General features: G+C 45.7%; 2 protein-coding genes across 3 annotated transcripts; both read right to left on the reverse strand.

Annotated features, from left to right (window-relative positions):
• Positions 1 to 5,411: 5,411 nt before the first annotated feature.
• LOC142371848 (uncharacterized) lies at positions 5,412 to 14,163 on the reverse strand. Its single transcript, XM_075454592.1, has 5 exons — positions 14,092 to 14,163; positions 13,244 to 13,826; positions 8,937 to 8,982; positions 8,522 to 8,619; positions 5,412 to 7,146 (listed from the first exon to the last, which is right to left on the reverse strand). The coding sequence occupies exons 1-5, from the start codon at positions 14,161 to 14,163 to the stop codon at positions 5,615 to 5,617; spliced, it is 2,331 nt and encodes a 776-aa protein (XP_075310707.1). The 3' UTR covers positions 5,412 to 5,614.
• LOC142371743 (uncharacterized) lies at positions 13,933 to 57,806 on the reverse strand. Of its 2 annotated transcripts, XM_075454477.1 has the most exons (5): positions 57,437 to 57,806; positions 28,877 to 29,312; positions 25,952 to 26,033; positions 22,293 to 22,356; positions 13,933 to 14,405 (listed from the first exon to the last, which is right to left on the reverse strand). In XM_075454477.1, the coding sequence occupies exons 1-4, from the start codon at positions 57,686 to 57,688 to the stop codon at positions 22,323 to 22,325; spliced, it is 804 nt and encodes a 267-aa protein (XP_075310592.1). In that variant the 5' UTR covers positions 57,689 to 57,806; the 3' UTR covers positions 13,933 to 14,405; positions 22,293 to 22,322. The 2 variants fall into 2 exon arrangements, with proteins under 2 accessions (XP_075310592.1, XP_075310593.1); XM_075454478.1 differs by lacking the exon at positions 22,293 to 22,356 and having other exon boundaries at positions 57,437 to 57,805.
• Between the last annotated feature and the right edge of the window lie 2,554 nt (positions 57,807 to 60,360).

Below are 60,360 nucleotides of genomic sequence, written 5' to 3' on the forward strand. Positions count from 1 at the left end.
AATTTTAATTATTAAGCACATTTTAAATAAACGCAAAGGTTACCAAATTGCTGTACATTAAAATAAACACAATAAAACATCATAAAACAAAACTGTGCACATAAAATAAACAACCTAGACGGTGGTCAAAGCCAAAGAAAAGAGGTGTGTTTTAAGACGACTTTTAAAACAGGACAAGGAAGGGGCCTAATGTGCAGCGGCAGCTCATTCCAGAGCCTCGGGGCAGCAACAGAAAATGCTCGGTCCCCCCCTGAGCTTCCGCCTTGTTTTAGGAACCCTCAGGAGCAGCTGATCGGCTGACCTGAGGGTTCGACTGGGTGCGTAGGGCTGCAGAAGCTCAGAGAGGTACACTGGTGCAAGGCCATTCATGGCTTTAAAAGCAAATAAAAGAATTTTAAAATGAATTCTAAAATGGACAGGAAGCCAATGGAGAGATGCTAAAATCGGCATAATGTGCTCAAATTTCCTAGTGCCAGTTAAAAGTCGTGCAGCTGCGTTTTGTACCAGTTGAAGGCGTGCGATGGAGGACCCACTAACCCCCATAAAAAGTGCATTGCAGTAATCAAGCCTAGTGGTTACAAAGGCGTGGATTACTGTTTTTTAAGTACTGTCTTGGAAGAAAGGGTTTTATTTTTGCCAACTGTCTCAACTGGAAGAAGCTCGTTTTAACCACAGCTTTAATCTGGCTGTCAAACTTGAGGTACGCGTCCACTTTTACCCCCAGATCACTTATAATAGGTTTGGCGTACTGCGCCAAGGAACCGAGATCGATTGAGGGGGACTCAGAGGTGCCACCAAAGACCATCACTTCGGTCTTCTTTTCATTAAAATTTAAAAAGTTTAGAGCCATCCAAGCCTTGACTTCATCTAAACAATTTACCAGTGGCTTAAGGGAGAAGGAGTCAGCTTTTTTAAGGGGGACATAAATCTGAGTCTCATCAGCGTAACAGTGGAATGAAATACCATGTTTCCTGAGAATGGAACCCAGCGGGAGAAGATATAATGAAAACAAAAGAGGGCCGAGCACTGAACCCTGAGGGACCCCGTAAGAGAGAGGAGCAGTAGAGGACACAGAGTCACCAAGGCTGACACAGAACGTCCGATGAGACAGGTAAGTCGTGATCTACTGTGTCAAATGCTGCAGTTAAATCCAACAGTACAAGAATAACACAGTGACCAGAGTCAGTGGCTAAAAAGATATCGTTAAAAACTCTTAAAAGTGCTGATTCAGTGCTGTGCAATGTTTTAAAACCAGATTGGAAAATTTCAAGCACATTGTGTTCATTTAGAAAGTCCATTAGTATGTAGTATGCAGTATGCAGTATGATGTAGTATGCAGTATGCAGTATGATGTAGTATGCAGTATGCAGTATGATGTAGTATGCAGTATGTAGTATGCAGTATGTGGTATGTGGTATGTAGTATGTAGTATGTAGTATGTAGTATGGAAGTATGTAGTATGTAGTATGCAGTATGTAGTATGTAGTATGTATTATGTAGTATGTAGTATGCAGTATTGCAGTATGCAGTATGTAGTATGTAGTATGTAGTATGCAGTATGTAGTATGTAGTATGTAGCATGGAAGTATGTAGTATGTAGTATGTAGTATGTAGTCTGCAGTATGTAGTATGTAGTATGTAGTAGGCGGTATGTAGTATGTAGCATGGAAGTATGTAGTATGTAGTATGCAGTATGCAGTATGTAGTATGTAGTATGTAGTATGCAGTATGTAGTATGTAGTATGCAGTATGTAGTATGTAGTATGCAGTATGCAGTATGTAGTATGTAGTATGCAGTATGTAGTATGTAGTATGTAGTATGTAGTATGCAGTATGTAGTATGTAGTATGCAGTATGTAGTATGCAGTATGCAGTATGTAGTATGTAGTATGCAGTATGTAGTATGTAGTATGTAGTATGCAGTATGCAGTATGTGGTATGTAGTATGTAGTATGTAGTATGCAGTATGTAGTATGTAGTATGTAGCATGTAGTATGCAGTATGTAGTATGTAGTATGTAGCATGGAAGTATGTAGTATGTAGTATGCAGTATGCAGTATGCAGTATGTAGTATGTAGTATGCAGTATGCAGTATGCAGTATGTAGTATGCAGTATGTAGTATGTAGTATGTAGCATGGAAGTATGTAGTATGTAGTATGCAGTATGCAGTATGTAGTATGTGGTATGTAGTATGTAGTATGCAGTATGCAGTATGAAGTATGTAGTATGCAGTATGTAGTATGTAGTATGTAGCATGGACGTATGTAGTATGTAGTATGCAGTATGCAGTATGTAGTATGTAGTATGCAGTATGTAGTATGTAGTATGCAGTATGCAGTATGTGGTATGTAGTATGTAGTATGTAGTATGCAGTATGTAGTATGTAGTATGTAGCATGTAGTATGCAGTATGTAGTATGTAGTATGTAGCATGGAAGTATGTAGTATGTAGTATGCAGTATGCAGTATGTAGTATGTAGTATGCAGTATGCAGTATGCAGTATGCAGTATGTAGTATGCAGTATGTAGTATGTAGTATGTAGCATGGAAGTATGTAGTATGTAGTATGCAGTATGCAGTATGTAGTATGTGGTATGTAGTATGTAGTATGCAGTATGCAGTATGAAGTATGGAGTATGCAGTATGTAGTATGTAGTATGTAGTATGTAGTATGCAGTATGCAGTATGAAGTATGTAGTATGCAGTATGTAGTATGCAGTATGCAGTATGTAGTATGTAGTATGAAGTATGTAGTATGTAGTATGTAGTAGGCGGTTTCGAACACAGCCTATGTTTATGGAAACAGGTCCTATTTGTCCAATCAGAAACATGCTGCAGGTGAAACTCATGCTGCACATGCTCAGTTCGAGCTTCCAGGCCGACATGAGTTTGTCTGAGAACTGAAGCTGTGGAAGCTGAGCGCTCACGTTGAATCAAACAGGTTCAGAGCAGCCACCATGAACTGCAGACTGACAGAAACCAGCTGTAGTTTGGTTCATAAACTTGGCGCGACACAGGAAGCCAACAGTCACAAACTTGGGTTTTAAGGTGGACGGTGATTTTAAAGTGGAACGGCAAATTTGTGCAGTAGTGAAGTCCAGCTTTTTTTATCTTAGGCAGCTGGCAGAGGTGAAGCAGTCTGAAACAGTAATCCAGCCTTCATCACATCTCGGCTGGATTACTGCGATGCTCTTTATCTTGGAGTCAGCCGGTCCTCCCTCGCACGTCTCCAGTTGGTCCAAAATGCTGCCGCTCGCCTCTTACCTGGAACACGTAAGAGGGAGCTCATTACTCCCATTTCAGCCTCCCTCCACTGGCTGCCTGTGCATTTTAGAGTCCATTTTAAGATTCTTTTATCTGTTTTTAAATCTTTAAACGGACTCTCTGAGCTGCTCCATCCTTATGCTCAGGTCAGCTGATCAGCTGCTCCTGGAGGCACCGAGGGCCAAACGGAGGCTCAGAGGAGATGCTGGTCCTAAACTGTGGAACGACCTCCCATTTCACATCAGACAAGCCCCTTCACTGTCCATTTTTAAAACCCGTCTTAACCCTTGTGCGGTCTTAACATTGGGCCTCATGCAAGAACATTTCCATATTTTTATTCTAAATTTCTCTCACTTTTTTCGTACTAAAGTCTCGTACGAACACGCCACGTCAGATTCAACAAACGCTCTTAACTTCGGAAAAAGTGTGTAAATGATGAATCCCACTCGTGCGTATCTAAGTGCACGTGCACGAGGATAGTAAACTTGCATACTCCACGCCCTAAATGATACCATATTAGGCAGTGCTCCCTCTCTCCTGTGCCAGGAAGTGTTGTGTCATGAGAACGGCATCAAGGCGCAAAAAGAACAACTTTAGGGGCTCTGAGACTGACGTTCTGCTTTCAGAGATCCAGAAAGGAAAATCTGTCATTTTTAGCAGAGTCAGCAGTGGAATTATAGAACCTGCTAAAGCCAAGAAATGGGAAGTTATTACGAGTGCTGTTAATACCATGTCACCAAAATAAAAAATAAATGATTTGATATGAAAATGGCTTAAAAAAAACATCTCGCCCTGGCCAGGCGCTCGATGACTGCAACTAAAGCCGTGCAATCAGCTGTTACCTCATCATGATGGCTCTTTGATGGGGCGGTCCATGAGGGGGGTCTCCTGGCACCTTCTGGTCTGCCTGGGCTGGTTCAGGTGGAGACCCTCGTTCATGGCAATATTGCGCCATGAACGAGGTATCGAGACACCCCCACCTGGCCTTCAGCTCAGTGCGCTCCACAACAGCACGGGGGCTTTGATGCGTATATGTGTGCAGTCTAGTGCTCCGGTTATGTTTGGCAGTCCAGCCACGGCATGAAAGTCCCTCTTAATTTGTACTTGTTGGACAGCGGTGTATGGGAATCTGATGTACCATGGGTGATAAACTGATGAGAGCTTTGATGACCAAGGGGAGCGCACGACTCACAGAGGACTGGGACACCCCCGATCTGTCTCCAATCTCCCTCTGAAAGGTTCTAGTGACCAAAAATCCAAGGGTGGTGAGGACCTGGACGTGTGGTGGAATTGGGTTTGATCGGCGTGTTTCTCTCTGGAGTTGTGGCTCCAGCAAGCTGCATATTTGCAGCAGCACAGTCCTTGGTGATCTAAATCAGGATTTCAGCCATTCGTCTGTCTACACGGTCTCGGAACACACGCTCTCTTCCAAGAGCCTGACGCGCTAAGGCATCCAAAAGTCAGCCGCTGGTTACGCTTCCCATTGACCTTGTTATATACAGATTCAAATGAACCTTCAATTAGTGCATAATTTAAGTCAAACAGAATAATGTCAGCATCATTATGGGGTATAATGTATATATTTATTTATGTTTGCTTCAAAGTAATTAAATATACAATCCATTAGTAAAGCAAACTTGATTGGAATAACAGCGGACTATTTTAGGAAACTCCTACGGCAGGTCTGGATCACTCGTAAATTCTGTTCGTACCTGACAGAAAACATAAAATACGAACAGATTGGTGAATGTTCTCTTAAATCACTCGAACGCACGACTTAAGAACAAATCTGTGCGTACGAACGGTTGTTGCATGAGGCCCAATCTTATTAACTAAGAATATTAAACTTCCCCTCATTTGCACATCAGTCTTTTTTGATATTTTACTGAATATTATATCCCTGTAATTTCACTGATTAGTGCGTGTTGTGTTATAGATGGTGGGAAATGTTGGCATGAACTCTGTGTCATGTGTCGTGCACGGTACCGTGTTCGTGTCTGAAAAATAAAGATGATCTCATCTGACATCCTTTTTAGCCACATGTTAAGTTGAGTTAGTAAGTTTTTAGAGTGTTATCCTCCTCCAGTTTTACACTGCTCACAGAGCTGAAGTCAAACAAACACACAGAGATCGCTGAAGTCCATCAAACGGGTTTTATTGATTTCAGCGTCTTACAGATTCAGAGTTGGGAGCAGGAGAAGCTGCCTTCATCAAATCAAATCAAATCAAATTTATTTGTAGCACATTTCATGTACAAACAATTCAAAGTGCTTTAAATAAAATAAAAGCATTGCAGCAGGGAGTAACACAGCAGGAGGAACCTGTCGGCACCAGCACCTTTTAGCATAAGTTATGGGCCTCTGCTCTTTGAATGAGACCGAGAGTCTGTAACTTTTATAGCTCTTTTCATTAATTCTCTTTTGTACTGATCTAAACTGCCCTCACACTTCTCTCCATAGTATTGGTCCTGGCACTCACAGACCCCTACGGAGGTTTGTGGTATGACCTCACACTTGCCGTGTGAACCACAGTCCACTCCTCCGCAGATATCCTTCATCATCTCTTTGTCGCTTTTAACCATGACAGTGTAGCTTCCATGATCTTGCACGTTTCTCACACACTTTCCTGTGTGATAGTAGGGGGCAGATTCAGGTACCTGAATAATGTCGTCCTCGTCTTCTTTCACGCCTGAGAGACTCTGTTGTCCGTCCTTCTTAAAGGCATGGACCGCAGTGTACGTCTGAGCCACCTGAATGTTTCCTGCTGCCATTTCTTTACAGTTACTGAGTTTCTTTGGAACGTCATCACACTTAGTTTTTGCATTTAAGCACCTGGCGATAGCTTTTCCCGCGTCCCCTGCCTTGGTGTGAGCCCCCTTCACCTGTCGGGCCACAGCTACGCTAACAGCCCCCTTGGTCACCTCTGTGAATCCGAAAAACGCGTGTTTATTCTTGTGTTTAAGTTTGTTGTGTCCAGAATCTTTGGTTTTAATGGCAACAACCATCCAGTCGTATGTTTCGTAATTTTTCTCCAGAAACTTACGGATATCTTTTGCAAGTTCGCTGAGATCTTTGCTTCCATCAATAAGTTTTTCCACATCCTTTACTACGTAAGTCATACTCTGGGAGATGCATTTCTTATGGACTTCAAACATGGCTTTTCCTGCATCATATGCAGTCTGAGCTGCCGCATTAACCCTGGCGTCAGACTTTATTTCATCCATCTGGTAGTACAATATATTTAACAAGTTGCCCTTAAAGATGAGAGCGTGGATAAACACTGTGTATGCTCTAATTTCTATCTCATGACAGTGAACACGTTCAGCCAGCACGTCTCCAATCTTGGTGATGAAAGTGGTTCCTTTAGCTGTCAGCAGCTGATGTAAGACTTCAGTGGCGGACTCATACTTCTTGTAAAATTCTATGAAATGATCCTTTTGTCTCTTAATCACGGCTCTGTCAGTGGTTGCCTTCAGAGTTTCTGTCAGAGTTTGATATTCCTTCCAGGCTGTGTTAATCTTGATCTCTGGCTTGTGGTAAGCACCACTGGCCCAGGTGTCCCATTTCTGCTCTACATGGTATTCATTCAGCTTAGAATCAAGGCTGCGAAACATCTCAGTTATAGTCTCTAAGTCTGATTTTTTTTTGACAGCTACACCGACTCCCATTAGGACAAGATTAACAATAGGACTTAGAAATACCCCAGCAACTGGTATCAGGCTAAGAAAAGGTACGACTGTTAATCTAATCTTGTCTAAATTAGCTTTTAAAAAGTCCTTTGTTTTTTCTTTGATGATCTGCTGTTTGGAGGGTGCAGTACCACTGCAGACCAGGAGGGACGAGGACACCATCAGCAAGAGCAGCACGCCGGCCGACGCCATGACTGTCAACACACACCAGAGCAGATCAGATCAGATCAGTCACACGGGACGGCTTCACACCCAACCAGAGAAGATTGATAGTTATTAACGAAGCCGATTCCATTATAAACGCACAGAGAATAAATCCTGCGTCCCACTGAAGATGTGGACGAGATGCAAGACATAGATACCAGGAAAGAAAGTTCTTCGTGTTTTTACTGAACTACGTGTTTCTGGTGTTTTTTTTTAAATTACTTTGGAATCCAAATAAATGAAGAATAATTCAATAAATCCAAACCTGAGATTAAAGGGACAGTTCGCCTCTTCTGACATGAAGCTGTATGACATCCCATATCAGCAACATCATTTCTGAACATCTTCTTACCCCCTGCTGCGTCCTGTGAGCAGAGTTCCAGCCTCGTTTTGGTGTTGATGAAGGTAGTCCGGCTAGTTGGCTGGGGTTTAAAAAATAAAGCCTTTTGCTTCTCAGAACAATATGCGTTCAACAGAGTAATACATTTGCATCACAAAATGGTTCTCCAGGGAAAAGTCAGACCTCACAATCTCTTGGTCCTATTTTCTCTCCCTTCGTATCACTGCCTGCTGCCGACAGCCGACAGCCGCGCCTGTTACGCTGTTTACTGCACTTCGGTCTGCACAGCAGGCAGTGATACGAAGGGAGAGAAAATAGGGCCAAGAGATTGTGAGGTCTGACTTTTTCCTGGAGAACCATTTTGTGATGCAAATGTATTACTCTGTTGAACGCATATTGTTCTGAGAAGCAAAACGCTTTATTTTTTAAACCCCAGCCAACTAGCCGGACTACCTTCATCAACACCAAAACGAGGCTGGAACTCTGCTCACAGGACGCAGCAGGGGTAAGAAGATGTTCAGAAATGATGCTGCTGATATGGGATGTTACACAGCTTCATGTCAGAAGAGGCGAACTGTCCCTTTAAACGTTTTCTTTCATTTCTTATGGGATCCTGTAAAAATGCATTCAAATTTTTTAATTTTAGAATCAAACATTTTGTGGACAGACTTGTTACGTTAGAACTATTTAATAGTTTGCGCTGAGCTCGGTGTGGATACATTCAGTTGTTATTCCCACGTAATATCAGGAGTATCCCACTCATCTGACACAGAAGAACTCACGGATATGAGCACTAAAGACTGAAGCTTTGTGAGGTTCTGGTTTCAGTTAGAAAACGGATTTAGATTTAATCTGAACAGAGATGTTCTCGGTTCTGTGTGACAGAAACGAGGTGAAAACTGCGTCATCTCTCCACCCACCAGCGATGGACCCCAAGCCGCTGGCCCTTATTTTAACGGCAGCATTAAAATGACTAAATCACATTACAGTAAAAAGGTCTTTAAAGGTCAAAATGAACCACAGACCTGCAGAGATGCTCAAGGAAACAAAGGGTGGTCCAGAGGGAACGATCAGCCGGATGATGGGCAGGGGATCCGTGAAGGTGGAGACTGAGCTGACAACACTGTGAGGAGGAACATTAGGGGAGAAGTGTGATCCAGAAACATCTAGTTTCAGATAGAGTGAGACATACATGCACAGTTCAAAATGTGCTAACGGCAAATTATTATTTCTGGATAATGTTAACAACCAAAGTAAAGTAAATAAGGACAGCTCCGTCCTCAGGTCTCTCACAGCTCCGTCCTCAGGTCTCTCACAGCTCCGTCCTCAGGCCTCTCACAGCTCCGTCCTCAGGCCTCTCACAGCTCCGTCCTCAGGCCTCTCAGGTCTCTCACAGCTCCGTCCTCAGGCCTCTCACAGCTCCGTCCTCAGGCCTCTCACAGCTCCGTCCTCAGGTCTCTCAGGCCTCTCAGATTCCGGCTGATCTCTAATTAGACAACAGAAGACAAAAGTTAAAGATCAAACTGAACTCTCTGGAAATAAACATTTAAAGCCGTCTCAGCTTCAGCCGGGTGCAGTCAGGGCTGATCTGTGACCAGCAGAGCGTTGGAGGCGTTGTCATGGTGACGGTGCGGTGCGTTACCTGCAGTCTGCAGCAGCTGATCTGGATGTCCGCACACTCATGCCTCTACTTATACAGCTGTGCACGCACACGCATGACACAGCAGCTTCGTCTGCGTGTGTCCTTCAGCGTCGCAGTGACTTTGCTTCCTCTGTGAATGAGAGAGCAGTTTCCAAACACTGAGGACAGTTTCTCTGGGGAACTCAGAGGCTGTTTGTCCATGTGAAACCGGACGAACAGCCACGAAACACGTTTATCTCAACTCAACTTTATTTATAAAGCCCTTTAAAACAGCCGAGGCCGAAACAAAGTGAATAACAACACAAAATATAAGGAATAAAACATAAGAACAATAAAAAATAATAACAATATTAACCTTGTAGCACCCACAGTTGCAGATATGCAACAAATTTTTATTTATTTACATTATATTTTTATTTACATTACATTATTTGATTTTTTTAAATTGACATACATTATTTACATTCATGTGTAATATTTTTTTACATTACATTTTATGTGCCGACAGTTGTCACAGCAATCATTTTCTTGGTTCAGTGAATTACACTCTGCTTTGCGGTGCTCTGTTCTAGTTGGTTCTGGTCTCGTTTGGTGTGGTCTGCTTTGTCCACCTTTCACAGCGGTAATGGGAGGTCAGGTCTCCAAATTGTATTTTTACAAAATTAATCAGGAAAGCCCACAGTTGCAAATATGCAACATTGCCTAAAATGATCAAAAATAGCCCAATTCCAAAAATGCCAAAAATATTGGTTTATTCCCACCCAAAAGGATGCAAGAAGAGCCAAAATGATTTTTTTTCAATGATTATTCATATGCTTGGGTGCTACAAGGTTAAAACAATAAAAACTAGAATATTTCTGAAGAAATTTTGATGGGTGCCAATCTACTGCCCGCCCTATAAAAAAAAATGTTTAGTTTAGTTGAAGTTGAGAGTCTCCTGTCACATATAAACTTTGAATGAGGTCTCTGTGATGTCGTATGGCTGAGTTATGAGGCCTCCAAAACAGGGCATTTTTTGGCATTTTTGGTTCGTTAAGTGCTTTTCAATCGATTTTCCCATTAAATTTTGCACCTCTGCTAGGCCCAAAATTCCTAAGACAGGTCTGATGAAGACAGTTATGTCATTTTTCATCAAGGTCCTGTTTAAAATACAGCTTTAATGGCATTTTCAAAATGGCCTCATATTGTGCTTTTCAATCGATTTTCCCATTCCATTTTGCACCTCTGCCAGTCCATAAATGGGGGAGACATTTATGTCATTTTTATCAATTCGGCGATTTAATTTAATTCGGCGATCGATTAATTTGTGCGCACGCCTGTGGAACACGGAAGCTGAGAAAGGTAAGTGCGCTGTTTTTGAAATCTCAAAATGTATAATGTCTGTGCTAGCTAACGGTATGGTTAGCCCCTGGGTTGAATTGTATTGCTACTGACACCACGGCCAATTCGGTAAAAAGTATTTTGATACACGTTAAGAGCCTCAGGAAAGGTTAAAAGATTTCCCGATAGAGCCCGCTTTCATGGAAATCAGCGCAATCGGACAACTTTGCACAGCGGGCATGAAAATTTCTTGCGTTTTTCCCTTTGGCAAACTTTCCTTGGTCTCCAACAGATGGGATATGTTTGTAAAACTGCCGGAATTCTCCTTTAAGTGCTTTTCAATGCATTTTCCCATTGCATTGTGGGTATTTGGATAAGGCATGTGCAAGGCCCAAAATGGCTACACTTTGGCATCCATCTTGGCTTTGCCCTCATAAGCAGTCTCAGCCCAGAGCAGGCTGTTAAAGCTTGTTGCTAGGAGACAGCTCGTCAGCACGCGAGCTGCTGCACCAACTGACACAGACTTAGGCTGGTCAAATTTGACTATTTTGGACTTTCGCCTACTTTCTCGAACAAACGGTCACAGCTCGAAAAGTAAATGTCGTATCCGAATAATTTTTGTACCGTGAGCGCCCCAAGGGACGGCAGAAGCCAGCGATGTAATTTTCATTCGGCTACCAAGTGGGGCTCGTTTTTTATGGCAGTTTTAAAATATTTTTTACACATTGATTTTATGATTTTAGCCATTTATAATGGAGGGAATGTCAGTTGGAGGGACGACTCTCTGCGCTCAGAGGCAATTTGTGATAAATCTGTGTGGCAGAGGTCAATGAGTGTGACATTGTGTGAAAGAGGACAAAAATGCCTACGTTTTGTGATAAAATTTGTCCAGATTGGCCAGATATTTCAGACATGAGAGAGATTTGTTTGACGAATCGGTGCAATTTCAAATTCAGAGTGGGAGAGACGCAGGACCTGACATGTTGTCACCCTAAAATGTAAACTGCCGCTGTGTCAAAATCGTATAAGATATATACAAACCCTTCGATTCAGTTAAAGCCCAGAGTCTCGTGTCACTTACAAACTTTGAATGAGGTCTGTGCTATGCTGTATGGCTGAGTTATAAGCCCTCTGAAAAGGCCATTTTCAAGCTCGTTTAGGCCCAAAATGGCCTTTTTTAAAATTTTCCATGCGTTTTCCCATCCGCATTTTTCCGACTTTTTCCCACTTTACCGGAATTTCTTTTGACTAATGAGAGCCAAACGAAATAGCACACCATTCCCGATCGATACGAACGCAACGGTGTGATTTTTATGTCGGTCGGAGTATCGCTGCCAGACTAGTAGCGCCGAACTTTATGGCGGAAACGGAAGAATAAGAGTCTGGCACAGGAGTAAGATGTGTGTCTAATGCCTTCGACATTGGCACACATAAATACATTTCAACCCTATAAAGAATGAGTATCTGAACATCTGCTGTTCTCTGTGCTGAGACCCATAATAACAGAAACAGAGTCTCATGCTGGGTTAAAAGCCAGGGAATAAAAATGGGTATAACCCTCCCGTTGTCTTGTGGGTCAAAAGTGACCCACGACCATGTTTAGCTGTAGAAAAAATACCTTAAACTATCTTTTTCCAACTTGAAATTTTATAACTTTTCCTAAAGGGACCCCATCATTAGAAAAAGTCACACTTTATTTTTGTTTAAGTTCCCATGTGGGCTGTACACCACTAGGGTACAAAGATTGTCTTATGGGTCATTTTTGACCCGTGAATTATAAAAACATTTAAACACCAGAAAAAAGTTCACTGTTTTTTTCCCTTTCAATATAATTAATTCAGAAGTAATTACTTACACATTTATATAATAGCAATAATAAACCTTTATTATGTAAAAGAAAACTGAGAAAACAAGAAAACTGTTGGTCCAACTGACCAATGTCAGTGTAATCCTGAAAACTGCTGATTGTCAGGTGGTTTCATCATACAAAATAGATTTTGGATTTAAAATTCAATTAAGTTGCTTTATTTTGGGGCTTTGGTAGGGCGGGTCATTTCTGACCCGTAGGACAAAGGGAGTAAACACAATGTTAAGACCGCACAAAGGGTTAAATGATTTTATTTATTTCTCTTTATATTCGTTTATGTATTTGTAATGCTTCTTCCACTCCCTGCTGAAATGCTTTTATTTTATGTGAAGCACTTTGAATTGCTTGTACATGAAATGTGCTATACAAATAAATTTGATTTGATTTGATTTGATGAAGGCAGCTTCTCCTGCTCCCAACTCTGAATCTGTAAGACGCTGAAATCAATAAAACCCGTTTGATGGACTTCAGCGATCTCTGTGTGTTTGTTGGACTTCAGCTCTGTGAGCAGTGTAAAACTGGAGGAGGATAACACCCTAAAAAGGGGAACTGTTCACAGTTCAGGCTCCAGCTCAGAGAAACGCTGCCCTCTGCTGCCCAACTCAGAGCCTCAGACTGCAGTCAGGTCCATGTCCAACAGGTCTGCAGGGACCACGGCGGAGACTCGGATTCAATGGAGGACAGACCACTCACAGAGTCAAAGTAGGCCCCCATCTTTCCTCAGCATTGGCTCCCCACAGAGAGTAAGCTGAGTCCACAACTATAGCCTCGTTTCCACTATGCAGTCCGTTACGGGTCGGTTCAGTCGTACCGCTCTGAACCGGCCCGTACCGGACTGCATAGTGGAAACACGCCATATGTATCTACAGTCACGATGTGTGGAGGATGTCCAGCTTCAGTTTCTGGGTCTACACCTGCCTGCGGCTTTTGATGGATTGGCGTTGGCCCCGGGAGCGTTGGCCCCGGCAGCGTTGGCCCCGGGAGCGTCGGCCCCGGCAGCGTCGGCCCCGGCAGCGTTGGCCCCGGGAGCGTTGGCCCCGGGAGCGTCGGCCCCGGCAGCGTCGGCCCCGGCAGCGTTGGCCCCGGGAGCGTCGACCCCGGCAGCGTCGGCCCCGGCAGCGTCGGCCCCAGCAGCGTCGGCCCCGGCAGCGTCGGCCCCGGCAGCGTCGGCCCCGGCAGCGTTGGCCCCGGGAGCGTCGGCCCCGGCAGCGTCGGCCCCGGCAGCGTTGGCCCCGGGAGCGTTGGCCCCGGGAGCGTTGGCCCCGGCGGCGTCGGCCCCGGGAGCGTTGGCCCCGGCAGCGTCGGCCCCGGCAGCGTCGGCCCCGGCAGCGTCGGCCCCGGCGGCGTCGGCCCCGGCGGCGTCGGCCCCGGCGGGCAGCGTCGGCCCCGGCGGGCAGCGTCGGGCCCCGGCGGCGGCGGCCCCGGCGTTGGCCCCAGCGTCGGGCCCCGGCGGCGTTGGCCCCAGCGTCGGCCCCGGTGGCCAACGCCGCCGGGGCCAACGCTGCCGTGGGAGGCCACTCGCAGACAGTTGCCGCTGAACTGTTTCCAGCTAACGTGTGATCGGGGGTGAAGCTGCTGTTTTTAACTGAATGAAGAGGAAAACGCTGCAGATGTGACCAGAGTCTCTTTTAATGATCCACACTTTACAAAAACTGCACTCTAGAACAGAAACGATGAAGAACATGTACACAGCTTCACACATTTATTTCATGATTTACATTTAAAACAAACTGAGGAGAACTAAAAGAGCCCGGACTGGACTGGACCTGCGGCTGCAGGATGTTACGACTTAAGAGTGAGAGACTAAACACGGGCTGAACTGCTGTCAGACTTAACATTTCAGAGGTAACTACAAACAGTTTGTGTCCACGCGGCTCTCCCAGTTTACCGCAGAAAAACTTCCAGACAAAACAGAAAAAAACTCCTGAAGGCACTTTGGTGAAAAACACGTTTGCTATTCACAAGCAGCTCAGGCCTCGGATCTGTTAACTCCACAAAAACACCAACAAAGCTGAAGCTGAACGATGAAAGACGTCTGATCTTTGTCTCCTCAGAGCTCCTCCTCCTCCTCACAGATCAGCTGGAAGGAAACAAAGAAGCATTTGTGGTCAGTGGACTCATTTATGTCATGAAAACAGAGGGTCTCACCCTTATTTTACTCCCACAACTGATCTTTATTGTTATTTTACATGCAGGAAAACATGAAACATCACATGAAACATCTTGTTTCTTTGTTGCTGAAGCTACTTGGTGTTATGAATATCATACAGATATAACTGCGTGCTGTGAATGAGTTCTTATGAGTAAATCCATTTAAAGCATTTTCTCCTCACTGATGTTCGCTGGCTGGAATCAGGTGATGAACAGCTGTTAAACTGTCCAAACTCAATTAGAACTTTGATCTGAGTGTGAAGCTGCCAGAAGCCTGAGGAGCAGGAGGGCCCAAATGTTTGGGGATCTTCCTCTAAGGTCTCAGAACGATTATAAAAACAGAAAGGAACCATAGGAACCAGAGGAGCCAAAGGAATCAAAGGAACCAAAGGAACCAAATGAGCCAAAGGAACCAAAGGAGCCAAAGGAGCCAAAGGGACCAAAGGAACCAAAGGGACCAAAGGAGCCAAAGGAGCCAAAGGAGCCAAAGGAGCCAAAGGAGCCAGAGGAGCCAAAGGAACCAGAGGAACCAAAGGAATCAAAGGAACCAAAGGAGCCAAAGGAACCAGAGGAACCAAAGGAATCAAAGGAACCAAAGGAGCCAAAGGAAACAAAGGAACCAAAGGAACCAAAGGAACCAAAGGAGCCAAAGGAACCAAAGGAACCAAAGGAACCAAAGGAGCCAAAGGAGCCAAAGGGACCAAAGGAACCAAAGGAGCCAAAGGGACCACAGGAGCCAAAGGAGCCAGAGGAGCCAAAGGAACCAAAGGAATCAAAGGAACCAAAGGAGCCAAAGGAACCAGAGGAACCAAAGGAATCAAAGGAACCAAAGGAGCCAAAGGAAACAAAGGAACCAAAGGAACCAAAGGAACCAAAGGAGCCAAAGGAACCAAAGGAACCAAAGGAACCAAAGGAGCCAAAGGAGCCAAAGGGACCAAAGGAGCCAAAGGAGCCAAAGGAGCCAAAGGAGCCAGAGGAGCCAAAGGAACCACAGGAGCCAAAGGAACCACAGGAGCCAAAGGAACCAGAGGAGCCAAAGGAACCAAAGGAACCAAAGGAACCAAAGGAACCAAAGGAACCAAAGGAGCCAAAGGAGCCAAAGGAACCAAAGAAACCAAAGGAACCAAAGGAATCAAAGGAACCAAAGGAACCAAAGGAACCAAAGGAACCAAAGGAGCCAAAGGAGCCAGAGGAACCAAAGGAACCAAAGGAACCAAAGGAACCAAAGGAACCAAAGGAGCCAAAGGAGCCAGAGGAACCAAAGGAACCAAAGGAATCAAAGGAACCAAAGGAGCCAAAGGAGCCACAGGAACCAGAGGAGCCAAAGGAGCCAAAGGAACCAAAGGAACCAAAGGAACCAAAGGAGCCAAAGGAGCCAAAGGAGCCAAAGGAGCCAAAGGAACCAAAGGAACCAAAGGAGCCAAAGGAGCCAAAGGAGCCAAAGGAACCAAAGGAGCCAAAGGAGCCAAAGGGACCAAAGGAGCCAAAGGGACCAAAGGAGCCAAAGGAACCAAAGGAACCAAAGGAACCAAAGGAGCCAAAGGGACCAAAGGGACCAAAGGAACCAAAGGAACCAAAGGAACCAAAGGAGCCAAAGGAGCCAAAGGAGCCAAAGGAACCAAAGGAGCCAAAGGAGCCAAAGGGACCAAAGGAGCCAGAGGAGCCAAAGGAACCAAAGGAACCAAAGGAACCAAAGGAACCAAAGGAGCCAAAGGAGCCAAAGGGACCAAAGGAGCCAGAGGAACCAAAGGAACCAAAGGAACCAAAGGAGCCAAAGGGACCAAAGGGACCAAAGGGACCAAAGGGACCAAAGGAGCCAAAGGAGCCAAAGGAGCCAAAGGAGCCAAAGGAGCCAAAGGAGCCAAAGGCATCAAAGGAGCCAGAGGAGCCAAAGGAACCAAAGGAGCCAAAGGAGCCAAAGGAGCCAAAGGAACCAAAGGAGCCAAAGGAGCCAAAGGAACCAAAGGAACCAAAGGAGCCAAAGGAGCCAAAGGAACCAAAGGAGCCAAAGGAGCCAAAGGAGCCAAAGGAGCCAAAGGAGCCAAGGGGACCTTTGAGGATTTGAGGACTGATGATTTTTAATGTCTCCAAAACTTTTGTAATACTTCACATAACTGCAGCTGTGCACAACATATGTTCAACGTTAGAGACATTCAGAGACTCTGAGATCATTTACCAACACAGCAACAAGAAAAACTGATCCAGCCCGAACATGTAGAAAAATAAAAGGATCATAAACAAGCTTTTTGCCAAATAAACTGTCCAATGTTCTTTAATGGAGGTGAATACATTTGGTTCTTTAATTGCACATGCATCTTCCTTAGTTAAAGCCATAGAACATTATTGTGTGATAGTTTTCTAACAGAAAAAATGAAGATGAATTTAATTTTTTTAATTTTAATTTCATTGAATAGCTTTATTGATCTGTTGGCCCTAAATGAACAGACATGTCACACAGACTGAGTTGTTCCTCTATGTTCCCCGATTGAAAAGACTCAAATGTGCTGCTTTGTTACAAATAAACAGACTTTTACTCATTTCATAATGAGGAGATTCAGCATGAAAACCGACACAAAAAAGGAAGGAGAAGCCTCCATTTGTCTGTTCTTAATCAGTTCCATGTGTAGTAACACGATCTGACCAGCAGGGGGCCATGCACCAGCGCTCCAGCCATAACCAGCTGACTTACTGTATTCCTGTCAGTGAGGCTGTAACTGGGGGGTGTGTGCAGTGCTGCAGGACGCTGCTGTAACCAGAGCCGCTCTGATATAACCTGCACAATGTGAACAGGCACTTTGACTCCTTTCAGCTCGGTTTTAACACACGATTCCTCACAACAAACAGCCTTTCAGAGCTCTTCAGAAGCCGCATCTGCGACTCCAACGGACGCATTTCTTTGTGCTGTTCAGGCTCCAATTTTACTTTCAAAGAGTCTTTCATGCCTACTTCTCTGAATGAGGTTCAATTTGTGCCAAAAATATGTCCACATGCACTGAACATGTGAGAAAACACCGTCCATGTTGATGTAACGAGTGCAACCTGACCAAATATTTGAGTAAATTCAACTTTAATCTCTGTCTCTGCCTTATGGTTGTCATCCTGTTGTGTTGTTTGACTGTGTCACCTTTTATTATAATAACTAATTAATTAAATACAACTTATATCAACTCAAACTTAAATGAGGAAGGTTGAAAGCTAGGGCTGGGCAACGATTAAAGTTCTTAATCTAATTAATCACATTATTTCCCTGATTAATCACGATTAATCTCATTTGTACGCAGAATCCAAAAATGAATCCAAAAGTAGTGTATAGCTTTTAGCATTTAGTTTTATTTTAAATGTGCTGCCATATGAATGAAAGTGCCATAACATTTGTTGTGCAAACATATTAACAAACATTCAGGTGGCAAAGAAAACCAGGAGAAACTCACAGAAAGATTGTAGATGTTTCTCGTGATATTCTGTAAACTGACTGAATTAAAAACTTCCACCTGACTGCACAGTGAAGCACAGAAATAAATAAAAACTCAAGTAACACAAAAATGTACGAATGTGAAACATGATGATTTCATCAAGAATGTGTTGAACAGCTTAAATATAAAAGCAAAGAAATAAACAAAAGATTAATAAATTCAAATGAGTGAAAACCCAATGACTGACTAACACAAAGATAAACAAACAGTTTAAAATGTCCTTATACATATGATCCATTTATCACAGTTTAAATTCTGTTTAAGTGCATTTATGGTCATTAATAAGCAGGTTATGTATCTCCAGATTAAAGTTGGTAGTTTCAGTCCTCCGGAGGCTCGTAAGCACGTGTCGACCTCCTGATTGTGGTGAACAGGCCGGCGCTAACCGTACGGTGAGGCAACAGCGCCGCCATGAGGGGAAGAAATCAAAGATTCCACGAGAAGAAATTTGAGTTTAATTTGTCTCTTTGGAAGAAAACATTCAGGAAAAAAAGGTTTTTGTACGTCTGGTCCCCTTCAGAGCGGTCTGTGCTGGTCTGTGCTGGTCTGTGCTGGTCTGTGCTGGTCTGTGCTGGTCTGTGCCGGTCTGTACTGGTCTGTGCTGGTCTGTGCCGGTCTGTACTGATCTGTACCGGTCTGTACTGGTCTGTACCGGTCTGTACTGGTCTGTACCGGTCTGTACTGGTCTGTGCTGGTCTGTGCTGGTCTGTGCCGGTCTGTACTGATCTGTACCGGTCTGTACTGGTCTGTACCGGTCTGTACTGGTCTGTACCGGTCTGTACTGGTCTGTGCTGGTCTGTGCCGGTCTGTACTGGTCTGTGCTGGTCTGTACCGGTCTGTCCTGGTCTGTACCGGTCTGTACTGGTCTGTCCTGGTCTGTACCGGTCTGTACCGGTCTGTACCGGTCTGTACTGGTCTGTACTGATCTGTACCGGTCTGTACTGATCTGTACCGGTCTGTACTGGTCTGTACTGATCTGTACCGGTCTGTACTAGTCTGTCCTGGTCTGTACCGGTCTGTACCGGTCTGTGCCGGTCTGTACCGGTCTGTACTGGTCTGTACCGGTCTGTACTGGTCTGTGCTGGTCTGTGCTGATCTGTACTGGTCTGTACCGGTCTGTACTGGTCTGTACTGGTCTGTACCGGTCTGTACCGGTCTGTACTGGTCTGTACTGGTCTGTACCGGTCTGAACTGGTCTGTCCTGGTCTGTACCGGTCTGTGCCGGTCTGTCCTGATCTGTACTGATCTGTACCGGTCTGTACCGATCTGTACTGGTATGTACTGGTCTGTACTGATCTGTACCGATCTGTACCGGTCTGTACTGGTCTGTCCTGGTCTGTACCGGTCTGTACCGGTCTGTACTGGTCTGTACCGATCTGTACCGGTCTGTACTGGTCTGTCCTGGTCTGTACCGGTCTGTACTGGTCTGTCCTGGTCTGTACCGGTTTGTACCGGTCTGTACCGGTCTGTACCGGTCTGTACCGGTTTGTACTGGTCTGTACCGGTCTGTACCGGTTTGTACCGGTCTGTACCGGTCTGTACTGGTCTGTACCGGTCTGTACTGGTCTGTGCTGGTCTGTGCTGATCTGTACTGGTCTGTACCGGTCTGTACTGGTCTGTACCGGTCTGTGCCGGTCTGTCCTGGTCTGTACTGATCTGTACCGGTCTGTACTGGTCTGTACTGATCTGTACCGGTCTGTACCGGTCTGTACTGGTCTGTACTGATCTGTACCGGTCTGTACCGGTCTGTACTGGTCTGTCCTGGTCTGTACTGGTCTGTACCAGTCTGTACCGGTCTGTACCGGTCTGAACCGGTCTGCCCTGGTCTGCCCTGGTCTGTACTTGTCTGTCCTGGTCTGTACTGGTCTGTACTGGTCTGTCCTGGTCTGTGCCGGTCTGTCCTGGTCTGTACTGATCTGTACCGGTCTGTACCGGTCTGTACTGGTCTGTACTGATCTGTACCGGTCTGTACCGGTCTGTACTGGTCTGTCCTGGTCTGTACTGGTCTGTACCGGTCTGTACCGGTCTGTACCGGTCTGAACCGGTCTGCCCTGGTCTGCCCTGGTCTGTACTGGTCTGTCCTGGTCTGTACCGGTCTGTACTGGTCTGTACCGGTCTGTACCGGTCTGTACCGCTCTGTACTGGTCTGTCCTGGTCTGTACCGGTCTGTACCGGTCTGTACCGGTCTGAACTGGTCTGTCCTGGTCTGTCCTGGTCTGTACGGGTCTGTACTGGTCTGTACCGGTCTGTACTGGTCTGTACCAGTCTGTGCTGGTCTGAGCTGGGGGGATACAGGAGGCGAGTGGTTAGAGGATAAAGCAGGTGGAGGGGTGCATGGGTGCTTGCACTGACACAGCTGGGTGTAAACCCACCCATGTGATCCAAGTATCAGCCCCGAAGGGGGGGACTGGGACCAGCACAAAGTGGGAGCAGAGGGGGAGGTCATGGGGTCAGTTGGGGGGGAGGGGGGGGGGGGGGCTGCTTCATCAGCAGGGACAGACTGAAGGGATGCATCGTGTGTTAGATTCTGTCAGAGTTTGGACTCACTGAGCAGTGTTGAACAAAACCGATGACATCAGCACTGTGAGGAAGTGACATCAGCACTGTGAGGAAGGCCTCTTCGTCCTCCAGGCGGCTGTGTGAGGGCGTCGCCCGGCGTGTTAAAGCGTGGATCGCCGACCTGCGTCCGGCCGGGACGTACGATCCGCGCCTGATGGCGTTCGGTTAGGTTGCGGTACGGGTTTACTGACACCAAAGCTGCTTATCGATCTGTTTCTTATCGATTATCAACCCAGTTTTCTGCGAGATAATGGAGCCTGATGTGGGGAACGGTTGCAGGTAAAACTTTAAACCAACCAGTGAGGATCCCGAGGTGTTCCCAGGTCAGATGGGGTGTATAACCCCTCCAGAGAGTTCTGGTTCTGACCCGTGGCCTCCTCCCAGGAGGCGTCCTAACCAGAGGAACCACCTCAGCTGACTCCTTTCTGTGTGGAGGAGCAGCGGGTCTACTCCCAGCTCCTCCCCCTGGATGGTGGAGCTCCTCCCATTGGATGGTGGAGCTCCTCCCCCCGGATGGTGGAGCTCCTCCCCCTGGTTGTTGGAGCTCCTCCCATTGGATGGTGGAGCTCCTCCCCCCGGATGTTGGAGCTCCTCCCATTGGATGGTGGAGCTCCTCCCCCCGGATGTTGGAACTCCTCCCCCTGGATGGTGGAGCTCCTCCCATTGGATGGTGGAGCTCCTCCCCCCGGATGTTGGAACTCCTCCCATTGGATGGTGGAGCTCCTCCCCCCGGATGTTGGAACTCCTGTGGAACCTCACAGTGCAGATGTCTTCGGTTTGGTTCCACGCTGCAGGAGCAGCTAAAAACCCCTCAGCCAGAGTCCAAACTTTGTGGAATCAAAGCCACGTTTGTCCGGATGGTTGGAAACGTTTGAACCCGTTAAGCCCAAAAAGCTGCTGTAGGAAGACTTTAAAGGATAAGACCGGTTTTTTGACATTGGGCCCTTGATTTCACATTATAACATGATGTTCTACTCACCCCTGCTTGTTGTTGGTAATTTGGAGCTGTTCCGAAGATATTCGCGAGGCGTCCGGCTGCTCTCTTGAGATATTCGGCCATGAAACGGTTTCCTATGGGCAAGCTTATACAGGTACAAACTATGCTGTTTATAATTTATTAATTACTCTACACCAGCACTGATAACGTGGAGGTGCGTCGCTTACTTAAAAAAATCCGGGTTACTAATTTTGAATTTTAGCCGAATGAATAAATAGGCAGCAGGTCTGTGGGCTGTCTGTGGCAGTAGCACGACGATGACGTCAGTAACACCCACTTTACGACAAAAAAATCAAAATTACAATAACCCGGATTTTTTTAAGTAAGCGACGCACCTCCACGTTATCAGTGCTAGTGTACAGTAATTAATAAATTATAAACAGCATAGTTTGTGCCTGTATAACGTTGCCCATAGGAAACCGTTTCATGGCCGAATATCTCAAGAGAGCAGCCAGACGCCTCGCGAATATCTTCGGAACAGCTCCAAATGACAAACAACAAGCAGGGGTGAGTAGAACATCATGCTATAATGTGAAATCAAGGGCCCAATGTCAAAAAACCGGTCTTATCCTTTAACTCTAACTGTGAGCGTCTGAGACCAACAGAAACATGGAGTCCGACCATGAGAACATGAAATGTTTCAGCCTCCTCCATGTTTCTGCAGGCTCCCACGAACAGAACAGATGGACCTTTGCTTTCCACTCACGGGGGCGGAGTCTGTCCGTACTGAGGCGGGTTTTCAGGGGTTACCGAGGGCGACGGGGTTATTACTCAGCATTCACCTTACCCTGTCCCTCCTAACGGGCGCTCAGGCTGATTACAGGGAGGTAAAGTCGGACGTGAGCTCTATCCTGAAAACATAAAGGTGCAGTTTGTCAGACAGAACATCGGCGGCTCAGTTTGTGCTGAAAACACAAGAAAATAAAGATCAGGAAGCCCAGGAAGGAGAGCTGTTGTGGGCCGAGTGGCTGTAGGAGATGATATCAGGAATGTTTCTCCGACAGTTTCAGCTTTGACCCTTTTATCCATCGTTCGGTTTCTCTTTGCAGCGTTTTTAGTCTCTTTGGGGTCCTTTTACCTATGACTAACTTGCAGAGATGGGACCAAGTCACACATGTGCAAGTCCCAAGTCATGTTTTCTTGGTCACGTCAAGTCAAAGTCACCTTATTATTCCAATTTTACCTGCAGAATCTGATCTTAATAAAGTGAAAACACAAAGATATAAGTAACTGTCAGTGAACATCATTGGCCAATGTGTCCAACCTGTCCACCCCGTAGCATATCAAGCTAACGTTAGCTAACTACCGACTAGGCTAACAGGACAATATTAGCTAATTATTCATTTTATTTTCAAACTGAAAACATGAACTGAATAACACTCAAGTCATTCAAGTCATCGGGTCTCAAGTCAAGTCAAGTGCCGAGTCTTTAAGGCAAAGCAATTTTATTTATAGAGCACAATTCGTACACAAGGTAATTCAAAGTGCTTCACAGCTACACAAAATCACAAGAAGGCAATAAAATCATTAAAAAGAAATAAAATATAAAAAATAAAAAACCATTAAAAATAATCATTAATTAATTAATTTAAAAGTGAAGAGTGCAGATAAAATACGTTCAGGTGTCATTTGCACTGCTAAATAGAACTGTTTTCAGCCTGGATTTAAACATTGTCAGAGTTGACAATCCTATCAACTTTATATTAAATTCCAAGTCCGAGTCGAGTCTCAAGTCTTTTCTTTTTTTGTCAAGTCACAAGTCATCAAAACAGCGACTCGAGTCGACTCGAGTCCCCGTCTCTGCTAACTTGCTTTGAGGAGCATCCTGCAGCTTAAAACCCGCTTTCAGCAGAAAACTCTATTCTTCTGTAAGAAGCTCAGACTGGAGACATGAAGGGAACCTGGCCAGATTCCCCCTCCTCCTCGGCTCCGTCTTAAAACCTCCGCAGGATAGAAAATAAAAACCAAACTCTGCTGCCAAGCCACGGGAACATTTCAGAGCTCAAAATAAAACCAGGCTGCAGACGTCCACGCCCTGAAAACTCAGAGCTGGAGACGCTGCTCGGGCCGCCGCCGCCTCGCTGTGACCCACATTCAGGCGGACAAAGAGCCCATGTAACGGGATCACAGCCCCTCAGTGTGGTGGAGGGAAGGGAAGGAGGCAGACACACTGAAGTGATTCCACGTGGACCGAGCAGCTCCTGTCTGAGCTACAGTTCCACTCTGGGAGGGTTAAAGCAGGGCTTCCCAAACTTTTCCATGCCAAGGCCCCCCAAACAGCATCAGCTTCTGGCCCCCTTTGCAAACCACAGACAATGCTACAAAATATGTAAAGAAACATTAACTTTTAGAACGTATTTTCTTTCTTTTATTCACTATTCAATAATTATTACATTTGTTTAGCATAGGGATGTTATTAACCAACATATTTTCATCCATTAGCCATCCGTTAGCATTGTCCAAAACTTTAAAAAATTCTGTTCCAGTGGTTCTTCTTTCCTCCACAAATCTTTCCTGGGAAATAAATCTAATATACACAGAGCAGTTGGGCCTCATTGGATACATCTGTGCTCTCATCCAGCTGAAGTGCGAAGTGTTCGCTGGCTGAACAGATCCGTCCTGGGCTGCGTCACCAGTCCGTCGGCTCACGGTGTCATCAGAGAGTGGGACAGCGGCCATTTTGAATTTTTTTTGGCAGCATCCTCACCGAGCAATTCTCGGACAAAGGCTGTGTTCGAAACCGCCTACTACATACTACATACTGCATACTGCATACTTCCATACTCATCGATCAGACAGTATGCAGAGCGTTTACCCACAATGCATCTCGCTCCTGCCCGAAGCTGATTTCTCTTAAGCTCTAAACTCTGTAAACTTTAGCAACATTTGAAACATTTTCAGGAGAGAAAGTAGTCGTTTAGATCCCCAACGTGTTGAAAACCTGACAAAATACCGGCTGTTTACAATTTTGTTCCCACGAATTCGGCGCTACTAAAGCTAGCCGCAGTGAGCAACGCACTTCCTGTTATTTTCCCAAAATAAAATACCCGTTGCCTTTTATCATAGGGAAAGCCATTACCATACAATTGGTGCTTTTGTTTTGAAAACAGGAAGTGAACCTACCCTCGTTGTAGCTAGCTTGAAACTGTCGTTTTGACAGGAAATGACAATCGGCCACGTCATGTTACGTTGCATCTTGGGTAGTTTGAGTATGAGTAGTAACCTCATGATGCATACCCAACATTTAGGAGAATCTAGGATGCATCCCCCTTGCAGTCGGACTTATGAACACTTCATAATCACCTCATAACCTGCCCAGTCACTTTACCATCATTAAAATTGCACTAATGAAGCTGCACTGTTGTTGCTCTGTATATTGGATACTGTGTATTGTTGTACACACCTTGTACATTTTATATTCATATATTTTTACTTTTTATTTTCTATCATTATATCCTATGTTACATGTTTGCACCTTACGCCGCAGCAAATTCCTAGTTAGTGAACACTGTTCACTAACAATGGAAATAAAACAAATTCTGATTCTGATTCTGATCCGGGAACTTAAAAAAAGTTAAAGTTAGTAGGAGTAGGAGGAGAAGTACGCGGTTTCGAACACAGCCAATGTCTTTGGTAGCTGGTGGAATCGAATCCTCTCCAATTGTGTGAGGTTTTTTAGCACCAGCGATGTGGTACGAGGCTAAAAACGATGCCTTCAGGGCCCACTCGGGGACGGTAGCTTGCTGTGTGAATGCAGCCTGACTAAATGTTCTTCTTTACGTCTGAAGAAGTCGACCGTTTTTACGGACTCTGCCGGATGTTTTTGTATCGAGTGACGCTGAAGTTTCGAAGGTTTTAAACACTCATTTGAGAGGGTCTCCAGACAGAGGACGCTGTAAAGCCAAACTAAATGTCTGCTACCTCGTACTTTCTGACTTTAGTTCTTAGGTTTTTTTGCAGCAGTGTCCTCCACAGCCTGTTGGTCTGTTCCTTCGGTCTCTTCCTAGTATAAAATATGTCCATTTTGGCTAAGCTACCTCCACGCTAGCTTGAGAACAGGCGCAAACCGTAGCATCCGTATTTTTTATAATGATGTTTAAAAAAAATTGTATTCTATTTTTTTATTTTTGCATTTGTTTCTTATCTTCCCTCCAATTTTCTGAGCCCCCCCCCAGCGCCTCCTGGCGGCCCCCCACTTTGAAAACCACTGGCTTAAAGGCTGTCTCACTGCATCTGACAGTGAGACTTGATTAGATTTGAAAGAACTGGCTCAAGTTAAAGAGCTCTTTTCCTCCAGGAGTTCCTCCAGCCGAATAAAAACTAGGATGCAGAAGGTGCTCGGCTCTCTGCAGGACGGAGCTAAAAGCACGAGGACACCGACAGGGACTGAGTTTCCATGCTGGGGGGCTGTCGCCATCGGAAAGGGCGGCAAGCGTTCACACCCACCTCTGTTCCGCCTCCAGCGTCTCAATCTCAGCGGGTTTTTTGGCCAAAGTGGCGGCGACGTCGTCTCCAGCTGCAGCCACGTCTGAAACAGCAGAAACGGGATAAATAAAAGGAGTCTTTAAAGGAGCGTTTACACATCAGGACACGGTGAGATCCAGAGAGTCCAACAGCACGTGAGCTATTACACCGTCCCATTATTTATGGAACCAAGCTGAAACATAGAAGCAGTGAGAAACTAAGTGAACCCCTGATCCAGCAGCTGGTAGCAGCAGGAAGTTGAAGTAATTGTTTCCTGCGGGACGTTATCAGTCTCTCTGGACTCGTGACCTTTAACCTTTAACATGCTAACTGAGGCCTGCAGAGTCTGAGATGTAGCTCTTGGGTTTCTGACCTTGGGGTGACCTTTAACCTTTAACATGCTAACTGAGGCCTGCAGGGTCTGAGATGTAGCTCTTGGTTTCTGACCTTCCTCAAGCTCTAACTGGCGGCTCGCACTCGCATAGTAGCTTATAACAATATGGTAACAATAACAATATTTTTTTTCAAATAACACACAGCGAATACTGCACAGTATTAAGTATTTTTATTAAGTTTGCGTTTCTGTAGTATTACGTATTTTTTATTAAGTATTAAATAAGGCTTAATGGTGTTTCCAAAAGGGGGAACTGTTAAACCTGGCAACGCAGCCCGCTTAAACCACCATCACACTTAACCGCAGAGCACACTAGCTCCTTTAGCCAGCGCGAGATGCAGGCACAATGGATCGGTTTTTAACTTAAAAAGGGCAAAAACCAGCACAGAAACCATGCTCATCCTGAATGTCTCACCATGATTACAACAACAAACTACAAATACAACATGAAGAAAGTCGAGCACATGCACGCCAGCTTCCACTCATCCCAGTATTAAAGTAAATATGGTCTGAACTGAAAATGTATTGGCTGTGTTGCTTCTTTTTTTGTGGGATGTTTTATATGTAGAAATGCATATTTGCAAAAAGGGACTTCAGTATGTTGTGGTAAAAGTGGCTCTTCCCTTGATTTTGCTGCCAATGTGGCTCTGGTGAAAACAATAGTGAGTATCACTGATCTAAAATCAGCTGATCAGAGTTTTCTCAGTCTGACCACAGTCACTTTTGGATGGTGTTGGTGGTTCCACTCGGTCATGTGTGCGTACGTGTTGATGAGTAAACTCATGCGACACGTGTTGCTGCACCCGCTGTGAGAACAAATGTTTGCTGTCATGCTAACGCTGGCTGCCAGGTCCTAGATTAACTGTAATCCTTCTGAGGCAGATGGCTGCAGCGCGGCCACAGATCAACAGTCGGCCCAGAGTTAACACATTTTCCTGCACACCTGGACCGGCTTCTGTTGGTGGAGAGCAGATTCCTGAGCAGCCACAGGATCAACTCATCCCTGCTAATTGATCTCTAACGTGCTCAACACAGCCTGCACAGAGGCTCTCTGACTGCAGCCCGAAAGTATGTGAACGGTTCAGCGTGTTGTTGCACAAGCTCTGCAGGACGCCTCCAATCAGTTCCTTTAAGTTTTTAATTCAGGATTTAAAGTCTGCTGATCCTCCTGGTCGGAAATCAAGGATTAAAATGCACCTTGAACTCCATCTAACCTGCAACATGATTGATTAAAACAGCTCCGGCCCAAAAACAAATATTTTCTGTTTGATTGTTACGATTTAACGTCACAGCAGAAAAAGCTGCAGCGCTGAAGCTGCTTCCTGGAACGTGAACCTCACTGCGTGCTTCTCTATCAGCAAAAGTGCAGAAACGTGGGTATAAACCCAGAATCTGAGTCAGAACCAGAGTTAGTTCAGTTCTGAGCAGCTTTAAAGTGAATATCTGCAGATGTTTCCATGGTAACAGCTGCAGAGATTCACTGAAACATGTTCCAACATGAACATAAACCCAGAATCTGAGGCAGAACCAGAGTTAGTTCAGTTCTGAGCAGCTTTAAAGTGAATATCTGCAGATGTTTCCATGGTAACAGCTGCAGAGATTCACTGAAACATGTTCCAACATGAACATAAACCCAGAATCTGAGGCAGAACCAGAGTTAGTTCAGTTCTGAGCAGCTTTAAAGTGAATATCTGCAGATGTTTCCATGGTAACAGCTGCAGAGATTCACTGAAACATGTTCCAACATGAACATAAACCCAGAATCTGAGGCAGAACCAGAGTTAGTTCAGTTAGTTAGGACTGAAGATGAGGGAAGAAGCAGAAAATGTCCAAAGAGAAACTCTGAGAGCTTCAGGAAGCTGCAGAACTGCTGATCAGGACTGTTTGACAAGATTATAAATGTTGACATGCTGCTGAGGTAACAGTCATGATGGAGTTAAGGTGACATTAAACTATCCGCAGAATTAATTTGGTCAAAGGTCACAAATCTCTTGATAAAAGGTGCAAATCAGAAAAAAACTGAGTACATCTCAGAGTCTGAGAGAAAGTGGCTCATTTCTACAGTAAGTTGCCCCAAATCGTACACACTTTTAACCTTTTAAAAGATGCTGTTCAAGAAAATCCTTCAGCTGATTCGGTTTAAGATGTTTTCTAAGTTTCAGCAAATTCAGCTTGAAATAAAACTTAAAGTACGAGAACATGCCGCTTCTCACTTCTAGAGTACGTTAAAAGTTACAGGAATCTTTCTACATTTGAAGCGTCCAATTACTTTTGGATTCGTGGAGTTTCGGTACTGCAGGTAGAACGCTCTCATTGGTGAAACATGAATCTGGTTCCTCATGTGGAACGTGAACTAAACTGTGGTTTTAAACAGAAAAGGCCCCAGGATGGAACCCTGAGGAACTCCACTTCTCTACAGGAAGACTTAAGCAGCTCAGAACTCCCACATTACGTTGTTATCCACCAAGATCCAAAAACATCAAGAACAGAAGCTCAGCTAACAGCGGTCTTACCGTTCAGGACAATCTCTGGTTCTGGTTCTGGTTCTTTGGAAACCTCTGCGACAGGTTCAGCGGACTCTGCCACAGGCGCCTCCACTTTCTCAACTATTTCTGGTTCAGTCACGGGTTGTTGGATTGCTTCTGGTGCTGGTGCAGACTCAACCACTGGCTCTGGAGCAGCAACAGGTTCTGGGACAGGTTCAGGCACAGGTTCTGGTTCTGGAGCTGCAGTGGGCTCCGGGGCCGGCTCTGGGGCTGCAGCTGGTTCGGGAACAGGTTCTGGCTCTGGAACAGGTTCCGGTACTTTAACTGGTTCTGGAACAGGTTCCGGTACTTTAACTGGTTCTGGAACAGGTTCTGGTGCTGGAGGTGGTTTTGCTGGAGCCTCTACCTTCACTGGTTCAGGGACCGGTTTGGGCACTTTCACTGGTTCTGGTGCAGGTTCTGTCTGTAATGACAGTGGGGAAGCAGACATTAACATCATATTAGCAGTTTGAAGCAGTTTGCAGCATGTTTCAGCGTTTAACTCCCAGCATTCTGAGCAGATTTATGAAATAATTAGGGCTGGGCAGCGATTAAAATGTTTAATCTAATTAATCACATGATTTCCCTGATTAATCACGATTAATCTCATTTGTACGCAGAATCCAAAAATGAATCCAAAAGTAGCGTATAGCTTTTAGCATTTAGCTTTATTTTAAATGTGCTGCCATATGAATGAAAGTGCCATAACATTTGTTGTGCAAACACACTTTTAACATCAGCATCTTTCTGTAGTTTTTATGTAGAAGCCTCGCTCCACTGTCTGTTTCCTTGAATGACTTGCTGCTATCAGTTGTGTGTTTTGCCTTTAAGTGATATTTTAGACTGGAACTACTACGCTGAGAAGACAATTCAACTTGGCAGTGTTTACAGATGACTTTGGTTCTGTCGACTCCGCCGTCTGGAAGAACTTTAACATGAAAATGGCCGAGTAAAAGTTCCGTACCCTTCTCCATGTTTGGTGGATCTGCCGATTACTTTCTTTTCCTGTTCCACAGCAGACAGCAGCAGACTTTTACAAAATAAAAGCCTGTGAGCAACAGACTTTTACAATAATAAAATAAATAATAAAACAGGCGCCCCATGTACAGAGGCTATAGTCCTCGCTGGAGCTGGTTCGAGTCCCGCATCGGACGGCCCTGTGCTGCGTGTTGTTCCCCCTCTCTCTGCCCCCTGCTTCCTGTCTCTCTGAACTTTCCATTAAAGGCACAAAAGCACCCAAAAAACTTGAAAAAATTATTATTATTTTTTTTTTCAAATTAAAAAAACATTAAAAAAAAACGAAAAACTGCATTAATGTGCGATAAAATATTTATCGGCATTAAATAATTAACGAGTTAACGCGATGATAACGAGTTAACGTTAGTTAAGCCCTAGTTTAAACCCAAATACTGATGCAGTATGATGAAATATTCCCCTGAGGAATGTGAAACCAGGTATAAAAAAGGCTACAGGAGGAGACTTCTCTGCGGTTTCTAAGGACCAGCTGCCGCCTGTTGCTGACTCCTGACCAATAAAACCACCTTTCGTGTCTGCCAGCCTGTCTCTTCCCTGACATGGACACATACGTGTCCTCCTCGTCAGGGACCGCCCTGCCTGCTCATATGTTCGGGTGCACCTGTCTCCGCGAAGTGCCGAGTTTGCACGGTTTGACATCCGAGCGGCTGATCTGGTTTCGGCCTCGGCCTCGAACGCGCCTCCTTTCACAGCCTCAGCTAAGTTTAAAACTTCCTCCTGTCAGTGAGGAGCGGTTTCGTCTCTCCGTGAACATTTTATTTTCAGCCATTGTTCAGCTGGACTTTGTGTGGAACGAGGAGCTGGCAGACTTTGGCACTGGAAGCAGATGGAAACAGATTAGCTCTGCAGGGACAACTGGAGGCATCAGGGAGCTCAGACTTCCACATGCATCAGGCCCGACTGTATTAACGCGCTCCTAATCCCACAGCAGCCTTCTGTTTACGCACCCCGACTGGAATGGCATCCATTGGGCCAGAAACGCCCATCTCTTTCTCTGCCTCTGAATTCCTGAGCAATGAAACACCAAAACCAAAAGTGCTAAAAGCAGGCCATGAAATCACTCTGTGAGTCAGCAGGATGATAAGATGGTCTGAACTGGCCAAAGACCTCAGACATGAGGGGCGTCTGCAGATAAAACCAAAGGAAAGAGTTTAGATTTGAAACTCTCATCACATCTCTTCTCCTTGGCTTTCGACACGATGTGAGATGTTGAATGTATAATTATTATTGTTTTATTTTTATTCAATTTATTTTATTTTATTTAATTAATGAATGAATTAATTTTATTTATTTTATTTATTTATTTAATTTAATTCATTTAATTCATTTAATTCATTTAATTCATTTATTTTATTTATTTATTTTATTTTAGTATTATTATTGTTTTAAATTATATAGCTGTTTTATGTCTTTTAATTTATTCTTGTATTTTATTATTTTATTATTTTAATATTTTTGTTTTTATTTTTTTGTACAGCACTTTGGTCAACTGAGGTTGTTGTAAAGTGCTTTATAAATAAAATTGGACTGGATTGGATCTCAAACATTTACCAGCGTAACCAGAGCGATGTGACATCACAAGATGTTGAGAGCATCCTGAAATGAGATCAAATAATGATCTCATCAGAATAATGACCAAATAAGGCCTGAATAGCCCTAAATCTGGATCAGAAGCAACTCGTTTCAGTTGCTTCATGAACCGAAGACCATAAATAGAACAAAGGAAATCAACATGAAGATGTTTCTAAGTCAGACAAACAGAAACTAAACCTGGAACAGAAGTTAATAAGAAATAAGACATGATAAACATGTCTGTAAATCAGGATTAGACATTTCTGACATGAAATAATGTGGAAACAGATTCTGACTTCAGGCTAAAGCATCAAGAAAAGTAGCTGAAATGGGACAAAAGGTGGAGTCATAGAAAAGAATGATGAGTAAAACTGATTAAATCAACAATATGTGGCAGCAAAACAGGACCAGGAGACCCTAAAATTAGATTAAAATGCAGCAGAAAGATCGAGAGGAATGTTTGAAACTAAATAATGAATCAAGACGAAACAAACTTCAGATGAATTAAGATCAGAATATAAAGAGATAAAGACAGAATTAAATCATTCGGACTAAATATAAGGATTAAAGTGAGAATAAAGACTCATCGTTATAAGGATTATAAATCAGGATTAAATGACTACAAAAGGTGACAATAAGACTAAAGATGTCAGATCAAGATAATTAGAGACTGAATTATTTAACGGTGTAAAGTTCCCTGATGTCAGTTTTCTTTTAACTTTAAAGAAAGTTGAATTAATTCTTTTCTAAAAACGACGTGTTCTCTGGTCAGAGCTGAAGTCAACGTCCTGACCCGGGAAACGAAATCCAACCGACTGAGAGGTCGAACGGAGCATTTACAGGCTGTGGAGCCAAGCTTTTTTAACCTCAGGATTTAGTGGGAGTCACGGCGGCCTTCACCTCCGGGTAAATACATCCCCACCAATACATCCCATATATGCACCACGACTCTGAGAGATCGACCACCTCAGCTCTGAAGAGGAAGGACGGCAGAGCAGCCTGAGCACCAACCGAGGTGGAGGAAGCAGGGCGGGAGGAAGGAGAAAAGAAGCGTTTGTCATAAGAAGTTGAAATAGATCTGTGAGAGGTTTTAAAAACGACTTCTACCCTCAGAGCTACCCGCAGAGCTACCCGCAGAGCTACCCGCAGAGCTACCCTCAGAGCTACCCTCAGAGCTGCCCGCAGAGCTGCCCGCAGAGCTACCCTCAGAGTTACCCTCAGAGCTACCCTCAGAGCTGCCCGCAGAGCTGCCCGCAGAGCTACCCTCAGAGCTACCCTCAGAGCTACCCTCAGAGCTACCCGCAGAGCTACCCTCAGAGCTACCCTCAGAGCTACCCGCAGAGCTACCCTCAGAGCTATCCTCAGAGCTACCCGCAGAGCTACCCGCAGAGCTACCCTCAGAGTTACCCTCAGAGCTACCCACAGAGCTACCCTCAGAGCTACCCTCAGAGCTACCCTCAGAGCTACCCGCAGAGCTACCCGCAGAGCTACCCGCAGAGTTACCCGCAGAGCTACCCGCAGAGCTACCCTCAGAGTTACCCGCAGTTACCCGCAGAGCTACCCGCAGAGCTACCCTCAGTTACCCGCAGAGCTACCCGCAGAGTTACCCGCAGAGCTACCCTCAGAGCTACCCACAGAGCTACCCGCAGAGCTAACCTCAGTTAACCGCAGAGCTACCCGCAGAGCTACCCTCAGAGCTACCCGCAGAGCTACCCGCAGAGTTACCCTCAGTTACCCGCAGAGCTACCCGCAGAGCTACCCGCAGAGCTACCCGCAGAGTTACCCGCAGAGCTACCCGCAGAGTTACCCTCAGAGCTACCCGCAGAGTTACCCTCAGAGCTACCCGCAGAGCTACCCGCAGAGCTACCCTCAGAGTTACCCTCAGAGCTACCCGCAGAGCTACCCTCAGAGCTACCCTCAGAGCTACCCGCAGAGATGCCCGCAGAGCTACCCGCAGAGCTACCCTCAGAGCTACCCTCAGAGCTACCCTCAGAGCTACCCGCAGAGCTACCCTCAGAGCTACCCGCAGAGCTACCCTCAGAGTTACCCTCAGAGCTACCCTCAGAGCTACCCGCAGAGCTACCCTCAGAGCTACCCGCAGAGCTACCCTCAGAGCTACCCTCAGAGATGCCCGCAGAGCTACCCGCAGAGCTACCCTCAGAGCTACCCGCAGAGCTACCCGCAGAGCTACCCGCAGAGTTACCCGCAGAGCTACCCGCAGAGTTACCCTCAGAGCTACCCGCAGAGCTACCCGCAGAGTTACCCGCAGAGCTACCCGCAGAGTTACCCTCAGAGCTACCCGCAGAGTTACCCTCAGAGCTACCCTCAGAGCTACCCGCAGAGCTACCCGCAGAGTTACCCGCAGAGCTACCCGCAGAGCTACCCTCAGAGTTACCCGCAGAGCTACCCGCAGAGCTACCCTCAGAGCTACCCTCAGAGCTACCCGCAGAGCTACCCTCAGAGCTACCCGCAGAGCTACCCTCAGAGCTACCCGCAGAGCTACCCTCAGAGCTACCCTCAGAGCTACCCGCAGAGCTACCCGCAGAGCTACCCGCAGAGCTACCCTCAGAGCTACCCGCAGAGCTACCCTCAGAGCTACCCGCAGAGCTACCCTCAGAGCTACCCGCAGAGCTACCCTCAGAGCTACCCGCAGAGCTACCCTCAGAGCTACCCTCAGAGCTACCCGCAGAGCTACCCGCAGAGCTACCCGCAGAGCTACCCGCAGAGCTACCTGCAGGGTTACCAGTGTGAAAAAGACAAAACAGATCCTAAACAGATCCTAAACAGATCCTAAACAGATCCTAAACAGACCCTAAACAGATCCTAAACAGATCCTAAACAGACCCTAAACAGATCCTAAACAGATCCTAAGGAACGAGTGGCAGGGCCTCTCTGAACAGAGAAAGTCTGGCCTGTTAAATCATAAGAATGATAAATAATGATAAATATTGATAAATATTGATAAATAATGATAAATACTGATAAATAATGATGGTGAACCGTACTCCTGAGAGCTGAAGGAGTTAAAAAGGCCCACTGACTCCAGATCAGAGCAAGTCTGACAAACTGAAACGGAGCTTTAACCAGTTAACTAACATGGAACAGCTGGCAGCACCTCTTATCGCCATGGTTACTCCTGGAGGGGGAAACGTGGCTCGGAGGAGGTCGTTTTTCCACTTCTTCAGATCAGAGCTCAACACGTGTTTCCCATGTGTTTTCTGATCAGCTTTCAGAACCATGAAACGGACCAAACTGAGCTCCCCGGGCTTCTGTACCTCGCTCTGCAGCTGGATGAGCGTTTTCTCTCTGGAGCAGCGACGTTACAAACTTCATTTCAGGGTGTTTTACAGATTAAATGTGCTCTGCTTCTTTAACTGAAACACAGCAACTGTCCTCAGTAACAGGAGCTGCAGCGGGCCAGAAAACACCAATAAATACCAGGATGTAGGCTCCTTGGAGAAGGCAGGGAGTGGTGCCGGCCTCTCTGAGCACCACAGAGCAGCAATCAGCTGCCATTCAGAAGCCATTGTTGTGAGCTGATGTCCATCCAGCAGCTCTGAGGAGCCTCAGAGGGCCGGCAGGAACCGGGTCAGACCGGGAAATACCAGCAGAGGTGTGTCAGGCAGTTCAGTTTCAGCTCTGAGGCAAAACCTCTGAGCTCAGCTGGATGCAGAGGCGGTCCTGGCTAGATTCACGCCCTGGGCGAACCATCCCTTGGCCCCCCAAACCCCCATCAACACAACAACATATTATTTTATTTGTATTATTTTATTATATATAATCTTAAATACAAAAAAGGTACAAAAAGATACCACATGTAGCTTATAAAATGCCATGTCGATGTATATTAGAAGTTATTTAAGCTATTTAATTTAGCATATAGCTCATAACAATAAAAATCAACGTAACGTGACGTCGCCGATCGTTTTTTCCTGTCAAAACGGCAGATTCAAGCTAGCTACAACGAGGGTAGGTTCACTTCCTGTTTTCAAAACAAAAGCACCAATTGTATGGTAATGGCTTTCCCTATGATAAAAGGCAACGGCTATTTTATTTTGTGAAAATAACCAGAAGTGCGTTGCTCACTGCGGATAGCTTTAGTAGCGCCGAATTCGTAGGAACAAAATTGTAAACAGCCGGTATTTTCTCAGGTTTTCACCACGTTGGGGATCTAAACGACTACTTTCTCTCCTGAAAATATTTCAAATGTTGCTAAAGTTTACAGAGTTTAGAGCTTAAGAGAAATCAGCTTCAGGCCGGCTGATTTCAGCTCAGGCAGGAGCCAAATGCATTGTGGGTAAACGCTCTGCATACTGTCTGATCGATGAGTATGTAGTATGCAGTATGCAGTATGTAGTATGTAGTATGCAGTATGCAGTATGTAGTATGTAGTATGCAGTATGTAGTATGCAGTATGCAGTATGTAGTATGTAGTATGCAGTATGCAGTATGTAGTGTGCAGTATGCAGTATGTAGTATGCAGTATGTAGTATGTAGTATGTAGTATGTAGTATGCAGTATGCAGTATGTAGTATGTAGTATGCAGTATGCAGTATGTAGTATGTAGTATGCAGTATGCAGTATGTAGTATGCAGTATGTAGTATGCAGTATGTAGTATGTAGTATGTAGTATGCAGTATGCAGTATGTAGTATGTAGTATGCAGTATGCAGTGTGTAGTATGCAGTATGCAGTATGTAGTATGCAGTATTTAGCATGCAGTATGCAGTATGCAGTATGTAGTATTTAGCATGCAGTATGCAGTATGTAGTATGCAGTATGCAGTATGTAGTATGTAGTATGCAGTATGCAGTATGTAGTATGTAGTATGCAGTATGCAGTATGTAGTATGCAGTATGTAGTATGTAGTATGTAGTATGTAGTATGCAGTATGCAGTATGTAGTATGTAGTATGCAGTATGCAGTATGTAGTATGTAGTATGCAGTATGCAGTATGTAGTATGCAGTATGCAGTATGTAGTATGCAGTATGTAGTATGTAGTATGTAGTATGTAGTATGCAGTATGCAGTATGTAGTATGTAGTATGCAGTATGTAGTATGCAGTATGTAGTATGTAGTATGTAGTATGCAGTATGCAGTATGTAGTATGTAGTATGCAGTATGCAGTATGTAGTATACAGTATGTAGTATGCAGTATGTAGTATGTAGTATGTAGTATGCAGTATGCAGTATGTAGTATGTAGTATGCAGTATGCAGTATGTAGTATGCAGTATGCAGTATGTAGTATGCAGTATGTAGTATGTAGTATGTAGTATGCAGTATGCAGTATGTAGTATGTAGTATGCAGTATGCAGTATGCAGTATGCAGTATGTAGTATGCAGTATTTAGCATGCAGTATGCAGTATGCAGTATGTAGTATTTAGCATGCAGTATGCAGTATGTAGTATGCAGTATGCAGTATGTAGTATGCAGTATGCAGTATGTAGTATGTAGTATGCAGTATGTAGTATGCAGTATGTAGTATGTAGTATGCAGTATCCAGTATGCAGTATGCAGTATGTAGTATGTAGTATGCAGTATCCAGTATGCAGTATGCAGTATGTAGTATGTAGTATGCAGTATGTAGTATGCAGTATGCAGTATGTAGTATGCAGTATGCAGTATGTAGTATGTAGTATGCAGTATGTAGTATGCAGTATGCAGTATGCAGTATGCAGTATGTAGTATGCAGTATGTAGTATGCAGTATGCAGTATGTAGTATGTAGTATGTAGTATGCAGTATGCAGTATGTAGTATGTAGTATGCAGTATGCAGTATGTAATATGTAGTATGCAGTATGCAGTATGCAGTATGTAGTATGCAGTATGTAGTATGCAGTATGCAGTATGTAGTATGTAGTATGTAGTATGCAGTATGTAGTATGTAGTATGTAGTATGCAGTATGCAGTATGCAGTATGTAGTATGCAGTATGTAGTATGTAGTATGCAGTATGTAGTATGCAGTATGCAGTATGTAGTATGTAGTATGTAGTATGCAGTATGTAGTATGTAGTATGCAGTATGCAGTATGCAGTATGCAGTATGTAGTATGCAGTATGTAGTATGTAGTATGCAGTATGTAGTATGCAGTATGCAGTATGTAGTATGTAGTATGCAGTATGTAGTATGCAGTATGCAGTATGCAGTATGTAGTATGCAGTATGTAGTATGCAGTATGCAGTATGCAGTATGTAGTATGTAGTATGCAGTATGTAGTATGCAGTATGCAGTATGCAGTATGTAGTATGTAGTAGGCGGTTTCGAACACAGCCACAGTCACTAACAGCCGACAGATGTGCTGCCACAGCTGAGCAGGCAAAGCGAGGATGTGAAACTGTGACAGAGAGCAGCTCAGAGTGGAACCAGAACCGAGGCGTGCGCCTTGAGTTTCTCGAGAAGCTCAAGTGTCCCTCCGAAGGGCTCCAGGGACTATTTTAGGGGACTGAGGGCACAGATCCGCACAACAAGGTTCGGCTTCAAAAGTGAGCCGACAGAATCCAGCGAGCACACGTTAGCTTTGGTTTCTGGAGCCTGGAAGGACCAGAAAGGACCCGGAAGGACCAGAAAGGACCCGGAAGGGACCAGTCAGAGTCCAGACCTCAGCCTGACTGAGATGCTGTGCAGAAACCAAAGCTACAAACCTCAATGAGCTGAAGCAGCTGGAGAGAAGAGTGGGCCAAGATTCCTGCTCAGGCATGAGAGAGACTGAGGACTTCCCACAGGAAACCAGCTGCTGGATCAGGGGTTCACTTAGTTTCTCACTCACTGCTGCTACCAGCTGCTGGATCAGGGGTTCACTTAGTTTCTCACTCACTGCTGCTGGATCAGGGGTTCACTTAGTTTCTCACACCCTGTTGCTACCAGCTGCTGGATCAGGGGTTCACTTACTTTTTCACTCACTGCTGCAACCAGCTGCTGGATCAGGGGTTCACTTAGTTTCTCACTCACTGCTTCTACCAGCTGCTGGATCAGGGGTTCACTTAGTTTCTCACTCACTGCTGCTACCAGCTGCTGGATCAGGGGTTCACTTAGTTTCTCACTCACTGCTGCTACCAGCTGCTGGATCAGGGGTTCACTTAGTTTCTCACTCACTGCTGCTACCAGCTGCTGGATCAGGGGTTCACTTAGTTTCTCACTCACTGCTGCTGGATCAGGGGTTCACTTAGTTTCTCACTCACTGCTGCTGGATCAGGGGTTCACTTAGTTTCTCACTCACTGCTGCTGGATCAGGGGTTCACTTAGTTTCTCACTCACTGCTGCTGGATCAGGGGTTCACTTAGTTTCTCACTCACTGCTGCTACCAGCTGCTGGATCAGGGGTTCACTTAGTTTCTCACTCACTGCTGCTACCAGCTGCTGGATCAGGGGTTCACTTAGTTTCTCACTGCTGCTACCAGCTGCTGGATCAGGGGTTCACTTAGTTTCTCACTCACTGCTGCTGCCAGCTGCTGGATCAGGGGTTCACTTAGTTTCTCACTCACTGCTGCTACCAGCTGCTGGATCAGGGGTTCACTTAGTTTCTCACTCACTGCTGCTACCAGCTGCTGGATCAGGGGTTCACTTAGTTTCTCACTCACTGCTGCTACCAGCTGCTGGATCAGGGGTTCACTTAGTTTCTCACTCACTGCAGCTACCAGCTGCTGGATCAGGGGTTCACTTAGTTTCTCACTCACTGCTGCTGGATCAGGGGTTCACTTAGTTTCTCACTCACTGCTGCTACCAGCTGCTGGATCAGGGGTTCACTTAGTTTCTCACTCACTGCTGCTACCAGCTGCTGGATCAGGGGTTCACTTAGTTTCTCACTCACTGCTGCTACCGGCTGCTGGATCAGGGGTTCACTTAGTTTCTCACTCACTGCTGCTGCCAGCTGCTGGATCAGGGGTTCACTTAGTTTCTCACACACTGCTGCTACCAGCTGCTGGATCAGGGGTTCACTTAGTTTCTCACTCACTGCTGCAACCAGCTGCTGGATCAGGGGTTCACTTAGTTTCTCACTCACTGCTGCTACCAGCTGCTGGATCAGGGGTTCACTTAGTTTCTCACTCACTGCTGCTACCAGCTGCTGGATCAGGGGTTCACTTAGTTTCTCACTCACTGCTGCTACCAGCTGCTGGATCAGGGGTTCACTTAGTTTCTGACTGCTGCTACCAGCTGCTGGATCAGGGGTTCACTTAGTTTCTGACTGCTGCTACCAGCTGCTGGATCAGGGGTTCACTTAGTTTCTCACTCACTGCTGCTGGATCAGGGGTTCACTTAGTTTCTCACTCACTGCTGCTGGATCAGGGGTTCACTTAGTTTCTCACTCACTGCTGCTGGATCAGGGGTTCACTTACTTTTTCACTCACTGCTGCAACCAGCTGCTGGATCAGGGGTTCACTTAGTTTCTCACTCACTGCTGCTACCAGCTGCTGGATCAGGGGTTCACTTAGTTTCTCACACACTGCTGCTACCAGCTGCTGGATCAGGGGTTCACTTAGTTTCTCACTCACTGCTGCTACCAGCTGCTGGATCAGGGGTTCACTTAGTTTCTCACTCACTGCTGCTACCAGCTGCTGGATCAGGGGTTCACTTAGTTTCTCACTCACTGCTGCTGCCAGCTGCTGGATCAGGGGTTCACTTAGTTTCTCACTCACTGCTGCTGCCAGCTGCTGGATCAGGGGTTCACTTAGTTTCACACTCACTGCTGCTGCCAGCTGCTGGATCAGGGGTTCACTTAGTTTCTCACTCACTGCTGCTGCCAGCTGCTGGATCAGGGGTTCACTTAGTTTCTGACTGCTGCTACCAGCTGCTGGATCAGGGGTTCACTTAGTTTCTGACTGCTGCTACCAGCTGCTGGATTAGGGGTTCACTTAGTTTCTCACTCACTGCTGCTGGATCAGGGGTTCACTTAGTTTCTCACTCACTGCTGCTGGATCAGGGGTTCACTTAGTTTCTCACTCACTGCTGCTGCCAGCTGCTGGATCAGGGGTTCACTTAGTTTCTCACTCACTGCTGCTGCCAGCTGCTGGATCAGGGGTTCACTTAGTTTCTCACTCACTGCTGCTACCAGCTGCTGGATCAGGGGTTCACTTAGTTTCTCACACACTGCTGCTACCAGCTGCTGGATCAGGGGTTCACTTAGTTTCTCACTCACTGCTGCTACCAGCTGCTGGATCAGGGGTTCACTTAGTTTCTCACTCACTGCTGCTGCCAGCTGCTGGATCAGGGGTTCACTTAGTTTCTCACTCACTGCTGCTGGATCAGGGGTTCACTCAGTTTCTCACTCACTACTGCTGGATCAGGGGTTCACTTAGTTTCTCACTCACTGCTGCTGGATCAGGGGTTCACTTAGTTTCTCACTCACTGCTGCTACCAGCTGCTGGATCAGGGGTTCACTTAGTTTCTCACTCACTGCTGCTGCCAGCTGCTGGGTCAGGGGTTCACTTAGTTTCTCACTCACTGCTGCTGCCAGCTGCTGGATCAGGGGTTCACTTAGTTTCTCACACACTGCTGCTACCAGCTGCTGGATCAGGGGTTCACTTAGTTTCTCACTCACTGCTGCTACCAGCTGCTGGATCAGGGGTTCACTTAGTTTCTCACTCACTGCTGCTACCAGCTGCTGGATCAGGGGTTCACTTAGTTTCTCACTGCTGCTACCAGCTGCTGGATCAGGGGTTCACTTAGTTTCTCACTCACTGCTGCTACCAGCTGCTGGATCAGGGGTTCACTTAGTTTCTCACTCACTGCTGCTACCAGCTGCTGGATCAGGGGTTCACTTAGTTTCTCACTCACTGCAGCTACCAGCTGCTGGATCAGGGGTTCACTTAGTTTCTCACTCACTGCTGCTGGATCAGGGGTTCACTTAGTTTCTCACTCACTGCTGCTGGATCAGGGGTTCACTTAGTTTCTCACTCACTGCTGCTACCAGCTGCTGGATCAGGGGTTCACTTAGTTTCTCACTCACTGCTGCTACCAGCTGCTGGATCAGGGGTTCACTTAGTTTCTCACTCACTGCTGCTACCAGCTGCTGGATCAGGGGTTCACTTAGTTTCTCACTCACTGCTGCTACCAGCTGCTGGATCAGGGGTTCACTTAGTTTCTGACTGCTGCTACCAGCTGCTGGATCAGGGGTTCACTTAGTTTCTGACTGCTGCTACCAGCTGCTGGATCAGGGGTTCACTTAGTTTCTCACTCACTGCTGCTGGATCAGGGGTTCACTTAGTTTCTCACTCACTGCTGCTGGATCAGGGGTTCACTTACTTTTTCACTCACTGCTGCAACCAGCTGCTGGATCAGGGGTTCACTTAGTTTCTCACTCACTGCTGCTACCAGCTGCTGGATCAGGGGTTCACTTAGTTTCTCACTCACTACTGCTACCAGCTGCTGGATCAGGGGTTCACTTAGTTTCTCACTCACTGCTGCTGCCAGCTGCTGGATCAGGGGTTCACTTAGTTTCACACTCACTGCTGCTGCCAGCTGCTGGATCAGGGGTTCACTTAGTTTCTGACTGCTGCTACCAGCTGCTGGATCAGGGGTTCACTTAGTTTCTGACTGCTGCTACCAGCTGCTGGATCAGGGGTTCACTTAGTTTCTGACTGCTGCTACCAGCTGCTGGATCAGGGGTTCACTTAGTTTCTCACTCACTGCTGCTGCCAGCTGCTGGATCAGGGGTTCACTTAGTTTCTCACTCACTGCTGCTGGATCAGGGGTTCACTTACTTTTTCACTCACTGCTGCAACCAGCTGCTGGATCAGGGGTTCACTTAGTTTCTCACTCACTGCTGCTACCAGCTGCTGGATCAGGGGTTCACTTAGTTTCTCACTCACTGCTGCTACCAGCTGCTGGATCAGGGGTTCACTTAGTTTCTCACACACTGCTGCTACCAGCTGCTGGATCAGGGGTTCACTTAGTTTCTCACTCACTGCTGCTACCAGCTGCTGGATCAGGGGTTCACTTAGTTTCTCACTCACTGCTGCTACCAGCTGCTGGATCAGGGGTTCACTTAGTTTCTCACTCACTGCTGCTGCCAGCTGCTGGATCAGGGGTTCACTTAGTTTCTCACTCACTGCTGCTGCCAGCTGCTGGATCAGGGGTTCACTTAGTTTCACACTCACTGCTGCTGCCAGCTGCTGGATCAGGGGTTCACTTAGTTTCTCACTCACTGCTGCTGCCAGCTGCTGGATCAGGGGTTCACTTAGTTTCTGACTGCTGCTACCAGCTGCTGGATCAGGGGTTCACTTAGTTTCTGACTGCTGCTACCAGCTGCTGGATTAGGGGTTCACTTAGTTTCTCACTCACTGCTGCTGGATCAGGGGTTCACTTAGTTTCTCACTCACTGCTGCTGGATCAGGGGTTCACTTAGTTTCTCACTCACTGCTGCTGCCAGCTGCTGGATCAGGGGTTCACTTAGTTTCTCACTCACTGCTGCTGCCAGCTGCTGGATCAGGGGTTCACTTAGTTTCTCACTCACTGCTGCTACCAGCTGCTGGATCAGGGGTTCACTTAGTTTCTCACACACTGCTGCTACCAGCTGCTGGATTAGGGGTTCACTTAGTTTCTCACTCACTGCTGCTACCAGCTGCTGGATCAGGGGTTCACTTAGTTTCTCACTCACTGCTGCTACCAGCTGCTGGATCAGGGGTTCACTTAGTTTCTCACTCACTGCTGCTACCAGCTGCTGGATCAGGGGTTCACTTAGTTTCTCACTCACTGCTGCTGCCAGCTGCTGGATCAGGGGTTCACTTAGTTTCTCACTCACTGCTGCTGGATCAGGGGTTCACTTAGTTTCTCACTCACTACTGCTGGATCAGGGGTTCACTTAGTTTCTCACTCACTGCTGCTGGATCAGGGGTTCACTTAGTTTCTCACTCACTGCTGCTACCAGCTGCTGGATCAGGGGTTCACTTAGTTTCTCACTCACTGCTGCTGCCAGCTGCTGGGTCAGGGGTTCACTTAGTTTCTCACTCACTGCTGCTGCCAGCTGCTGGATCAGGGGTTCACTTAGTTTCTCACACACTGCTGCTACCAGCTGCTGGATCAGGGGTTCACTTAGTTTCTCACTCACTGCTGCTACCAGCTGCTGGATCAGGGGTTCACTTAGTTTCTCACTCACTGCTGCTACCAGCTGCTGGATCAGGGGTTCACTTAGTTTCTCACTGCTGCTACCAGCTGCTGGATCAGGGGTTCACTTAGTTTCTCACTCACTGCTGCTACCAGCTGCTGGATCAGGGGTTCACTTAGTTTCTCACTCACTGCTGCTACCAGCTGCTGGATCAGGGGTTCACTTAGTTTCTCACTCACTGCAGCTACCAGCTGCTGGATCAGGGGTTCACTTAGTTTCTCACTCACTGCTGCTGGATCAGGGGTTCACTTAGTTTCTCACTCACTGCTGCTGGATCAGGGGTTCACTTAGTTTCTCACACTGCTGCTACCAGCTGCTGGATCAGGGGTTCACTTAGTTTCTCACTCACTGCTGCTACCAGCTGCTGGATCAGGGGTTCACTTAGTTTCTCACTCACTGCTGCTACCAGCTGCTGGATCAGGGGTTCACTTAGTTTCTCACTCACTGCTGCTACCAGCTGCTGGATCAGGGGTTCACTTAGTTTCTGACTGCTGCTACCAGCTGCTGGATCAGGGGTTCACTTAGTTTCTGACTGCTGCTACCAGCTGCTGGATCAGGGGTTCACTTAGTTTCTCACTCACTGCTGCTGGATCAGGGGTTCACTTACTTTTTCACTCACTGCTGCAACCAGCTGCTGGATCAGGGGTTCACTTAGTTTCTCACTCACTGCTGCTACCAGCTGCTGGATCAGGGGTTCACTTAGTTTCTCACTCACTACTGCTACCAGCTGCTGGATCAGGGGTTCACTTAGTTTCTCACTCACTGCTGCTGCCAGCTGCTGGATCAGGGGTTCACTTAGTTTCACACTCACTGCTGCTGCCAGCTGCTGGATCAGGGGTTCACTTAGTTTCTGACTGCTGCTACCAGCTGCTGGATCAGGGGTTCACTTAGTTTCTGACTGCTGCTACCAGCTGCTGGATCAGGGGTTCACTTAGTTTCTGACTGCTGCTACCAGCTGCTGGATCAGGGGTTCACTTAGTTTCTCACTCACTGCTGCTACCAGCTGCTGGATCAGGGGTTCACTTAGTTTCACACTCACTGCTGCTGCCAGCTGCTGGATCAGGGGTTCACTTAGTTTCTCACTCACTGCTGCTGCCAGCTGCTGGATCAGGGGTTCACTTAGTTTCTGACTGCTGCTACCAGCTGCTGGATCAGGGGTTCACTTAGTTTCTGACTGCTACTACCAGCTGCTGGATCAGGGGTTCACTTAGTTTCTGACTGCTGCTACCAGCTGCTGGATCAGGGGTTCACTTAGTTTCTCACTCACTGCTGCTACCAGCTGCTGGATCAGGGGTTCACTTAGTTTCACACTCACTGCTGCTGCCAGCTGCTGGATCAGGGGTTCACTTAGTTTCTCACTCACTGCTGCTGCCAGCTGCTGGATCAGGGGTTCACTTAGTTTCTGACTGCTGCTACCAGCTGCTGGATCAGGGGTTCACTTAGTTTCTGACTGCTGCTACCAGCTGCTGGATCAGGGGTTCACTTAGTTTCTCACTCACTGCTGCTGGATCAGGGGTTCACTTAGTTTCTCACTCACTGCTGCTGGATCAGGGGTTCACTTAGTTTCTCACTCACTGCTGCTGCCAGCTGCTGGATCAGGGGTTCACTTAGTTTCTCACTCACTGCTGCTGCCAGCTGCTGGATCAGGGGTTCACTTAGTTTCTCACTCACTGCTGCTGGATCAGGGGTTCACTTAGTTTCTCACTCACTGCTGCTACCAGCTGCTGGATCAGGGGTTCACTTAGTTTCTCACTCACTGCTGCTGCCAGCTGCTGGATCAGGGGTTCACTTAGTTTCTCACACACTGCTGCTACCAGCTGCTGGATCAGGGGTTCACTTAGTTTCTCACTCACTGCTGCTGCCAGCTGCTGGATCAGGGGTTCACTTAGTTTCTCACTCACTGCTGCTACCAGCTGCTGGATCAGGGGTTCACTTAGTTTCTCACTCACTGCTGCTACCAGCTGCTGGATCAGGGGTTCACTTAGTTTCTCACTCACTGCTGCTACCAGCTGCTGGATCAGGGGTTCACTTAGTTTCTCACTACTGCTACCAGCTGCTGGATCAGGGGTTCACTTAGTTTCTCACACACTGCTGCTACCAGCTGCTGGATCAGGGGTTCACTTAGTTTCTCACACACTGCTGCTACCAGATGCTGGATCAGGGGTTCACTTAGTTTCTCACTCACTGCTGCTACCAGCTGCTGGATCAGGGGTTCACTTAGTTTCTCACTGCTGCTACCAGCTGCTGGATCAGGGGTTCACTTAGTTTCTCACTCACTGCTGCTGCCAGCTGCTGGATCAGGGGTTCACTTAGTTTCTCACTCACTGCTGCTACCAGCTGCTGGATCAGGGGTTCACTTAGTTTCTCACTCACTGCTGCTACCAGCTGCTGGATCAGGGGTTCACTTAGTTTCTCACACACTGCTGCTACCAGCTGCTGGATCAGGGGTTCACTTAGTTTCTCACACACTGCTGCTACCAGCTGCTGGATCAGGGGTTCACTTAGTTTCTCACTCACTGCTGCTACCAGCTGCTGGATCAGGGGTTCACTTAGTTTCTCACTCACTGCTGCTACCAGCTGCTGGATCAGGGGTTCACTTAGTTTCTCACACACTGCTGCTACCAGCTGTTGGATCAGGGGTTCACTTAGTTTCTCTCTGGTGGCACAGATCTGTATATCCTGGAGGTCTTTTTCCTGCTTTAGTATCACGATACACGAAAACTAAAATAAAAATAAACATAAAAAAATATATATATTATTTTTTTCAATTTATATTGAAAATTTATATTTTTTTTTATAATAAAATATAAAATTTGTATTTATATTATTTCAATTTCAATTATACCTAACTAAAAAAAAACTAAAAAAATGGAGCTAAATAAAGTAAAATAAGCCTCTGGCCATGTTTCCGCCCTGAAAGCTGCAGGATGGACTCACATCTCCTTAAATGGAGCTCAGCAGCAGCAGGAACTCCCACAGAATGAGGCAGAGAATCAGCTCTGAACTTCCCCTGAAAGCTGAACAGAACCAGAATAAAACCAGTTAACCGGAAAGGTTAAAGGCCTGGAGGGATGACATACAAGAAGATATAACTGAAAAAAGATTGGAACGAGGCTCGTTTAAAGGCACAAACACAAACAATAAACACAAGGTTTAAGCTCCTCCAATAGAAATGTTTAATGCGGATCTACAGAACTCCTGTTAAACTTCACCATATGTCCGACAACATTCCAGATACTTGTACTAAATGTCTAAAAAACAAAGGAAAATAATAAATAATAATTATATTATTATTATTATTAGGTCAAAGGACCTAATAATAATAATAAATAAAAAAAATAATAATGATAATAGAGGCTCCTTCCATGAAACAGTGGATAAAAGAACTTTCAGAGTGCATTGGTCTAGAACAGGGATGGGCAACTGGCGGCCCGGGGGCCGCACACGGCCCTCGTCCTCACTCAGTACGGCCCGCAAATAGATCAATAATAATTTAATAATTAAAAAAAATTATAATAAATAAAAATTGTAATTAAACTGTTGACCGATAGAGGGCGCGCCAAACACAAACAATAGCAGGGCCCGGGCCGCTTTCCGCAACAGCGAATAGGAAAGTCAAGAGCCATGGCCGCTAGCAGCGGCAAAAAGAGAAAAGTTGCCCGAGAAAAATCACATTTTTCAGCCAAAATGGGAAGAAGAGTACCTCTTCAGTTTTGTTCTTTATTATGAAGGAGTTCAAATTCCTTTTTGCACTTTTTTTTAAGCAAATGTTTTTTCGTGTTAAAATGCATTTATATGCAGAAAATAGTTGTGTGTTGGTGCAATAAACATACAGATATAAATTAATATAAAATGTGTTCTTATTGAGAATCGTTTGTAGCGTCTTTCATATCCAATTATTCGATGTGCGTGGTCATTTGGCCCTCCGATGATAGTGCTGAAAAAATGTTGGCCCTCTTTATCATGGAAGTTGCCCCTCCCTGGTCTAGAAAGACTAACATATATTACATATATTACTCATAAGGGAAAACTGAAAGAGTTTGTTCATCTTTGGGAACCATACATGAGCATTATAGAATCTGGAATGTAATGTATTTATTTATTTATGTTTGTTTATTTACTTATTTATTTTAAGGGAGATCGTTATTACATTATAATGTGTCTGTATTTCAGGTTAGAATTTTGTACTTTGAGTTATTGATGTTAGGACTGTGCATGTTTAGGTATGTGTGTGCGTGCGTATGTGTGTGTGAGTGTTGTAGTCACAGTTTAAGTGTTCTATAAAGTAATAAAACCCAATAAAGATATTTGGAAAAAAAAATAAATAAATAAAACCAGTTAAGCGGACTGGTCTGAGCACGCTGGCTGCGTTTTTGTGTGCCGCTGCCTTATTTGGGCAGCGGAGGGGAGGGGGCGGGGCCTGTAACTCTAGCTGCAGGATCAGGACAACATGCTTGGAACATAAATGTCACGGAGCCGCATTAAGCTGCGACTCTGACATGCAGAGCCGTAAATCTGAAGCTGCCCCGTCAGGCCCTGGGACTCTGAGTGTAGAACCAACAGAAGCCATGCTGTCCCTGCCCCCCCCCCCACAGGCTGAGACAACAGGACTGTGTCTGAGCTGCACAAACATCCTTTATCCAGCAGCTGTGGACACCGCGCTGCACGGCGGCCGCCTCGCTGAGCGCCATCAGAGGGCGAGGAGGGGGGGCGGGGCTCCGAGCTGCTGGCAGCTCGCTCCAGATTCGTGTCCAGATACTTTTCCAGCACAGAAAAGTGGAGCAGCTGCTTTATTTTTGGGTCGTCCGGCTCACATGGGCCCCGAAGAGGTCGAGTGACCCCTGCTCCCAGGCTGAGAGGGGGGTCCAACGCAGCTGCTCCTGTTCATATAACCTGCGCTCGGTTCTATGCAAACGATGGTCACCTTTACCCTTACAGGAGGTTTAACAGCATCACAACAGCTCACAGCACTCAGCGGCGTCACATGGCACCGAAAGGATCGGATTATTGGTTAAAGGCCTACAGAAAGGTGATTTTTTTGCACAAAACTGAAATAGCAGATCGATTCCTTATATACCATGGAATTTTTTTTATGATTTTAAAATAATTTTAGGCCCCTGGATAGTCCTGATTCGACCCAATAAACTATCACCACATTTGACTCGAATTTGGCAAACTGGAACGACAGGTGCGTGACGTCACAAGTGCCAGCTGCTGGAACAACCCCCAGTAGTTCTGGTAGCGAAGCCAGCAGTTTGCCACACCTGGACAGCTTCTTCACGGCAAATTTCGATGTGTGCCGCGGGACGTCGCTTGGAAATATAAAACGTTGGGTTCAGTGCAGTTTTTATTGCGAGTAGATGTACGAAGTGCGTGTGTTGTCCTCAGCAGCAGCAGCTCACACCACCGGGGACAGAGGAAGCAGAGAGACCCGCGGTCGGAACTGTGTCTCCCTGTCCGCCTGCCTCCTCTCTGGTGAAATCAGCCAGAGCCATCCCGCCGTGTTCAGCTCCCTGCGGTGCGGACGCTCAGGGGGAATCCACCTGGCAGAGAGCGGAAACACTCTCCGCCAGGTGGAAAGTGGAAATCAGCCGGCAGAGCGATCATGTCCACGTCGGGGCTCTTGATCGCTCTGCCGGCTGATTTCAGGGCAACCATCCCGCGGTGTGTCCGCTCTCCGCCAGGTGGATTCCCCCTGAGCGTCCGCACCGCAGGGAGCTGAACACGGCGGGATGGCTCCGGCTGATTTCACCAGAGAGGAGGCAGGCGGACAGGGAGGCACAGACACAAGTTCCGACCGCGGGTCTCTCTGCTTCCTCTGTCCCCGGTGGTGTGAGCTGCTGGTGCCGAGGGCAACACACGCACCCACAGCACTTCGTACATCTACTCGCAATAAAAACTGCACTGAACCCAACGTTTTATTGCCTTCACCACTCAACAAGCATACTATAGCGGGAGCCAGGAAAACCCATGGCACCTGTGACGTCGCACGGAAGCCCCGCCCCCAGTCTGGAATTCCAGGAAGGATTTCCAAGCGGCAAATTCAAAATCGCAAATTTCATGCGTTTATGAAATGTTTTGGTGTAGAGTCCAATGATCATTATTGTTCCTCTGTGTATGTATTATCATTATGTATTGGGTGTAGTGTCAGCTTTCTGTAGGCATGTAGCAGCAGTGCATGTAGACACCTTAATCTGACTAAGAATTGGATCGGATTAAGACAACTCACGATAACTCGGTTGAAAGTCACAGTCAGTGGGGTCACATGGCACCGAAAGGATCGGATTATTGGCTAAATCACAATCAGACTGAGTTATTAAAGGGACAGTTTGCCTCTTTTGACATGAAGCTGTATGACATCCCATACTAGTAATATCATTTATGAACATCTTCTTACCCCCTGCTGCGTCCTGTGAGCAGAGTTCCAGCCTCGTTTTGGGGGTGAAGTAAGTAGTCCGGCTAGTTGGCTGGGGCTTCACAAATAAAGCATTTTGCTTCTGAAAAGAATATGCATTCAAAAGAGTAATACATTTGCATCACAAAATCGTATCTTCCGAAAAAGTTTCACCTCACAATCGCTTGGCACTAGGTTGCAGTATCATTGCGCGCTGCCGCCTGCCGACAGCTGCGCCTGTTTCTCGGTGTTTACTGCTCGGAAAGTTAACGTAATCATGTCTGACTACGACACCGATGATGAAGACATCCCTTTTACCACAGAGCTAAAGGGATATCTTTATGAACCAGAATATACAGATGCCGAACTTCACCAGATGGAGTTAGAACGGGCAGAGAGAGAGAGGAGGGGGACAGAGAAGTGGTCCCAGCTGAAGTTGGAGCCACAGCTGCAGCTGTGAGACACAGGGTGACCGACAAATGGTGGTGCACTGGTTCGACGTGCCCAGTAATACCAACGAGACTGTAACTCAGCTCACAGGACGCAGCGGGGGGTAGGAAAATGTTCATAAATAATATCACCAGTATGGGATGTCATACAGCTTCATGTCAAAAGAGGCAAACTATCCCTTTAAATGCATGTAGACACCTTAATCTGACTAAGAATTGGATCGGATCGGATTATTGGCTAAATTACATTCAGACTGAGTTATTAAGTGCATGTAGACACCTTAATCTGACTAAGAACTGGATCGGATGGGATTCAGACCCCGAGATAACTGGGTTGAAAGTCACTCTAAACCTGCTTGTAGACGCTGAAGCACGTGGTGAATCAGACTTTGCGTTCTGCGCATGCTCCAGATGTTTTCCCGGGGTCGTGACCCGGAAGTCAAAGGAGACGATATTCCTGTTGTTGTCGCCGTCAGAAAGAAACAAACAACGCGATGGAGAATGCTCCGTTGGGCATCGAGTTTGTGCAACAAGCAGCTCATCACAGACCAAATGTAGAGGGACGTAGCTTCATCTGGCTCTGCGTTCTCCATCTTTCTCCAATGCCTGAGTTTGTTGTTGTTGTTGGTGGTGAAGAGGTCAACAGGAAGTGGCTCTATTAGCAACAGCTGGAATGGGTACAGCGCCACCTATCATACCGGGGTATGACACGCTTTGTGCCTCTGATCCCATTCATTCACCGCCATATATCCAAGGAGAATTACCCTTAATAACTCAGTCTGATTGTAATTTAGCCAATAATCCGATCCTTTCAGAGCCATGTGACCCCACTGAGTGTCGGAGTAAAACCCAGCGGGCGCCAACAGGAAAAGTGAGGTCAGCTTTGCCTCACCTGATGACATCATCCTCAGGTGAAGCTGCACAACTACGAGTCGAGTTAAAGTTCAAATGCTTAAAACAACCATAAACTGACCCAAATCAAACTAAAATTAGAATAAATTAATAAAATCAGTTAAATGGGGAGAAATGAGAATAAAATAATTTAACTGTCATAAGGAATCAAAAGAGGAGACTAAAACAGGAAGTGTTGAATCCTGTGGAGCATTCAGGGGCAGTCGGTCAGTTTGGACCCCGCTCTCCACTAAGAGCAACTGATAACTGTAAGAAAGATGAGAAGGAGAACAAGAAAACCCTCAAATCCCTCCTGAAATGTACAGAGAGGCTGGAAAGAGACTGATGAAGCCTGATCATCACCAACGGTCCAGCTGGAGTTTGACTTTAAGGCTCAACATCATTTCCTGAATCACCTTCCGGGTTTAGCTCCTTCCTCTCAGAACAACAACACCGCCATCTTTGAAAGAGTTTACTGTGTGCCGGGCAACATTTGGTCAAAATTATTTCATTTCAACATCAACGAGCTCCGACTCAACAACAGTCTTTCTCTGTCGGTCGCCATCGTTCGCTGTGAGGAGGAACGGAGCCGGAAGGTGAACCACCAATCAGCCACTTTCACAATAGACGTAAGAGATTGTGTCGTCCAGCGTAGCGCCGCCTGCTGATCGGGAGGTGAACTGCCTTGGGTATCCGACATCCCGACGGAGAACTTCCAAAGGTTTAAAGCCTCTGCGTGACCATGGAGAAGCAGACCGAGGCCTTTAGCCTCAGTTTGAAGAAACTATTTCTCACCACAGAAAAGCCTCAAAGTTCTCTGTTAGACACAGACCGTCCAAACTGAATTAAATAACTTATTGAGCACCACAGCGTCAAGCTGATCATGTCTGGCTGTTGTTGCTCTTTGGTTGCTGGGTCCTCGGCGTTCCTAAGCGTTCCTTGGTGTTCCTAGGCGTTCCTTGGCGTTCCTAAGCGTTCCTAGGCGTTCTTAAGCGATCTTAAGCGTTCTTCTGCATTCCTAGGCGTTCCTCGGTGTTCCTAAGCGTTCTTAAGCGTTCTTAAGCATTCTTTAGCGTTCTTAAGCGTTCTTAGGCGTTCATCTGCGTTCCTAGGCGTTCTTCTGCATTCCTAGGCGTTCCTCGGTGTTCCTAAGCGTTCCTAATCGTTCTTAAGCATTCTTTAGCGTTCTTAAGCGTTCTTAGGCGTTCATCTGCGTTCCTAGGCGTTCATCTGCGTTCCTAGGCGTTCCTCGGTGTTCCTAAGCGTTCTTAAGCGTTCTTAAGCGTTCTTAGGCGTTCCTCGGCGTTCCTAAGCGTTCCTAAGCGTTCCTAAGCGTTCCTCAGCGTTCGTAGGCGTTCCTAAGCGTTCATAGGCGTTCCTAGGCGTTCTTCAGCGTTCTTAAGCGTTCCTAAGCGTTCCTAAGCGTTCCTCAGCGTTCGTAGGCGTTCCTAAGCGTTCATAGGCGTTCCTAGGCGTTCCTCAGTGTTCGTAGGCGTTCCTAAGCGTTCCTAGGCGCTCCTCAGCGTTCCTCGGTATTCTTAGGCATTCCTACGCATTCGTAAGCGTTCCTCGGCATTCGTAAGCGTTCCTTGGCGTTCCTAGGCGGGGCTGAGCAGGTCTCCTGGGAGTCTGGGGCGGACACTGGATTGTTCCTGCTTCCACACCTGTTCCTCGCCCTCATCAGGACACACTTACAGGAGCCTCAGCCAGCCGTGGCCACATTGTTCTCACTTTATCGTGGTAACTCGGCCGGCTCCAACGGTTTGACCCGAGCCTGACCTAGGTTTGTCTCTTCCAGCCTTCCTCTACCTGTTCCACCCTCCATGCCAGCATATCCGTCTCACCAGTCCAAGGCTGGAGCTCCCCTTCAGCCTGGATCCCACCTTGGTTCCCTGGACTAAAAGTAAGGACGAGCGTTCCCTTTGGAAACATCCCAGGAACCTGGAACAAACCTGGAACCTTCTCCCTCTTCCTGCAGCTTTCCCTCATCCCTCACCATCCGTTTTTCAGTCGATAAAACGCGATATGAACATAAAACACTCGTGTTTTCAGAAGACTCGGAATCAGCCGTGACCAAAGCATTGACATCAGCTGGTGTTACCGACCAATCAGAACGCGTCTGAGTGTTCAAAGTGGTAGCAAAGTGTTCCACTGAGGGTCGGAGTGATGAGCCGGAGGAAGCAGGATGAAATAACACGCCGGCACCGTGAACATGCCTGGAAGTATAGGATTCATGTTGGGAACATTCTTCTGGCTTTTTAAAGGCCTCGTCTCAAAGTGGAAACGGGCCCAAAAGCAGCCGAACGGCGGCCCGCGGTCGGCCCCCTTCAGTGGTAACAGCTTCCAGAGGGTCGACCTCCAGTAAAAGGTTTCACTTCACGCCGCGGTGCGTCCGCAGATCGACTTCCAGCATCTGGTGACAGCTGATGACAACTCAACTGGGGATCAGAGTTCCAAAGAGCTTTTTTAAACTCCCCTGATCTCAGCCGTTTGCTTTAAGGTGGTCATAAAGCTCGGGCCAGGCGGTTTTAAGGCGGTATTTCTCACATCAGACTCAAACACGTTTAACATCATCAGGAGTCTTTGGTCTGGTGTAACAGAGTAGATTTGTGCCTATTAAATTATGGCAAAAGAGGTGCAACACACAGCAATCTGTTGGCGTAGTGGTTGGTTTGGGTACTGCACAGAGAAAAGAGGACTTTATGTGGTAAGACGTCCTCTTAAATGGTCTTATTATGGATAATTAATTATTTCATATTACGTTTCAGATGTTTATTCTTTATAATTTACTGTGTCATGTACTCACTGGGACCTTTGCTAACAGTTCGGAGCGCTTACTGTGAGTTATTAGACCATAAAAGTATGTTTACAGAGTAGTTAATGATGCTAAACTAGCTTAAATGTTTCCCCTCGTGTCAGGTGTCAGATTGTCCCGAGACTGTGACTCTAACTTTCCCACATCAGTTTTTATGACGTTTTATTTTGTTTTTACTCTCCTTTAACTGTCCTAAACACCAGTTTTTATGACGTTTTATTTTGTTTTTACTCTCCTTTAACTGTCCTAAACACCAGTTTTTATGATGTTTTATTTTGTATATCAGCCTATGTGAGCAGCCTTTTTATTTGTCCAGTTAAATAGCTCACATTTGTTCATCTAATCTTGAATTTAATGTAAGATGTTGAATGTGTTCCTAAAAGATATTTCATGTGACATAAAGATTGAGGGGATTATTCCACATTAGAATGGGTTTCTGTATTTTACTTATTAGTATTAGTACTTATTATTGTATTTTGTTTATTAGACGCACAGAGGAAAGAGGACTTAACTTTCCCACACCGCTGCGGTGCTACATGCTACATGCTACAGGAAAATAGCTGTATTAAACACCCCATAATCCACCTGGTGGTCGTCTGTGATATGTGGAAGCAACAGCAGTGTGGAGCTGAATCCGTAACACTTGTTTTATGCAAAATTGTGTCTTGTTCTGAGTTTCCAACCAACACGTGCGCTGCCGTCGCTTCCAAACAGGAAGCAGGGGACGCTGAGGCTGACGGTAACCATGGCGACGAGGCAGGAAATCGTATGGTTCAGTTGGACCGAAGGAAGATCAGGTGACTGCATTATGGAAGCAGCACGAAAGTCTCTACGATGTTTCATCTCCTTTATTACCACAACAGAAGGAGTTACCAGTGTTGCCAAGAACCTCCACCAGGTGCATGATGGGAAAAAAACATCTGCTATACTATACTATGTTGTGGTTTTACAAATAGTGAGCCTGTAAAATCTGTGACTTTTAAAAGATGCCTCATGTTTGAGTAAAAACGTCAGTTTACACTTTGTGACCCTTTTGGTCTTCCATAAAATATCCCTTTAAACAACTAAACTTTACTAAAACACTTCCGTCTCTTTCTGGTTAGGTTTAGGCAGTTATTTAGTCAGAAAACCATCATCATTATCTTTAAAACTGTTGGACGACATTGCTTCACTTCCTGGATGCATGAAGGCAACAACGTTAGAAATAAAAACAACTTCATCAGGCTTAAAAACATCAAATACAATAACCAGAGGTGGGTAGTAACGAGTTACATTTACATGAGTTAGTTTTTGAAAACATTATACTTCTAGGAGTATTTTTAAATCTCTATACTTTTTACTTTTACTTGAGTAGATGTGTGCAGCAGAAACTGTCCTCTTACTCCGCTACATTAGGCTACAATGAGCTGGTTACTTTTCTTCTTACCTCTTTGGTATTCTACGCCTCATTATTTTTATCCCCCCGCGTACGCCTCATTTTAATGTTTTATTCTGACAGAGAGAGAGACTTCCACCAAAGGCTCTACCACCTGACTGTGTTCCACCAATCAGACGCAGCCGTGCGGTCTGGTCACGTGACCGTACTCGATCTCAGCGGCGGGACGGGTTAGCTTTAGCATTAGCAGTCGTAGCAAACAAACAAAGAAACAGATGAAAAATGTCAGAACCAACGGTGGGAAATGAAGACGCAGACGAGGCCTCATACTGAAAGCATGTTTACCTTACAAAGAGTGAGAAACAGCAGCTACATTATGTGTCTTCTGTGTCAACCAAAACAAACGCACATTTCAGCAGAAACTCAACATCTAACGCTAAGTTTCCTAAACTCGTTTTTCCCCCATGGATAGATGAATGTTTGTTTTTTAGGTTACATATGGGTTACATACGTTTTAAACATTTCCTAAGGCTCTTATTTTTTATTGAAGTACCTGAATTTACCTGGATTATTTTAATTTAAGTTATTTTGTAATGAATTCATTCATTTTAATTTATTTTATCAATTGGATTAACTGTAATTGGATTTCTCTTTCTCAAATTGATTTTTTTTATTTATTTGTTTATTTAGTCATTTATCATTATTAGTTAGTAGTAGTATTTTTACTAGAATTGGTACTATTATTGTTGTTGTTGATATACAATCATTGTAAATATTTATAATTTTTTGAGCTACTTGACTAATTTGAATTTCCCTCATTGGGGGATGAATAAAGTATTTTTCTATTTATATTCTAATTGGCCTAAAGATGATTATTTAGTATTTTTGTCTGTCTGATTGAATGCTTGTGTTAACAAATAAATCAGACGTTACTCAACAGTTACTCAGTACTCGAGTAGTTTTTTCACCCTTACTCAAGTAATTATTTGGATGAATACTTTTTACTTTTACTTGAGTCATATTATTCTGAAGTAACAGTACTTTTACTTGAGTATAATTTTTGGCTGCTCTACCCACCTCTGGTTATTTGTACATCTCCATCAACACCATTTTATAATATTTAATTTAATTTTATAATATTTAATATCTTTTTTAATGGAAACAGATGTGTTGTTGTTGTTGTTGGAGGAGGAATAAAATGATCGCCCCCTACTGGCACATGGCGACACCGCATCTAAACCAGAGTGTTTTCTGAAACTCAGTCCTGGCACGAGCTCCCAGCTGGAAGCCCCGCGAGGCAGATCGATCAGAGTGATTCAGCAGCGACCCTCAGACAGTCCGACCAGTGTCCCACATTCCGGGCCGCCTGGATCCATTCCTCCGCTCACTGTTTCCATCACACACTCATCTCACAGTTATTTTTTCTGTCATGAAATTGTTTGATAATCTACCAAGAAAGAGTCAAAATGTCGCATTTTGTCCCAGAAATCTCCAACTGGAAATGTTTGAGCTCCTTTAACAGAAGAAAACTACTTAAAATCACCATTTATGTTGGCAGCTTGGTTTAAAACTGAAGCTGCATCATCAATAATTACCAATAAACATCTGATTTTACAGGAAAACTGATGTAAATATCAGAAAAAGTACTGGTTTTAATCAAAAGTGGCTGCTTTGTAAATGTAGAATGACTAAATATTCAGTTGTGATGTTGAAATAAAACTAATAAAATAATAGTTTCGGCCTTTCTTGGCTTGAAGTATCGACCAGAACCCAAATTAATCTCTGATGTAACATCCGGACATTTGTTTCATAAACATGTCTTATTTGAAATCATCTTTAAAAGAAGTTCAGATTTAAATGAAGAATGTTATTCTAACAGTTTATTCTAACAGTTTATTCCCGGCCCGGGTCTTACTTTAACTTTGGGCTCCGGGGCTTTCTGGATGTTCACGGCCGGGGCTGGGGGCTCGGGTCGCGGGGGGGCAGCGCGCGGAGGCGCCAGAGCCCTGGACGGGGGGATGTCGTCTCCATAGCCGACTTTGGGCTTCTTCTTCCCCGCAGATGCGGCGGAGCTGTCGGGCTTCTTGTTGAGCAGAGAAGCGGCGAAATAAATGGCCACGACGGTGAAGAGGACGGCGGGGATGATGACGGCCGGGTCCAGGTCCATGATGCGGGCTTGGTGGCGGAGGAGTCGGACAGGTTCCAGGGGCCGGACGGCGGGTGTTCAGGCTGTGATCACACGCGCTCTGAGCCGCGGCGCATCCCGCCGCGAGACACAATCTGACCTCAACAGCTGACAGCGGGAACGCGCGCGCAAACACACGCACCCACATCTACGCGCACACACGCGCGCACACAAAGCAGATGTCAAAGCAGATCCTGAAACCAGATGTGGAGAAATTTGGAATTTATCTTAAAAAACAAGAAAAACACAAAAAGAGACTTTAAGTTTTTAACTTTTATTTAAAAAAACAAAAACAAGAAACTATGTCAAAGATAAGTTTCCCTATATGGAAACCCAAAAGGATCATAATTCACAGATTATTAAACACTATAACAAGCATCACCTGCTGTTAGAAAAGTCTGATTAAACACTTGTTGGTGTCTAATAACCGTCAGCCTCAGCGATTAAACGTTAAAGGGACAGTTCGCCTCTTCTGACATGAAGCTGTGTAACATCCCATATCAGCAGCATCATTTCTGAACATCTTCTTACCCCCTGCTGCGTCCTGTGAGCAGAGTTCCAGCCTCGTTTTGGTGTTGATGAAGGTAGTCCGGCTAGTTGGCTGGGGTTTAAAAAATAAAGCGTTTTGCTTCTCAAAACAATATGCGTTCAACAGAGTAATACATTTGCTAAAAAGTCAGACCTCACGATCACTTGGATCTATTTTCTCTCCCTTCGTATCACTGCCTGCTGCCGCCTGCCGACAGCCGCGCCTGTTACGCTGTTTGCTGCTCGCTCTGCACAGCAGGCAGTGATACAAGTGTTCTGCTTTGCTTTACGGCAGCAAAGTGACGTCACGTCTTGTTTCTGTGTAGAGTTGAGACCAGAGACATAAATATTCGGGGTTATGATTATTTTAGTTGGGGATAAACACCTTCCTCAGTCGAAATAAATGCATTGTGGGGGCATTGGAGACCCATCCAAGATGGCGGCCGCGCTGATAGGTCAGCTCCAACAGGCAGCGTCAGTCTATTGACGCATTTCCACTAGCTCGGCACGGCTCGGTTTGGTTGTGTTTCCATCACAACCGAGTATCACTTCGTGCCTCCTCGATGTGTCTGAGGGTAAAACGGTCTGACTCTGTACCACCACATAACAGGAAATACTAAGCTGTTATTTTTTACAATTAGTTTTGAAATATTATAGTTCTGATAAAATAAAAAAAATGAGAATAAATATACATGTATATATATAGGCTATATATCTGATCCCTGATGAGGATGAAACGTCCGATACCGATCAAGTCAGAAACCACGTGATCGGATAGGGACATCCCTACTTTTTACCCACCTGGTCAAAGCTGATTTCAGGCAGTACCTGCTGGGACTGCAGGTGGTTCGGTCCAAAGTGCAAAGTGGACCGAACCAAATGAAGCCGGGCGTCCCCCACCAATCGAACCGAACCGCCTGGACAGTCCTGGTGATTATCAAACATATAAAAACTGATCCAAGTTGGCCCATTTGGATAATAACACCCATTTATAACTACTTATACCTGCTGATAACTTACTTATAACTTACTTATAACTGCTTGTAACTACTAATAACTTACTTATAACTACTTATAACTACTTATACCTGCTGATAACTTACTTATAACTTACTTATAACTGCTTGTAACTACTAATAACTTCTTATAACTACTTATAACTGATTATAACCACTTATAACTGCTTATAACTTACTTATTGGGGCCTGCCATAGCATTGCATAGGAGAGCAATGCTATGCAGTGCCTCCATGCAAATGCATGGCAAGGCATCTATTACTATTCCGTTGGCAAAAGTCTATGGGATTTACCATTGAAAACGTGTCTCTTTATTTATAGATTTATATATTTATTCTTCCGTCCACATTAATGCGGGCCCTATGGGCCCCGCACATCCCAACAATATATATATCAAAACGACCGGCTCAATGAGTTTTCGCGGGCTATTACTTTTATTGAAGATTGGAGTTACCATGGCGACGTAATAAGCAAAAAACAGCCCCCCTAGGAATAAACAGGGGGATGACCTGGAAAAATCATAAAAAACCCTAAATTTTGAGCAGTTACTGTGTCATCATGCATTAACCTAGAAACGCCATTCAAATGTCAGTTTGTAGATACGTCCGTGCTGTGCTCAGAAGTGAAGACGCCATGTCGATACCTGCTACGGATTTCCCACAGCATGCCTCCAAGCGACCCAAAGTTTTGGCCAAAATCTGAAAATTTGAATTTTTAGAGCACAACTGCCATTTCATTAGAGTGTGAAGAGCAAGAGTTCTGACCTCAGATTCATTTTCGAATCGCCCTCACGCCTACAAATATTGCTCCAATGCCATTATGTACTGTCATAATATAGGCGCGCATGTTGGGATTCATAAAATGTTTTCATATTTCCTCTAGGGCTGACCGTTTGCTCTCAGAGCCCCTCAGAGCAAAGTGATGTCGGGGCTCAAAGACCTCAAATCCCCATTTTAATTCATCCAATTCTCAGAATCTCAGCAGCTGCTGCAGCCCTTCTTTCTCTCATCCGTGCTTTCACTGTGAATGTGTTACAGATCTGAAACGCGGGAATATTGAAGTCCAAAGGCGTCCCTCGCTCATTCTGCAAGAATTTTTTCCGTAGCTCTT

The sequence above is a fragment of the Odontesthes bonariensis genome, chromosome 21, assembly GCF_027942865.1.
Source record: "Odontesthes bonariensis isolate fOdoBon6 chromosome 21, fOdoBon6.hap1, whole genome shotgun sequence".
NCBI lineage: Eukaryota > Metazoa > Chordata > Actinopteri > Atheriniformes > Atherinopsidae > Odontesthes > Odontesthes bonariensis.

Excerpts from the sequence above, each read along its gene's own strand:
- LOC142371848 (XM_075454592.1), bottom strand. The coding sequence starts at position 14,163 with ATGTTAAGTCTGACAGCAGTTCAGCCCGTGTTTAGTCTCTCACTCTTA. Across the intron at positions 8,983-13,243 it reads CAATCCATCAAAAGCCGCAG|AGATCAGCCGGAATCTGAGA; the intron begins GCAGGTGTAGAC and ends TTGTCTAATTAG. Across the intron at positions 8,620-8,936 it reads AGAGACCTGAGGACGGAGCT|TGTTGTCAGCTCAGTCTCCA; the intron begins GTGAGAGGCCTG and ends TCCTCCTCACAG.
- LOC142371743 (XM_075454477.1), bottom strand. The coding sequence starts at position 57,688 with ATGGACCTGGACCCGGCCGTCATCATCCCCGCCGTCCTCTTCACCGTC. Across the intron at positions 26,034-28,876 it reads ACCAGAGATTGTCCTGAACG|ACGTGGCTGCAGCTGGAGAC; the intron begins GTAAGACCGCTG and ends CTGCTGTTTCAG. Across the intron at positions 22,357-25,951 it reads ACGCTGGAGGCGGAACAGAG|GATAGAGCTCACGTCCGACT; the intron begins GTGGGTGTGAAC and ends TTATGTTTTCAG.